The sequence below is a fragment of the Cololabis saira genome, chromosome 9 (assembly GCF_033807715.1).
Source record: "Cololabis saira isolate AMF1-May2022 chromosome 9, fColSai1.1, whole genome shotgun sequence".
Classification (NCBI taxonomy): domain Eukaryota; kingdom Metazoa; phylum Chordata; class Actinopteri; order Beloniformes; family Belonidae; genus Cololabis; species Cololabis saira.
In genome coordinates this window covers 30,140,902-30,199,033 of record NC_084595.1, presented here as the reverse complement: position 1 = coordinate 30,199,033, position 58,132 = coordinate 30,140,902, and the positions used below count along the sequence as shown (strand labels likewise).

At 42.0% G+C, this 58,132-nt stretch overlaps 2 protein-coding genes across 5 annotated transcripts; both read left to right on the top strand.

The window, feature by feature from the left end:
* Positions 1-12,539: 12,539 nt before the first annotated feature.
* Positions 12,540-18,457, top strand: LOC133450508 (eosinophil peroxidase-like). Its single transcript, XM_061729181.1, has 16 exons — positions 12,540-12,586; positions 12,744-12,812; positions 13,101-13,182; positions 13,276-13,451; positions 14,232-14,361; positions 14,532-14,661; positions 14,760-14,966; positions 15,056-15,413; positions 15,507-15,667; positions 15,787-16,045; positions 16,125-16,295; positions 16,412-16,649; positions 16,911-17,110; positions 17,206-17,268; positions 17,378-17,395; positions 17,512-18,457. Exons 2-16 carry the CDS (start codon positions 12,746-12,748, stop codon positions 17,931-17,933), a joined length of 2,682 nt encoding a protein of 893 aa, XP_061585165.1. The 5' UTR covers positions 12,540-12,586; positions 12,744-12,745; the 3' UTR covers positions 17,934-18,457.
* Positions 18,458-23,877: 5,420 nt separating this feature from the next.
* On the top strand, positions 23,878-54,591 carry ebf2 (EBF transcription factor 2). Of its 4 annotated transcripts, none has more exons than XM_061730006.1 (16): positions 23,878-24,482; positions 26,168-26,324; positions 28,032-28,089; positions 29,341-29,396; positions 29,504-29,577; positions 30,923-30,991; positions 48,027-48,108; positions 49,779-49,920; positions 50,655-50,785; positions 50,986-51,112; positions 51,232-51,320; positions 51,413-51,478; positions 52,189-52,363; positions 52,440-52,619; positions 52,714-52,884; positions 53,062-54,591. In XM_061730006.1, exons 1-16 carry the CDS (start codon positions 24,349-24,351, stop codon positions 53,091-53,093), a joined length of 1,743 nt encoding a protein of 580 aa, XP_061585990.1. In that variant the 5' UTR covers positions 23,878-24,348; the 3' UTR covers positions 53,094-54,591. The 4 variants fall into 4 exon arrangements, with proteins under 4 accessions (XP_061585990.1, XP_061585989.1, XP_061585988.1 ...); XM_061730005.1 differs by having other exon boundaries at positions 28,026-28,089; XM_061730004.1 differs by having other exon boundaries at positions 52,714-54,591.
* The last annotated feature ends 3,541 nt before the right edge of the window (positions 54,592-58,132 follow it).

Genomic DNA, 58,132 nt, shown 5'->3' with positions numbered 1-58,132 from the left:
CTTTTCCTCAGTGTCAATGACTACGTTTACATGCAGTCAAAATTCGGGTTATTGCTAATATTCCGGTTACTGAAACATTCGGAATATTCCGTTTACATGCGTGAGCTAACAGGGTTATCCCTGTTTACATGGTAATTAATCATTCGGGATATCTCCATCAAACCAGCGACGCGCGGAGAACGTGATGACGCAATTAGCGTCATTTCCGCTTCTTCTTCCTGTATCCAAATTCAAAAATGCTGCTTCACGCAACTTTTCTCTCACCTTCTTGTAAATCTCGCTATCCCGGTACTTTCTACCGTCCACAAATGCCAAAATGTTCAAAAAGGGCTGGATGGATGAAGGGATGATGATAGAGTGGCTGAGGCAGGTCTATGTGCGGCGACCCGGTGGTTTTTTCCACACATCACCATCGCTGCTGATCTGGGACTCTATGCGCACCCATCTCACAGACAATGTAAAAAAAGAAGTGAAAAATATGAACGCTATGCTTGCTGTTATTCCGGGCGGTCTGACAAAGGAACTCCAACCGCTGGACGTTGGTGTGAACCGGCCGTTCAAAGTGAAGCCTTATGGTTCCGCGATAAATCGACGCAGAGTTACGCCGTACCCTAAGGCGTACGCTCTGCGTTGTAACGCGGAACCATAAATCAGCCTTAAGGCTGTGAGCGGCGTGGCAGCGATGGATGACTGAGGGAGAACAGTTTCACCAAGACTGGAAGGCAGCGCCGGGCAAGTTATGCCACAGTTTGCAGATTGTTGATGCGTGGGCTAAAGTGTCTGCTGGGACTATTTTGCGAGCTTTTGCAAAAGCCAGCATTTCCGAGGCACTGCACGGCACGGAAAGTGACTGACAGCGAGGAATTCGGACTGGCACAGCTGATTTAGCGGAGCTCTTTAATGCAGAAACAGAGGATGAGGACTTCGATGGGTTTGATTAATGTAAAAACTGAAATAAAGTACAATCAAACAAAGTTTTGCTCCCGCTCTATTTTTAAATACGCACACGTGTGCTTGTGTGTGTGTGTGTGTGTTCCGTGGTGCGTGTGTGTAGACGGCGCCTTTACGGTCGGTGTGCCGTGTGTGTGTTTTAAATACAGAAATGACACACAAAAATGAGGGTACGCCTTTCCACACAGCGCGCCGAATGGTCGCGAAAATACGGTATTTATATATGAAATGTCAGAATAGGTCATTTTTTGACGACACCCTGTGAGGAACCAGAGCGGCCTCCCCACGTACAAGGGGACAAGGCAAAACTGGACCTGGGTGATGAGGTGTAAAAAAAAACTTTCCAGAGCGTAGAATGCCAAAAAATAAGGCTTTTTATTGTAAAAAGGTGTAAAAAAGCACAAAGACATACAGGCGAAGGCAAAATCTGTAGTCTAAAAAAATGGCACAAAGGGGCATAGCCTCTCAGCAAGCTATCTCAAATCAGCAGCCCTCTTTCTGGTATCCAGCCGCTGCTTTTAACACCAGGCAGGGTGGAGAGGTTGATTGGACACAGGTGCACCACAATCAGCAGAACCAGGCACACCTGTGTGCTGCTCCCCCGCAGACCACGCCCAATCCTCCACTCTGCCACACACATTAAAAAAAAGTCCGGTGAGAAGGGGAGGGGTTGCTCACTTTCTCACACTTCCCTCCCCCTCTGGAGTCTCGCCAACCCCGTTGCGAGACAGAAAATCAGCCACTTCCTCCGGTTGCCGGCTGCTTCCTCTCGGTTGCCGAGGACGCTTCCTCCCGGTTGCCGAGGACGCTTCCTCCCGGTTGCCGAGGACGCTTCCTCCCGGTTGCCGAGGACGCTTCCTCCCGGTTGCCGAGGACGCTTCCTCCCGGTTGCCGAGGACGCTTCCTCCCGGTTGCCGAGGACGCTTCCTCCCGGTTGCCGAGGACGCTTCCTCCCGGTTGCCGAGGACGCTTCCTCCCGGTTGCCGAGGACGCTTCCTCCCGGTTGCCGAGGACGCTTCCTCCCGGTTGCCGAGGACGCTTCCTCCCGGTTGCCGAGGACGCTTCCTCCCAGTTGCCGAGGACGCTTCCTCCCAGTTGCCGAGGACGCTTCCTCCCAGTTGCCGAGGACGCTTCCTCCCAGTTGCCGAGGACGCTTCCTCCCAGTTGCCGAGGACGCTTCCTCCCAGTTGCCAAGGACGCTTCCTCCCAGTTGCCGGGTCTCCCAGACTCCTGCTGGTCACCGGGTCTCCCAGACTCCTGCTGGTCACCGGGTCTCCCAGACTCCTGCTGGTCACCGGGTCTCCCAGACTCCTGCTGGGCACCGGGTCTCCCAGACTCCTGCTGGGCACCGGGTCTCCCAGACTCCTGCTGGGCACCGGGTCTCCCAGACTCCTGCTGGGCACCGGGTCTCCCAGACTCCTGCTGGGCACCGGGTCTCCCAGACTCCTGCTGGGCACCGGGTCTCCCAGACTCCTGCTGGGCACCGGGTCTCCCAGACTCCTGCTGGGCACCGGGTCTCCCAGACTCCTGCTGGGCACCGGGTCTCCCAGACTCCTGCTGGGCACCGGGTCTTCCAGACTCCTTTCGGGTCAGCCTGGGGCGTTCCATCCTTCCCCAGACTCCGCCAAACCCACGGCCTCGCTTCCCACCTCTTCTCTCCAGTTTTTCCAGGTGGCGCCAAAGATCCCACTCCTGACACCAAATGTGAGGAACCAGAGCGGCCTCCCCACGTACAAGGGGACAAGGCAAAACTGGACCTGGGTGATGAGGTGTAAAAAAAAACCTTCCAGAGCGTAGAATGCCAAAAAATAAGGCTTTTTATTGTGAAAAGGTGTAAAAAAGCACAAAGACATACAGGCGAAGGCAAAATCCGTAGTCTAAAAAATGGCACAAAGGGGCATAGCCTCTCAGCAAGCTATCTCAAATCAGCAGCCCTCTTTCTGGTATCCAGCCGCTGCTTTTAACACCAGGCAGGGTGGAGAGGTTGATTGGACACAGGTGCACCACAATCAGCAGAACCAGGCACACCTGTGTGCTGCTCCCCCGCAGACCATGCCCAATCCTCCACTCTGCCACACACATTAAAAAAAAGTCCGGTGAGAAGGGGAGGGGTTGCTCACTTTCTCACACACCCCTGAAGCAGTCAGATGACACCCCCAGGGTGCCGCGACACCCCCAGGGTGCCGCGACACCCCGGTCGAGAAAGGCTGGTTTAGAAGTACGTTCTGGACTCAAAAGACCAGGATTCCTTGCGAACAGAGCATGCACAGAAGACACATTCATGTTCCGTTTGATGGGGATATTCCATTTGGCGTTTATATGACAGAATATTCGGGTTTTAAAAGGAGTAACCCAGGGGTCATATTCGGGTTTTTAAAAATCGGAATATGAGCAAATTCGGGTTATTCAAAGTGTTTACATGGCCGTGCAAATTCGGGTTATTGCCAATATTCGGGTTTTAAAAGGGTTATTGAGTGCATGTAAACGTAGTCACTCTCTCTAGACCAAACAACACTAACCTCGTCTGTCAGCCTGTCCATCACCATAGCGAACAAAAAGGTGCTCAGGGCTGATCCCTGATGTAATCCCACTTAAACCTTGAACTCCTCTGTCACACCTACATCACACTTCACACGAGATGTAGTCTACCTGCGTACTCCTACCTCCACTCGTATAGGTCACCCTGTGTTCCTGTCTCTTCTGGAAGAAAGCATTCACTATAGCCATTTCCATCCTTTTTGCAAAGTCAACCACCATCTGTCCTTCTGCATTCCTCTCCTGGATCCCAAACCTGCCCATCACCATCATCTCTGTTTCCTGCACCAACGTGTCCATTGAAGTCTGCACAAATGACAACTATCATCACTTCATCAAGATCCCACCAGAATTTCTCCTTCTCTTCTAGCTCACATCCTACCTGTGGAGCATAACCACTAACAACATTGAAAATCACACCTTCGATTTCTAGCTTCAGACTCATTACTCTATCTGACACTCTTTTAACCTCCAGGAGATAACAAACTCCTCCTTCAAGATAACTTCTACTCCATTTCTCTTCACATCTACACCATGATAGAACAATTTGAACCCTGCTCCTAACTTCTAGCCTTGCTACCTTTCCACCTGGTCTCCTGGACACACAGTATCTACCTTCCTCCTCTGCATCATGTCAACCAACTCTCTACTTTTTCCTGTCATAGTTCCAACATTAAAAGTTCCTACTCTCAGTCCTAGACTCTTGGTGTTCCTCTTTGCTCTCTTCCTACGAGCACACCTTCATCCTCTCCTTCTTCGACGAAAAGTAGTCCTATTTCCACCATCACCCTGTACGTGAACAACACCGACGGAGGTCGTTTTTAACTCGGGCCTCGATCGACCCGGTATGGAAGTCGTAGATTTGATTAGCAAATCTAGATATCACTTGATTCTGAAGCGCAGAGATGGACTTTACTAAGATAGCAATATATCTTCTGTCTAAAAAATCTACAAAGCAGATTTCCATGCCTATGAAATAATTCAATACAATGTGTGTGTGGGTTTTAGTTTCCTTTAGCCATAGTGCGATGAAGGCGTCACAGAAACCACTGGCACACTGCTTCCACTCTTCATTCTCTTTTTAATTTTTTTAATTTTTACCTTGTCTGCATATATATTAATGGCTAATACCATGCTGGTCAGAACCTAAAGCATATATATATCCATTTTTGATATATATGATAAAAAATATATATGATATATTTTTAAATATGTCACATATATTTATTTTATTAATATATATATTTATATATACATACACATTTTTTTTGGGGGGGGTGACATCCGCTGCTAGTCCAAGATGCGAAAAAACACATGGAAACGCACAACGAGCACTGGAAATCTGCAAGAGAAAAAACAAACAGACACGAGAACAGGCAGAGATACAAGCAGCAACTGTCCCAAGTCCCGGGACCCAATCACAACTAGGCTAGGCTACCGCGACTACCTGACCCCCAAAACTGCGGAGCGAGCATGCAGGTGAACGAGCAGGTGTGTATGTCTGTGTAGCTGTCTGTGTGTGTGTGTGTGTGTGTGTGTGTGTGTGTGTGTGTGTGTGTGTGTGTGTGTGTGTGTGTGTGTGTGTGTGTGTGTGTGTGTGTGTGTGTGTGTGTGTGTGTGTGTGTGTGTGTGTGTGTGTGTGTGTAAAACAGTCATATCGATGCTCCACCTGAACTGTAACTATATTGGAGGAGAGAGGGCGCAACCCCGCCACCCGAGGGACCGGAGGCCGACAAGGAAGAACCCAGAACCCAGGCCACCAGCCGCCCCACAGAGGGTGAGAAGAGGGCGGGAGGAAACCCACCGCCAGCGAGGCCCCCCCCCCCCCCCCCCCCCCCCGGCGGCGGCCGAGGGGGCCCGCGGACCACGGGAAGAGGCAGCCAGGGAACCCACGGCGGCGGACCGGGACCCAGGCAAACCCCGACCACCCGGCCCGGGCCAGACATGTGGCCAGGAGGCCCTCACCCTCCAGGCCAATGACCCCCACCCGGCGAGGGAAAAAAATTATAAATTTTTTTGTCCTGCTGATGGAGGCCCAAAATTTGTGCGTCTTCCATCGCAGGACCCTTTCATACCCACACTCACCGACAAAGACATGGACACTCATTCACTCCCTGTTTCCCCATCCCCCGGGGGGTCCAGCACCGCCAGGTAGCCCCCCGGGCAGCACGGCGAGCCCCGCTAGGACCCGGGCACCATGACCGCCCCGGCCCAGGCCGATGAGGGAACGCGGGTGGAGTAGGCCCCTCTCCCGCCCCTGGTGTTGAGTGAATGTGACTAATGCAATAAAAACAGGGGGGGGGTGGGCAGGTATCATATTTCACAATGACCTCCCCCTCCAAGACGCTAAGTATCCTTGTTAAGTGTTTCTCTATTAATTGTTGAGTGTGCGGCGTCTAAATCGTGGGCCTGGGAGCACCGCCCCCTCGGACCTATGTGTGTGTGAATCGTGTAGCGGGGGCAGGAGGGGGAGCGGTGGCCGAAGCCAGGAGGCAGGGCCAGTGGTACCGGCCCAGGTAGCTGCCCACGCTCCCACATCGGCCATCCAGGTCGAGGGGGGCCACTCTTCATTCTCAAGTGTCCCTTGCCGGTTTGCAAAAGCATGTTTCAAAAGTTTGCAGCTTTCAATAGCCATGTTTAGAGACATCACAAAGTGGGACAACTTGATGTTGGACAAAGATGCATAACTGAGCTAATATGTCATGTCGACTTCAGCAATGTCACTTGTGAGAATTTGGCAATTTCTTTGTCTCAACTGTTGCATCAGAAATACTTGTATGTCCATTTTTAGGTTCTCACCAATATTAATGTGCTGTGTCTCTTGGAAGTTTCTATGAGCTCATCCCTTCTTGTATGTTTGTATTTCTTTCTTTGTTAAATTTGATTCTATTCTGTTGTTTTAAAATGTAATTCTTATCACAATTTTCACGTCTGTTTGCTATAGTCTTCTGTCACAGCGGCTGATGTACGTACTTGCAGCAGACACAATTTTAAATTCACTTGTATATCAACAAAGCATGCAAGATCTCCCAAGAAGGCTGGATGGTCAGCCTTGAGGGTCAGGTCATATGTGAAGGGATCCAACCTACGTTTGTGACGGGGCTTGCTGCTTTGTTTTCAGTGTACTACTTCGTCAACCTACTGTACCAAGAAGAGGCTGCCTGTAGACTTGAATTCAGTCAAAGGTAAGGTTTATTTTTTCCAACAGAAATGTTTCACAGCATTTAATACATAATGTGCTTGTTATATTATTACCAGTACTCGAGTTGTAAAAAAAAATCAGGGGGGATGGTGGATTTTATCATATGGGGACAGATAATTTGTGCTGAATACAAATAATATAATATATTACAAATAATAGCACTGACCAAAACACCTGCAGAAATACTGCAGGAATGACATAGCAGCAGTTAAATGCAGCCTTCTGTAAGCTTTAAATATCCACTGGGCTTACATCAAATACATCAAAACACAACAATAAAAAACTGTTTTCTGAACTTATCAATATGACTCTGTCCTTCACAGGATAAGTCAAATGGATCACTGCAAAAACTCAAAATCTTAACAAGAATATTTGTCTTATTTATAGTTAAAATGTCTCATTTTAGTAAAAAAATCTCATTACAATTAAAATAAGACTCATCACTGGAAAAAACAACAATTTTCACCTGGTTCAAGTAGATTTTCACTTAAAATAAGTAGAAAAATCTATCAGTGGAACAAGATTTTTTTGCTTGTAATGAGAAGATAAATCTTGTCCCACTGGCAGATATTTCTACTTATTTCAAGTGAAAATTTACTTGAAACGGGTAAAAATTGTCAAATAAGTTACTCTTCTGGTGTTATTTTTCTGGTGATGACTCTAAATGTTGAAATTGCAGTAAAACCACATTCATTGATGAAATGACATAAGGGATGGAAAGGGGGGATGGCAGTTTTACAGGGGGGATGATTTTGACCGTTTTTATTTCAGGGGTGATGCCATCCCCCCTCATCCCCCCTCAACTCCAGTACTGATTATTACTGATCATGAAGAAAGTTTGATGAATAAAATGGCATCTAAATAAAAAATAAATTAAAATGTGCAATACTGTTTTTCATCTCAGCCTGATTACTAGTCATTTTTCAGACGCTTCATTGGGATCAACCTAGAGAGAGACTCCAAGGTTGGCCGGGGTAAGGTGGTGTCCAAGAGGACAGGGAGTTCTGGTTCAGGAGAAGTGTGTGACAGTCAACCGCTGTGTGTCCACCCTTAAAAAGAACCTCATGGACAATGAGTGGAACTTCATTGCCCAGTAAGAGCCATGTATGTCAAATATGAGACAGGAGAATCCTGTTCACAAAGGATTTGAAAATAAAACAATCAAGATGTGATCAAAGCATACAATTTCAGCACGAAACGAAAAGATTTTATGTCAAAAAAAAATATGGCATTTTAAAAGGTAAACCACAAAAACCACAAAGAGATACACATTCATACATATGGCTAACTGAACAGTATGTTCATGAAATTAAAGTGAGCACTGGTGAGCTCAACAATATCCAAAGTTCTGGCAGACCCCTGAAGACAATGGAAATGAAGGATCACAGAATTGTTTCCTAATGAACATTAACAGAACAGCATAGCAACATCAACAGAAATAAAGAATACCATAGAGAAAGTAGACTCATGTTAAGAAATTATTTTTACCAATGTAAATACAGATGTGCACTAGAAGGTGTACACCACTGGTAATATCCAAGAACAGGGGAGCCAGGTTAAACTTTTTGGAGAAAGTTTGGAGAAGGAAAAGAACAGCTTGTGATTCAACGGCTAAACGCATTACCACATCATGTGTCAAACGGGCAGTGTTGTGGCTTGGGCATGTATGACTTTGAATAGAAACAGCCTCACTGGTGTTAATTGATGATGTGACTGCTGACAGAAGTAACAAAAGGAATTCTGATATGTAACCTGACTTTACTATTTGCTCGCATTTCAACCAAATGCTGAAAAAAATCTTGAAGGATAGTGTTTGGATAATGGCCCTTGACTGCCTGCTAAAGTACTATTAAAACTTTTTCAAGGCAAAGTAATGGAACATTCTTCGATGTCCTGGTCAGTGGCCCGATTTCAACCAAACAGAGTATGTTTTTCAAGTTATTGAAGACAAAACTGAAGGTAGAAAGTTCCACAAACAAGCAGCAATTGAATGTGTCTAGTGAAGGCCTGATAAAGCATCTGCAAAGTGAAACTCAGAATCTGGTGATGTCCCTGGGCTCCAAACTTCAGGAAGTTGTTAGTTTAAAATATGTATATATATAATTATATTTACAATAACATCGCTTTGTCCTTTTGTGATCGTGACGTACATTGCTGACGTACATTGCTTAAAAGGGCTGTAATTCGGGCCTGGCCCTTTGCTGCATGTCATCCCCATTCTCTCTCTACCTTTCCTGTCTACACTTCAATTCAAATAAAGGCCACTACAGCCACAAAATCTAAAAAAAAGGCTTTAATTCCTGATAGTTAATGCCATATTTTTTTGAAACCTCCTAAATTGATTGCACTTTGACTGTTTCATTTCAAATTTGTAGTGGTGATGTACAAAGTTAAAATCAGAATCAGAATCAGAATGACTTTATTGCCAGTGTCAGTGAAACAGCTTCACAGATTAGGAAACTGCTGTGATGTAATGGTGCAAACATAACATAAAATAATATAAAAAGTAAAGAGAATAAAGGATCAAACTAAATTAGACAAAAATTATAATTTGTGTAAAAATGAAATAAAAATACAGTAATTATAATTAAAATCATAGACACTCTTGTCCAAATACTTTTGGACCCAACTATACCATTTTTTTTACAGTTTAAAATCCTCACCCACAGAGCACTGCATGGCCAGGCTCCCCCTTATATAACTGACCTACTAGAACTGTTCACCAGCTCGCCCGCTCAGATCAAATATGCAGAACTTACTGGCTATCCCTCGCACCCGCCTTAAGGCTCGTGGTGACTGAGCTTTCAAGGTTATGGCTGCTAAACTTGGGAATGCTCTGCCTGCAACTTTTAGATATATTGAGTCTGTGAGCTCTTTTTAAAGCCAACTAATATAAACAGGCTTTTATGTAAACTCCATGGTTTTAAGTTATTTTAGTTTTTTTTTTAAATTTCTATCATGTATTCCATGTATCTTATTGCTCTAAACTGTTTTTATTCTGTAAAGCACTTGGGAAAAATGTCTGTGAAAAGCACTATATAAATAAACTTTACTTACTTACTTACTTACTTACTTACTTACTTACTTACTTACTTACTTACTTACTTACTTACTTACTTACTTACTTACTTACTTACTTACTTACTTACTTACTTACTTACTTACTTACTTACTTTATTATAAGACTGTGAAACATTTTTGCTGCTGTCAGGAAGAGACTGAGGGAGTCCATGTGATGTGTGTGGGGTCACACACAATGCTGGATGCTTTACGGTGAAGCAGGTGTTCTAGATGTCCATGACGGAGGGGAGTGAGATGCCAATGATTTTCCCTGCTGGGATTAAAAGCTCTGATCCGACTGCTTTGTTTTAAAACAACATGGCACAGTCCCCTGTTAGCTGAGTTTGAGATTTAGGAACATGTTGACAGGACAGTGAGAGTGCAGCAAATGAGACCAAACTATCAAATTCCACCCTGCAGGGCATCCCTGCTGCAGCAGAAATACAGCTAAGGAGAATGAGACAAACCGGTAGACTCAACAAGACTCCGAACTGTACACTTTTTATTGTATAACATCCATGATCAACAGTTCAGTCAACACCAAGCATGCGTCCGTATTTCCTGTTCTATTTTGAAGGTCTGTTTTCAGTTTGTAGTCTGTAATTAGATGATAAAACATATCCTAAGCACAAATCAAGTTATCATAATTAGAAGGAATCACATCTTGTCACTTTTTCACTTAAAATGGGTGCATTTACTATTTACTGAAAACAGAGATATTGTTACTAGTCTGTCTTGGATCCCATCATGCTCAGCAGACATCTCAAGTGTCTGTATTGATGAGACCAGTCTGGCCTGCAGGAAATCATTCCTTCCGGTGCGAGAAATTAAAGAAAACTGCATTTAAGATGCTCTTGGTGAAGCACACAAGCTGTAACAGGTGCTGTTAGATTTGCGACCCGGGCGAGCCATGTCAATGCATATTAGAAGTTATTTAACCCATATCTACCATATAGCAATAAAAGATTCCCCAATCCGGACGTCTGTGTGACTTTGCACTTGTGTTGCAAACACAAACCAGACTAGGTTGGCTGTAGGGAAATTAGTTGCATGACATGATGCCTAAGTTTTTATACTTGCTAGTTCAGCAAAACCAAAAAACAAACAGTCTCTTCTGGGTAATAGCAACATATTTGCAAGAGGCTAATTAATAGCCTACTGTCACTCACGTTACTCACAGAAATGTGCATACCTTTATCTTTTGCTCGTTTCTCCTCTTCTTCTTTTATTTTTTTCTGAACTGGGCTCCTGATGGCTTCTTTGGTTTTTTGTAGTTTGCTCCATGATGAAGATGAATACTCGACATAATGAACTTCATCATTATGAATCATTATCATTAACTTATAGTATTTTCTAACACCGTCCATTCACCCGTCAATCAACCGGAATCACTTGAATCAAGTAGATGACTGCACAGATTTTTTTCTTTTTTTCATTTTTCCCCTCACCCAAATTACGTGTGGAAAATGGAAAATCCATTTTAATTTTAGGATGAAATACAATTTATTTGGGAGCAGTTTGTGTTGTCTGACACACACAACCTGTATGACTCAGACTCAGGAGCAAGTTGAGGTGATAATGAGGACGCGCTCACCACTAAATGAGCGCTAGGCAAGAAAACTAGCGAGGGTTTTTTTTCTCTTCATTTTTTTTTGCGAGGACGCTCTGACTATGTGCCTTTTAAAGATTTGGAATAGGTTCATTTTGGAGGGCCATGTAAACCAAGGCATGATAGGGATCAAACGGAACCCTTTTGCCTAGAATCTAACATTCAGCACTCATAACTGCATCACACAGATGGAGCGTCGATGAAGAATGCAGAAACGCCCTTGACATTTCTTTTAATTCGCTGCATGGATATAATACACACAAACAAAACAGCTAATTGTACATAGGCCTTTATAGACTATTGAACATGAAATTGTTAACCAGAGATAATGTATTTCTGCTAATCAGGATAGCCTATAAGCCAATACATACTCAAATTAAATACCCACATTATGTAGATTTGATAGAAATTTGATGGATAATATATAATCCCCAAAAGGTGTTACATGTTGTTTAATTACCTCTTATGGAAGAGACTGCCTCGTTGGGGTTTTTTGTTTTTGTTTGCTTTGTTCTGATTTATTTTCTTCTTGCTTTTCAAACTCTCTGATGAACCTGTTTGTTCTCCAGGAAGTTGTGACGGACGGACAGCTTGTTTTTCTTAACATTGTAAAACTGATATGCCAGGCTTAAACTGAACAATAGCTGCATATAGCATTTTTATTATATATGCATTTATTTATTTATAGAGCTTATACTTACAGAAAATAAAGTATATTTCGATAAAAAAGCCCAAATTATAGGTCATGATTCCCAAACTCATTCAAAAATAAAAAACAAGATTTGAATGGAACACTGTTAGATGATTTTCTGTGGTCCAGCAGCTCCACAGACACCGATCATTCTTGCACTTATTTGATTAAAATCAAATGATCGACAGGGCTCAAAAGCATATTCAAATGTATTTACACCATAAACTATGCAACAATTATCTGATTTTTAAGGCTGCAGTAGTACAGAAATTACATGCTGACGATGAGAGACTGAACTATTTTATTTGATATTATTTTGTGGAATTAATCAAAATTGCAAATAAACCAGTTATGTTTCCTTGAACCTGAAGTTATCTGACAGTCGGGGAAGAAGGAACTAGGAAGCAAAAAATTTCACCTGCGGCGAAATGACGTCGGCGTGCCTGTATAAAAGGCCTGCGTCGTCGCTGCGGGAGATTGAAGCAGTTCGTGGATGCTCAGGGACATCACAGGACTCGAGGCGATACTTTTTCCACAGGTACATTTTAAAATGTCATACTTTACATATGAATGTTACAGGACTGTTGATGTATATCGCATTAAAAAATCAAATGTTCTAAAAACATGTGAGATATATATTAATTATATGCCTGTAACCCATATGACAGGAGAATGTTTATACCTTTTTATTGCAGAAATGGCTCGTATTTTGTGCCTGCTGGCTGTGGGACTCGCTCTGTGCCTGCAGAGCCAGGTCGATGCTGGTGAGTAGGCTATGCACTTCTTCAGTCCAGATACAAATAACGTTCTTTAGCTATGTTTTTAATAAAAATCTTTCAACGATTTATTCTATTTTATTATTATATTCTATTATTCTACATTTAACAAGTCTCATAGAAAGTGAAGCATATGTCTTGATTTTTTTTGTATAGTTTACATGTTGCAACAGTGTGAATATAACCTAAAAAAAATTCACATTCGATTCGGGTAAATTAATAATTATCAAAACGAATGAAGATCTAATACACGCCGATTATTTTCTCTGTTTTCAGAGCTGAGCAAGAGTTTCATCCTGAAGACGGTGAACGAAGCCAAGTCCGTTGTTGATTCAAGTTATACATATTCTAGACAAGTGTGAGTGCAGAGAACGGCTTTTTCTTAATTATTAAACGGCACGAAGCTATTGAAACCGAAGTTATAATAAAGTTGACCTCTCGGCCCAAACAGGAGCGTTGATCGGGTGAGGAGGAATGCAGCGAAGCCCTCGGACGTGCTGCGGCTGCTCAAGCAGCCCGCAGGTCCGTCCCGCTCCGCGGTGCGCGCCGCAGACTACATGGCCAATACTCTGGATTTAATCAAGAGATCTCTGGAAAGACGCCAAAGACGCTCTATTAACGCCACCGGTCTGTATACAATATTATTTATTTGGGAATTTGTCTGCATTTTAAGAATGAGATGTGTAGCCTACCTGCTGTACTCTACTGCCCTTACTTTTTAACAACTTTTGCTTTTTATTATTTTACCGCTTTTCTTATCATTTTATTTGTTATTTACTGTTTAATTGTGTAATGTTGATGTAAAGTACTTTGAATTACCTTGTGTTGAATTGTGCTATATACACATGGATGGTTTGTATTGTTTCCTTTATCTTGTTTTTATGAAAAGGCACATTTTTTTATCCTTTGGCTTGGTTTGAATATTTTAGTGTTTTATCTACTGATGTTTTAACTTATCAATTGATTCTAATCTTTGGGCCGTCCTTCTTGTTCTTTGTTCTTTTAGCCAAAGCACTGTCGTCACTTTATCTTATCCTGTGTTGTTGAGTCTATGGTTTTAGATTGTATGAGGAAGCACTCACTGTAAACCAAATTTACCCATGGGTACAATAAATAAATCTATCTATCTATCTATCTATCTATCTATCTATCTATCTATCTATCTATCTATCTATCTATCTATCTATCTATCTATCTATCTATCTATCTATCTATCTATCTATCTATCTATCTATCTATCTATCTATCTATCTATCTATCTATCTATCTATCTATCTATCTATCTATCTATCTATCTATCTATCTATCTATCTATCTATCTACAAATAAACTTGCCTTGCCTTGCAAGTGCCCTTAAAAACAACAACAACACCAACAACTAATCCCCGTTCCTTGCTGTGCACGTAGATCTGATCTCCGCCGAGGAGCTGGAAGTCATTGCTAACCTGACGGGTTGCTCTGCACAACTCCGAAGACCATCTTGCGCAACACTCGGTGGAAACACTTTTCGCACCCCGAACAGCGCCTGTAACAATCTGTGAGTCATTTAAATATGTCGCTTTCATTTTCAATTTATCGGAAGGCTATAAATATTGAGCAGTCTAATTTTATGTTAGTATTTCTTTGTATTTTACTATCAAAAACACGCAAAAAAGTGGACTATACTTAGTGTAGGCCTTAAAGCAAGTGGTTCACTTATTTTCACAGGGGAAACGGCCGCTTGGGATCATCCAACATTCCCTTTGTCCGGTGGCTTCCTGCTGAATATGAAGATAACATTTCTCTTCCTAAGGGCTGGACGTCTGAACTGACAATCAATGGTCATATTCTTCCACTGGTATGCACCTTTAGGGTAGCCTTTGATCTTCTGTTCACCTTTAGTGGACAAAAAAACAACAACCTGTAGACTACTCATTGTCTCCATTCTATCCTCAGGTGAGAGAAGTATCCAACCGTATCATGGCCACATCTAACTCTGATGTGGAGAATGACCCACTCTACACTCACCTGGTGACCATCTTCGGCCAATGGACTGATCATGACTTGACTTTCACCCCTCACTCTCCTTCCATCCGTTCCTTCAACGGTGGTATTGATTGCGAGAAGAGCTGCGACCGCACTGAACCCTGCTTCCCCATTGAGGTTAGTGTCCTTGCATGATGACATAAATTGTGATCACAGTTGTGAGTCTAAAGCACATTAAAACGTGTTTTTTTTTGTCACTTGAACAGATTCCGGATGACGACCCCCGCTTTGAAGAACACCCAGAGGAATGTATGCCCTTCTCCCGCTCTGCACCAGCCTGTGGTTCTGGCAACCTCGGCCACCTCTTTGGGGCCAGCACTGTCCGCCAACAGATGAACACTCTCACGGCCTTCATCGACGTCGGTCAGGTCTACGGCTCCGATGACGTCAAAGCTCGCTCCCTCCGAGACCTGAGTACAGACGAGGGACTGCTGAGGGTCAACACAGAGTTTGATGACAACGGCCGAAACCTGCTTCCATTTGCCACAGGCCACAACATGTGCGCAACCAGAAGGCGCATAACCAACGACAGCGATGCAGAGGAGGTGCCATGCTTTTTTGCTGGTGAGTTGGAGTCAATTTTGGATCATTGGTTCCACATATACCAAGGGGCTTATTGCACATTTGACTTTTAATAATTTCCATTTGACCTTGAAGGTGATGAACGCTCCAACGAGAACATCGGCTTGGCTTCTTTGCACACTCTCATGATGAGAGAGCACAACCGCCTCGCAAAGGGCCTCGCTGAACTCAATCCTCACTGGGACGGTGAGAGACTCTACCAAGAGACACGCAAAATCATGGGGGCTTACCTTCAGGTACGAATGGGGTTAATATGAGCAAACCTCAAATGTGGAGGCCCACGAAGCCTCTGTAGCCTACTAAATTATGAGATGTACTATGGTCACGTTTTTAAATGCACTTCTTTGGTTTTTAGGTTATCACTTTCCGGGATTACCTCCTTCACATTGTTGGACCAGAGTACATTTCCACCACGCTGTCCACCTACCCGGGATATGATGAGAATGTAGACCCCAGCATCTCCAACGTTTTTGCCACAGCCGCCTACAGATTTGCTCATCTGATGGTCCAACCTTTCATGTTCCGTCTTGATGAGGATTATGAGCAACACCCGGATTTCCCCAGCCAGTTGTTGCACAGAACCATGTTTACGCCATGGAGAATAACTTCTGAAGGTAAAACTTTGAGCTCCTTAACTTTGAAGCAGAAAGTAAAGCCACCGACCAACATTAAATGGTGCCATGTGTTCCCCAGGGGGTTTGGATCCAATCATCAGAGGACTTGTGGGTCGCCAAGCCAAGCTGAACACGCAGGATAAAATGATGACTGAAGAGTTGAGGGAGAGACTGTTTCAATTTTCTGTAGAGCTGGCACTAGATCTGGCTGCGCTGAACTTGCAGAGGGGCAGAGACCATGGAATCCCTGGTATTTATTTAGTGTATATGACTGTGTCTGTGTCTATACTTTATCTTACCCAAAGATCACAGATTTTCTAGTATGTAGAACATGCAGCAAACTAAACTGTGGTTGTTCCTTCTAAGGTTACAACAAATGGCGTGACTTTTGCGGCCTCTCACAACCCAAAAATCAGACAGAGCTGGCCGCAGTTTTGAACAACACAGACCTTGCCCGGAGACTGCTTGATCTGTATGGCACACCCGACAACATTGATTTGTGGCTGGGAGGAGTCGCTGAGCCTTTCGTCCCTGGAGGAAGAGTTGGACCCCTCTTTGCATGCCTGATTGCCTCTCAGTTCCAAAGGATTCGCCAGGGAGACCGGTGGGCAAATAATTACACAACAAACATTGATAAGATAGAGAGATATTATATTACATTACACTTAGTGGACACTTTTTTACCAAAGCTGCTTATGAAAGAGGAATACTATCAAGCCACAGTAACACAGTAAATTCCAAAGTAAGAGCAGCTAAGACAACATTTCACGTGCAGGTTAGGAAGTTAAAAAGAATGCAGATATGGTTAAGGTGGTTGTACTTAAGCCACCAGAAACCTACAATTGAACAAACTCTATTTTTTCAGTTTTTGGTGGGAGAATGATGAAGTCTTCACCGAAGCCCAGAGGGGGTCTATTAGGGAGACATCTCTTGCACGTATAATCTGCGATAACACTGGGATCACTGAGGTACCTGAGAAACCTTTCCAGTACCGACCCAGAGGGGCCGGTTATACCCAGTGCGATGACATCTCTGCTTTTGATCTCAATCCTTGGAAAGAGGATGGTGAGTTAATATTCTGTTATTTTTTCTGTCATGGTGAACTGAAGACATTGTGATTGACTGTGTCTTAATAATGACTTTATTCTTTGTTGTTCCAGAATCTGGTGAATATTCAGGACCTTCAGGACGTTCAGGACCTCCAGGACCTAAAGGACCTTCAGGTATACCTGAAACTTATTTTACTTAAATGCATATATATATATATATATATATATATATTGGAAAATAAGCTAATATGTAAACATGCATCTTCTCTTTAATTTTATCTAGGACCAACTGGACCAGCAGGTAAATACATTTTTCCTTGTGATAACTTTCTATTAATATTGATATTGTAACTTCAAAATACCATAAGTGGAACATTCATGAGTGTAACTGCGCTTTTGTCTTTTTTGCACACTTAGGGCCACGTGGTCCTCGAGGCCCCCCTGGACCTCCTGGAAATGCAGACAAAGTTGCCTTTTCTGTCCGCCTGGGCAACAATTTCCCCAAAGCTGGCACCCCCATCCCCTTCCATGATGTCATCTACAATGGACAGAACAGCTATAACCCTAAGACCGGGTTTTTCACGTGTGAGATCGCGGGCGTTTATGAGTTTGAGTTTCATGGCACAATTTATGAGAATGCCGCCAGCATTGATCTCCTCCGTAATGGCCACCTGATTCTGCACTCATTTACAACTCGCCAGAGTGGGTACATCTCAGCCAGTGGCAGCACCTTCATCAAACTTAATAAGGGAGACAAGGTCTGGTTGGTGGCTAACCATGGTGGAAATGGCCTTACCACTGACAGCTTCTTCTCGGGACATCTTCTCTTCACAGAGTAGGAGGTCTGCAGCAACTGTCGACCCACAAACCTGCAAAAACACAAGTTCTGTGTTGAACCCTAAACTAAAGCATAAAAATGAAATGGGTGAAAATGTGACTATAAATCAAGTAATCAAATCTCTGCTTGTTTGATTTCAACCAAGTTGACAGAAAACAACATGTAAAGAACATTACATTGGTTGACTGTTTGATGATCTTTGTTTTTGATGAAGTAATTTATGCCTAAATAATGCACTGATATTGTACTGTATGTTTACAAGTAGCATATAGAAAAGGGAAATACTTATTTTAAATGTAATTTTATTTAACTTCGACGCACAAATATGATTTTTAGATTCAGAATTATTCATTCAATTGTCTTTCAATCCTCTGAAAGATTAATGTTTTGTAGCCTTTATATGGCAAATGTAAAACATCAGGTTAACATCTCAAATGTGTACGGCTTCAGTTTTTATTAGGCCTTGGTTTTATTGCTTGATTCTGAATCACCATATGTTTAATAAATAAAATCTGTACAAAGTGACGTTGTCTTTTAGTGGATTGTGTCATGCTACAAACAAACCGGTACCAAAATCTGATTACTACGAGGTGGTGTAATGGTCAGGACTATGGCATCACAGAATTGAAGACTCCTTTTCCATCCTTCATTAGGGCCTTTATATGTATTGTCTACATGCCTGTTTTTTTGCAAAAAGTCTAAAAACAAACGCTGTTGCAACCAGTAGTTTACATATATTTGGAAAAAGACACAAACTGTTTATTTGGTGTCTGAGAATGTCTGTGTTTTTGAGTTAGAGTTTCCTTTTTCCTTTGTTTGTTGTGTTCCCTGAAGGCGGCTGTAAGTGTGGCTTGATTCCCACACCTGCAGCTCCTCTTCAGGGAGTGTTGAAAGACCGCCTGAGGTGTCTGTTTGACGCCAGATAATGGTAAGTCTGAGTCAGTGTTCATCACTTATTCTGAGGTTACTTCAAAGTAAAACATCTTGTTATCATTTTTTGTGCTTTGATTACCTTCCAGATCGTAAGCAGAGTTTTATGTTAACCAGTTTTTCTTTCCTGCATTGCAGTGATTTTTTGTTGTTACTTTTTTCATTCTTCCCCTGCCTCACTGCAGCACTTTTTGTTCGTGGCAGTAATAAAGAGGATCATGTTTTTGAATCTCACAGATTCTAAAAACAAATTCCCGCTCTAATCCTTCTGACATCTTACAAAAAGAGGAAAAAAAAACAGGGCCACCCAGTGCATTTACCTCTGTATGACCCCGTGATAGACTGGTCACCTGTACACCTGCTTCTTGCCCCGTGTAACATAAGTGAGAAGTAAACTGAGAATAAAGTGCTCCTAAACAGGCCAACAGATGGCGCTGACATACAAAGTTTCAAAGACAGGAAAACACACAACCGCTCTATCACCTGCCGTGGAAGTTCACTTGCTGAATCATCCACTAGGCCTATACCTTTGGATAAAATCTGTGCTATGCACTAAATGGATTTAGAATATGACACACATACTGAATGAATAAAAAAAAATCGTATATTTATTTTTTTACATTGATTAGACTTTTTAAATATGCATTGTTGGGAAAATGCAATTGTAATTCAAGTATTAAGATAAAATAATCACATAGTTATTTATTAAACTTATGTATGAGAGGTTTGTTAATATGAGATGTTCTGTTACACAAATCTGTTTCCAGGGAACGCATGACCTCCAATCTTCAAAGTTTTTGTTATTTATTTCTACAAAAAAATAATTTCCCGAAATTAAACCACGTTTTTCGGGGAAAAGGTCAAATGTTAATAACTTAGACACCTCTAATGTGACTAATTACTTCTTGGATTAAACCACAGTAGGCTGGAAACCACTGAGTTATCTATAAAAACATGATGGAAAAATGATAGGCTGTGTGAAATCTTGATCTTAGGCTATGAGCTGTCACACAGATATACTGGAGGAGGCAGTGCACGATTCCCCACTGACATGGAGGATAGAACAACTGAATTTTAAACACTCCTAAATACTCAAGTAGTACAGTGCTTGAATAAATAGTCAGTGCATGAGCAGCTCTGCATCTAAAGGACACGTTTGTCCACGAGAGAATAAATAAGCGCACATAAACTATATAAACGGCACATTGATGGCTGAAAGTGAAGAAGTTTAAACGCAACACCTGTGCTTTTTATGGTAGCCTGTCGCAAGTCACGCTGCCTGTAGTGAAGGTGGAAAGTTTGAAATGAGCAGATGTTAAACTGCATCTATATAAGAGTACCAATTTACAGCAAAACCTGAATGTCTCATTTCATGGAACAAGGCTGGAAGATTGTCTTAATTTCAGAACTAACTTTTTAACTTCTTTCACGTTTTTTTTTTATCCATCAGTGGACTTAGGAAACTTTTACATTTTTTTCTTATTGAAAAATTCTCCGTCAACTTTTTTCTTATATCATATTAGATATAATTTGATCATTATGAATAACTCCTAACTGTATAGTCCTCGTTATGAGATGAGTGCAAATGTTCACCGAAACCGCAGGTTTGTGATATTGAGTAATGAAAGTAGCTTTAATTGCACATGCCGACACTCCCGTGGGGTTCTGCATCCTTTCCACCAGATATGTAAACAAAAACGATGGCGATGTGCGGGGATCGATAGGGCGCACGGAGGGTCGCATTAACTCTGCTGTTGTTTTCTCCGCAGTGAGAGGAGAGGAGGGACGGAAAGCAGCTGCTGCGTCTCCAGTCACGCCCCCCCTGACCTCCGTGGAACCAGCGCCATCCACAAAGAGTGGCTTTGCGTGTCCCGTGGGAGCAGGGGAATGCTGGACAGGACGAGCGGCACACGATACCCTATTGTTTAGTTTAGGAGTCACTGATCCCCCGCCCCCCAAAAACACACACATAGTCTCTCTCACGCACACACACTTTCACCCCCCACCCCTCATACCCCAAAATCACGGGCTGACCATCTCAGCGGGTTAAATTGATTAGAAAGACGTTTGTGGTTTGACTAATCCCCCCATTTTCACCCAGGCTCTCCGCTTCAGCAAATTAGGAAAGCCGCACATTTAAGCCTGAATCGACGGCGTAGCCTACGCCGTAGCTTCTGCGTCGGTGTAACGTGGAACCATAAATCAGCCTGTAGGCAGCAAGTCTTGCGGTTTGTGATAATCTCCACGCAGCCCCGCGCACCTGTGGGGCTGGCCGCAGAGCACGGGTCGGTCCGCACCGCTGAATCCACCACAAAACAGAAAAAAAAAAAAACTTTTGCTTTCATATACAACACATTCAGCTTTACACAACATGGAGCCACTATAATTCCAGCTGTTGATGAGCCGAGCATGCAGCAAAGTTGAAGAGCTGCAGATATAGGCTATACTGAAACAGCTTTGAAAGATGCATTAAGGAAAGGGTTTGTGTCCTTTTATTTAAAAAAGGGGGGAAAACAGTGGGACGAAGGAAAGGTAGACATGATTCATTCAATTCAATTCAAAACACTTTATTTGTCCCCGAGGGGCAATTTAAAAGGCATAAGGAGCAGCATTAAAAGACAACATACATACATAGGGTGTACAGTTAAAAATATCCAAGCTACTGCCAGTAAAAGTGCTTTGTGCTTAATCTTAAAGTGCTATGTGGATTAAGTCATAACCTGTTGATAATCTAATATATTTATTTATTTATTTAACAGGGACAACGCACATTGATTGACATGAGTTCATCATGTAAATGTGCCAGATTTAGCCATACAGGCTAATTTACATCTGCAGTCCCTGGCAGGTTGATGGCATATGTAAAAACACACACTAAAACCTTAAAACACAGAGTACAAACAATTAGTAAAACCATGACACTCCGACTAATGACAGACAACATAAAAGAATTATAGCACACAAACACATTAGCTCACATAAAAGCACATAAACACAAACAGGTATAAAAACAATAAACTGAGCCCTATACCTATACCAGATTATGACAGCATGTTTGATTGTCTAGTAACCACTGTTTTATGTTTTTAGAGAATGAATGAAGAGATGTGATGTTTCTTAGTTGTACAGGTATAGTGTTCCAAGTACAAGCTGCTCGACAGGAAAATGCCAACTGCCCAAAGGCACTTTTCCTATGTGCAACTCTACAATCTCCTCTGATGGCAGCTCTGGTAGATGAGTTTTGAATTTGTTTAATAAACTCATTGAGTGGAGGGGGGGCCAATAGAATGATATAGAATGATAACCTGTTTGATCGGTGTAAAATCACACCTGACATTTTATTTGAGCCTGAGGTTGCTCAAATTAAATACTTAAGGATTTCTATTCCACAGTTTCTCTGCAGGTAGGTTACCTCATAACTCTTGAATCAATGTTCGTGAGGTTTATTTTGAATTCGCCATGCAATTGCGAGAATTAGGCTAACTCAATAAAAAACTCACTCAACTGTTGACTCAACACCAGGAGTCACATGACTTCTTCTCCATGGGACAGTGAATAATACAAAACATGCACCTTCCTCTTATTTTTGCCACGAGTGAAGGAATGTTCCTAAAATGCGTCATGTGTACAGATTTTTCATGGTTTGGGGGTTAAGTACAGCTGTCAGTCACGTCAGCTGAAGTGTGCGAGGGAGACGGCGGCGGGGGCGGGGACTCGGCTGCAGGATTCCCCAGGACTGCTCTCATAATTGGTGAACATCTGACTTTGTCCCGCGCTGGCAGATGGTGAGTTGAGGCGGGATCCAAAGGGGGAGATTTACATTCATTGTCCAGGCGCACAAACTCCACACAGAGACAATGGTCTCGGTAAGGGGCAAGGAACCAGGATAGAGATGAAAAGAAAGAGAATGAAAAAAGAAAAACGTCTCCTTTTCAAAGGCATATACGAATAAGAGCGGAAATTAATTTTAGTCAGCTAACTATCCCTTAATCATCATGCTGGGCCGCCAGTTGAAACTTAACATAAAAAAAAGATTTTGACAAAATAAAATAGAATCGATTTTAAAATTTGTTTGAAAGTGAAAGATGTCCATAATGATTTTAAAGATTACTTTATATGAACCCTAACAAATGAAATGATCTAATTCAGGAGTAAAGGAAACTTTACCAGGCTGGATCAAATCTAGGTGGCCTTAGCACAACATGTTCCTGCATTGTGGCTGCGCTTGAACATGTCTATCATCGTTACTTGTTCCTAATTCCTTGACGAGTCAGAATATGAGAAGACGGTCTGTTTTTCTGATTAAGAACTCATTTGTGGCTCCGTCAGGCAGCGGGTCTCGACGCCAATCAGAGCTGGGCCCCGTGGGCTGCTGGCGGAGATTGATGGGCCGACCAGACGACCATTGTTGCGGCTGACACTGATGCGATGCGTCCTCAGCGGAATCACCGCGTTCAAAGGAGCAGACGGCGAAGGAGCTCAATGCGCGCCTGTCGAGAGCGCACTTGTGTTAAATGCTGACTTGAATGAATAGGGCAAACAGGATTTGCTGTAGCTACAGGCTGCTGGGGCAGCAGGCAATTGCTAGAAAAACTTAAATTTGAACACACTGCGTAAAAATAATTGGGGGGAAAATCACATGAAAAACAATATTTGGTACTGGTCACTTTTAAACAATTGAACCATATTCAACATTTATTTTGGAAAATTCTCAGAAACCATTAATGGCTGTCCCCAACTACCTCTTAAGATTTCTGCTTTAAAAGCACCGAAATGTGGTTTTCAAAAACAAAAAACAAACTGTTTGAACTTATGAGGAAAAGTTTATTAGAGTGACTGGTTGGGTACTGATTCTGCCATAAGTCCAAACAACGGATGCACTTTACACCAATGAGAGCATCCATTTGAACAATCGGTCCCCCATATGGCACTGAAGCCCCTCCTCCACGCTCCATCCCAACTCAGGGTCTCTTTACGCTTCAAGACAGTGGTTCAGTGCAAGCCCCCCTTGCCGTCGGATCGACTGTCTTGATCCGATCTGGCCCCGTGACAAAGGGAGACTTTCTGAACACAAGTATTTTCAAATATCTTCTGAGTCACAGTTAGTCTCATCCGTCCAGGAGCTGAACCTACCGAGCAGATGATCAGTTGCGCTCGAAGTGCCGCTGAAGAAAAGCGCCTGATGGACAATGCTCGTAATCTGTGGAGAAATATATTTACAGTCGCCGTTTGAACCCTGAAAGAAAGTCTGCGTGGGTTTCTAATGAAGCGCTCTGTGACCATCACACAGCATCATTAATTTATTTTTCAAAGCTCTGTGAAAGCCTTTTTTCCTCCTTTTCTTCTCGGCGCTCCGGAGGAGCGCAGCGCTGAAGTGGACCTTCTGTTGTTTGCCAAAGTGCTTTAGCTGTCCAGCTCATCTGTTCCTGGCGAATTGAAGACAAAAAGAAAGAAAAGGTGCACCAAACCACAGGGACAGATCTTAAATGTTCGGGATCCAGGAGCAACTGATACGAGAAGTGAGCGGATTAAAAGATAGAAGTCTTGGAGAAGAGATGGATCCAGTCCGGTCTTGGGTGCGTAACGTCGGGGTCGTGGATGCGAACGTTGCAGCGCAAAGGTACAGTATACAAATCCTGATTACCAACCAGCTATAGTTACTTTTTTCATCACCTTTCGTTTAGCTGCGAACCAGGTTGAAGAAAATATTTTTGTGATTACTAAAAATACAATTTATAATAGGCCTATATTATCCGACAGCAGAACTGACATCCTTTTCAGATAACAGCAAACTACTTGTTGCAAAATATGACACGTCTCTCTCATAAAACCAAATCCTCCAAAACTCAGAAAACTTATTTTAACATAACGTTAATGATAAACAAATGTCTCATTTTTTTGGTTTTTATTTTTGACTAAAATAGAGTTTTAATTAGGATTATGTTTCCCACGCGTAAAACTTTATACAAGGCCTGTAAAGACAACTTTTACACAAAGTTCAGAGGCAACTTTCATCATTCATTTACACAATCTTCTGATATTTCTCAAAACATAAATGTAACCTGAATATCATATTTTCCAAATGTCCTGTCTCTTATAGCAAAAAAAATACTCACGGAAGCTCAACACTTACTTTTCATAAAACAAAAAAAAATAAACTCTTGGTTTTCCTCTGATTTCACAGACTTTTTTTCTCATTGTTCTGCAGATACTCAATCAAACCATTTGAGATTGTTCTTTCTACTGCCAAACACAAACATAAACTGGTGAGCTGTTCCTAACGGAACTGAAGTTGAGACTTCACTGTAAATAGTCTTAAAACGCAATATTGCTACCAAGAAAATGTCAAGTTAAATAATAAATATGGCACCTAATCTCCAAATTAGTAATCAACTCGTTAGAATACTTATAATAATAATAATGATAATAATAACTTTTTATTTGGCATTACATTAAAGTCTAATTTAAAAGACATTGTTTGCAATATTTGATCAAAAAACAAAATATAACAAAAATAACAAACAAACAAAAAGTCACGTGGAGATTTTTTATCCGACTTTTTCGTTCATACTTGAAACATTCACGGCTGCAAGGAGAGCGATAAACTAAGTTTGCGAAGACATTAAATTAACCATTTCAGAGTTGAAGATTTTTTCTCAGAAAAATGCTTGTTTATTTTTTCCCATCGGCTGAATTAAAATAAAGGTGCCTCAATATTTAATTCATGTCGATGTGATGTTCATTAATTAAGATGTCACATTTGTATGTCAGGCGCCTTGTTGTTATGATTTATGAGTTATGATTTTTTTTCTTGTTTTCAAGCTATATATATAGAAGTTTTGCCCGTCAACAAGCGTTTTGGGTTTTCTCTTTATGATTTTTACATTTATACTATGCCTTTCTAGACAGCTAAAATTGAATATATTAATTGTGTATTTCTCCAAATAGTAAAGGCAACTAAAAAGTTATTAAATCGAAACGCTGTAATTGATTAGCTATTATTTATTTCAGGTGTTTGATATTTGATTAACTGCTTTTCATAAAAATGTCAATAAATCAAAAATTCAAGAGATGGATCTTTTAAAATGTGGCTTTCATGAATTAGAGCAAGTGGAAAAAAGTGTTTAAATCTTATTCATAATTCTTTGAAATATCTTTCCAATTACCTGTGGTTTCTGTGAGCAAATCATTTGATTTTAGGAACAAAATGTAACTGAATTATGCTTTGTAAACTGACCTTTGAATAAAGTTCAGTTGAACCTAATGATTCTGAGAGCTGATTGTCTCTTCCTGTTGTGTGTTCAGTGGAGTGGCTCTGTCAAGAGCTCATTTTGAGAAGCAGCCGCCCTCAAATCTCCGCAAGTCCAACTTCTTCCACTTTGTCCTGGCGCTATATGACAGACATGGCCAACCTGTGGAGGTGGAGAGGACAGCCTTTGTGGATTTTGTTGAGCATGACAAGGTGTGTTGCACTTTCCGATTCCTCATCTAAAAGGATTCTATCATTTCCTTTTGCAATCTTCATTTCTTTTAACTGAACATTTGAAACACAAGATGTGAATTAATATTGGGTCAGAAATCTGATTATTAAAAAAATACTATAAGTAATAGACAGTTGCTATTTCAGCTGTTACCAGGTGTTCAACTTAATCTTCTCCATCCCAGTAAAGCCAAGCATATCAAACAGCTGACGGCTACATGTTTACACAAGCTTTACCCTCAATGAGCTGATGATGTGGGATTGAAAAAGAATATCTAATGACTAATTAGCAGCTTGCCTCATTAGGAGGACATCACTACTTTTTTTTTCTTCCAAAATGCAAATTATGCTTGCTCCTGTTAAGTTATACAGTGAACTCATCAAAGTGTCTTTTCTTCTGCGCCCCCCCGCTTCCCATACTCTGAACATTGCTATGGGAGGGAGCTGAATTCCTCAGGTTGGACAAGACTAAAATAAGGAATGGGGAAATGCAGAAAGAGCTAGAGAGAGAGAGGGGAGGCTGCCTGGACTGAGCCTTGTGCCCAGTGTTGATGGATGTTCTTGCCTGGTGGTGAGGAGAGTTAGAATCCCCCGAAGTGGCAGCAGCTCTGCCCTGTGAAGAGGACAAGGGGACACTGTCCTGTCAGGCAAAGTTGAATCAAAGTCTCCTGGCTGTAATTGATGGAGGCGGCAGTGCTAATGCCAGGCCTGAAAGCTGTCACCGTGCTGCTCTTTGTGCCACACGGGCCAGCGTAGACTCACATGATGGCAGTGGAAGTTCATTTTCTGCATGGTTAACCTGGCATCTGTTTTTGCCTCGTAATTATGCAGCGGTAAAGTGATGGCATGGCAAAATAAATGCTCCTCTGTGTGTATTTGCAAAACTTATGAAGCTAGGCATCCATCTATCACCTGAAGTGTCTGAGCTTCACTTCTCATATGAGCCTGTTACTTTCCAACTCATCTTCATGCATCTTAATTCCCACACATCTTCTATCGCCCTTTACATTTGTCTCCTTTCCCATTTTCTTTCCCTCCTCAGTCTCCTTGTTCTCTCTCCTCCTCTCTTGCACTCATCTCTGTGATGCCAGCCTCCTGGGTTATTGGACCAGAGAGCATTCCTTTGAGACCACTTAGAAAGACCAGCAGAGGTAGAGGAAGAGAAAGAAAGAGGCGGAACAGGAGCCAGAGAAGGTGAAAGAGGGAAGTAGTGAAAGACTGGTGGAGAGCACGGGGGGATGGAGGGATAGTGGAAAGGAAGTTTTTCTGTCAAGGTCGACTGCTGCTCAGTCTCATATCCAGCAGTGGAACACACTTTGCACGCACGCACACGTGCACATACAACCATCCCTCCCACTTGGATGCAGAGACATCCACTCAACTTGATCTTATGGTTTTAGAAGGTTTGTATCACTGATGATAGTTCAACTCCTACAAAGAGCATCTAACTCAAGGTTAAGAGCTCAGCTTATGCACATGACATGTCCTACATGAGCTTTGAGCTTAAAAATCCCTGATCTTGGAGCTTCTGCATGAGAAGGGCAAGCTGCGGGATAGTGGGGAGGGGGGACTTGCTGCACTTAACTGTAACTCTGATGCCAGGATGTATGTGCCTGTACCCTGGTGCCCTTAACGCCTTGTGCCTGTTCTTGTCTGTGTCTCTGTGCCCCGCCGTTTCCCAAGGAGCAGACGGGAGAAAAAACCAATAACGGCACTCACTACAAGCTACAGCTTCTCTACAGCAATGGTGAGTGGGCTTCAGCAGGAATTATGTTTTGATCCTTTGCCCTCTGAAGGTTTTATCTCAATTTCCTGGACTTACTGGTGGGCCCTGCAGGAGTTGAAACCAGCTTTCCAAAAACACACACCTCTCTTTCCACATGTTTCCCTCTCAGTATACTTACCCATGACGTTCAGCTCATTTCCTAATTGAGGTTTGAACTATTTTCATGATCTCTATGCAGCCACTGATGCTCTCATAGTCATATACAGGAAAATTAGCTACATGTTGACTCTCCCAGCTCCTCCACTAACCCCCCATGGTGCCTCCAAGTTAGATCCGGGGATACACAGAGAAATTTGACTCCCATGAGCCACTGCTGCTTGCCCCGACTCTGCCATCACAGTCGCACCCACGGGAGAGAAGATAAAAGGCGTGTTTGAGAGCAACCCCCTCACACACACGCATTCACACACACAAACACACGTACATACAAGCACAGCAAAAGCTCTTCCTTTACATCCCAGCCTTCCCTTAAGTGATATCAAAGGGATCTCAATCGAGACTTTGATGAGAGGAACACATTTTAAAAGCAATATTCTCCCAAGTCTCTGCAAGGAAATCCATGGTCTCCTCTCAAGAAGCAATTTATTTCGTGTTGTTTCCTTATACAGTGGCGGTTTGAAAGCATCTGGGCTCTGTTGTAAATATGCCTGAAAGAAACAACACAGTTTCTGCTCCACCTGTGAGCTTATCGCATGACAGCCTGTCACTCATCTAAACTTGGAACAAAAGTGCAAGTTAACACATGCAGACACAAAAAGAACAGAGTGACTAATCGTGAGAATCAAAGCAGGACATGACTAATGATCATCAAACATCAAATAACTCTCAATCCCCTCAGAAACCATCACAGAAAAAAAAATACCCGTGGAAGCCAGTCTTTTTCCTCTCAGTTGTCTGGACAGAGGCCAAGACTTTTTCTGAGAGATTGTCTGGAGACTAAAAGAAAAAAAAAGATTTATGTCATAAATCATTTAGGTTTATTTGATAATACAAACTTATTTAGAGACTGGAGGGAGCAGGTTTGGGGTTTCAGGAGTCATGTTGATATACTGAGCTGTAATATTACTGTTGGGATTATTCAACAACTTGGGCTTGATAGGTTTTGATTGATGGAGATTATCTTGACATATGTTTATATCAGGATTCTTTATTATTCTTCTATAATCCAAATGTAATTACAGTTTGTGAAATATCCTATACATTCTTTTATAGGTGTTCGTACCGAACAAGATCTATATGCACGGCTCATTGACTCTGTCACCAAACAGGTTGGTAAACTCTCCTCGAGCCCTCTTGGAGTTCATTTTCAACTAAATGAATTTTCATTTCTGCATGAAACTGAATCTTTCCCAATCGCTTTGTTTCCTCATGACAGGCCATATCATACGAGGGACAGAACAAAAATCCAGAAATGTGCAGAGTTCTGCTCACACATGAGGTTATGTGCAGGTGAGTGACACACATACTCAAACACACTCGCACATTAACTGAAACGTTCGCCAGGGACCAAATCCAAATATTCATTCCTCTCATTCATTCTGTTTTCTTCTCAGTCAGCTTGAATTGTGGTTTTGAGATGACACTTGGGACTTTTTTTTTTTTAATGTGCCTGTTGTTGAACTATAAGTCTAGCCTGTCTGTCATCATCCTTGTTACAGTGGTAACCCCCTGCTGCTTTCTGCTGTATAGCGGCCCGTCATCGGGCCAGCTCCTGTTTCTTCTTGGACCTCCTCCCTCTCTTTTTCGGCCTGAGGTTTTGCAATCAGACCTCAGCTGACAGCTTTAGAGGAACAATCCACCTTCGCTCATCGAAATGTAACTCCTGAGGTTATATCTTAGCAAACATGACATGTGTGAACATGGAAAGACAAGTGTACTAGTTAAAGCAATGCCAGGGAGCTGTTTTTAAAAGCAAACCAAGTTTGATTAATTTACTTATGTCTTAGAAACCAAGAGGTATTCTTTTTTTCTTAGGTGAGGAAAGAAAATAGATGAAAAGCGGGTCATAGATGAAGAGAGTGGTCTTGAGGTGGAGCAGTGACCCAGGATTTGAGGGTGGCAGGGGGAAGGATGGAGTCCTGGGACATGGCGAGAGGGACTAAGATGGACTGGGCTTTGCCATTGTGAAGCCAGCAGATGCCCGAATGTGACTCACAGCTGGCTAATAACAGAGCTGAAGAGGCAGAGGGCAAGCGTCACAGCTGGGGAGTGAGGCTGTCTGACAGGGGGGCGGAGGGGGGAAGGGCAGGGCCAAGCTGGGACACGAGAGGGTGAAGCGAGGTGTAGGGGTGGCAGATGGTTAGGGGTGGGGGCACTTTTGTTATGCAGCGAAGGGGACTTCAGGGAGGGGGGTGGCTGGCCAGCAGGCTCCTCGGACAGGACTGCTGACGAATGGTGGGTTGTTGTGGGACAGTGTGTGTGTGTGTGTTTATGTGTGTGTGTGTGTGTGTGTGTGCAACGAGGCTGCATGGGGGCTGAGTTTGATTTCAGAATCAATGTGACAGATTGCCTGGCTGGCTTTTCACTTTTGAATGGTCTCTCACTGTTTGTAGGGTGTGTTGTTGTACCTTTTTTCTTCCTCTTTTATTCTTTTGTCCATTCTTCCCCTCCCCTCTCATGCCTCCTTTGTGTGTTTCTGGATTTTGGCCGACTGCGGGGCAGAATTGTCTGGCCCTGTGGATGTGGATGTGGATGGGGCAGACAAGCGATGGCTGGTCCTGTTTTCTTGATTTTTTTTTTTTTGTCTCTAACACTGACTTTCCCTGCTTTTTTCTGTTTTTGACTGCCCACTCAGCCGCTGTTGTGAGAAGAAGAGTTGTGGGAATCGAAATGAGACGCCCTCTGATCCAGTCATCATTGACAGGTAATGAGATGAAGCAATCTCCCGCGCATTCAGGTGTCCAACATGTCAAACAAACACCTTATTTTTCAGTTTGAACACTCAGATGAACATATCATTTTGTCCTGTATGAATCACATATAAATATTTGAATTTAAACAACACTGGGAAGTATTCATCATGGTTAAAGTTTTTGCCATGTCACTTTACACTCCATTAATGAAAGCAGGCTTTGATATATAGCGCAGTGTGTGACGTTCATATTTCCCTGCCTCTTCACATTTCTGTTTATCCGTTGAATCTATCTTTATCATTATCAATCTGTAGTCCACTGGGATCTGTTTCAATTTGTTCATTCATTTTGAACTTAAAACCTGACATATGCAAAGACTTCCCTTTATGAAAACCATGTGTATCTTTCATTCCTCCAGACAGCCTCACACATGTAGTAAATGTTCACCCCCCGACAGCCAGTTATCAGGCTTAAAAGCAGACGATCTCCCTGTAATCACCGTGTGTGAGAGCCTTCACGTCCGTGGGTTTCTGGAGGCTTCACACTGTCTGCATGGCATTAACCAGTATGATGAATGCTCGCAAGCAAGTCCGTATGTGAAATAGTTTCTCTGTGATGTCAGGGATGCAACCTTCATCACCTCTTCCTCCCTCACTCCCACCTTTCTGCTCCTCTTCCTTCTCTCCTTCCCTCCCAATTGTCTGTCTCAAAAAACACTCACTTCATATACGTCAAGGACCCTTTTCCTTCCCCTCCTCAGTTCAAGCTGGCTGCCTGTTGACAGTGTGTCTCAAAGGATCTCAGCTGAAGATAGTTTTCATATAACGGAAAAATTGGGCTGTTGTCTTTTGAATTTTCCCAGAATACAGTGGAGCAGCTGGTTTCCCCATTTTCTGTGGCACATTATTCTCACAATAACCCTCCTCCGCCCCCTTTTTATATTTTCTCCCAGCATGGATGAACATTGAAATTTGTTTGTTAGTAGCTTGCTGAATAGAGAGTGCTCTTCTCGGCTACTTGTGTGTATGTGAGTGTGCTGTTGAGGCTGGTGTGAGGCTCTTAAGGATTGATTTAAATGAAATCATTGACCTACTGTACTCTCTAATCACACCAGGCATATCCCGTCTTGACAGGGGCTTCTCCCTCTTGACTGGCCTGCGAAATCCTCTCCTGAGGGAGCAGCCTATTAGCAGCCAGTTAATTTCTGATAAGCCAATGGAATTTCACATGGCCCTCATGCCCTCTTATCCCACTTCATGGACACTTTCTCATTTCACTGTGTCTCTTGCCAAAGTAAAATGATTGGCAGGACATGATGTGCGTGCATGACCCCAGTATGTATGTGTTGCTTGTGTTCACACAAACATGTATATTTTCATACGTTAGGATTCTTGCATCTTTATTTATGTATGTATATGGATGTATGTGCAATTGCCTGTGTGTCTCGGTGACCCCTACTTTGACCTTTTTCCCCAGTCACCGCTTGGAGCTTAAATTATTCATTTGAGTAGGGGTGAGTGTGCCTGCAGCCGCGCATGTGTGTGCCTGGGAGTGCAGTTGTGTGTGTACGTGGAGGAGACGGTCTGTTTCTGTGGTTTCAGTAATCAGCCTCCTGCTCCCAGCCCCAACACCTGTTCTCCAATTAACATGCAGCGTGCTGGGGCCCACTCGTTCCTGTCGCCCAGCCACATGCTTTCCACCCCTTTTCCTCCTTTTTTCTTTATTCTCTCCCTGTCATCCCGGTGCTCCCTTCCTCCCGGCTTGTATCTGCACCTCTGCACAGCCCTCTTGGTCTTTCCTTTGCTCTCACATGCTCCTGCGTGCTCACTATTTTCACTCTCTTTTTTGCCTAATTCCCTTGTTCCTCTTTTTTTGCCTTTACTCTCTCCTTCACGAACCCCCCTCACCCAACCTTATTCCCTTTAGCCTGTCTAATTTTACCATAATTAGGCGGTGTCATTAGGACACCTACCCAAGCACAAGGGAGTTTTCAATTCCCCAAACGGCCTGAACCCCCACTTTTCTAATCTCCTTTCCATATTGTTTCAGTTTTCTCTCCCTTTTTCCTCCTCCTGCTGCTCCTGCAGCAGCAACCCCTCCACCCCCCCTTTCTCCCTAATCCTGATTTGAGTGAAAAGAGAAAGAGACCAGATCACAGCTGATCCATAGGGAGGGGGAGAAGGGACAGAGGGTGGTGGGGCCGAGGGATGAAGAGGGCAAGGGCAACCGCTAACAAAGAGATAAGTCAAGTTGCTTATGGAAGAGAATTATCTAATGCCCCACTGCCTGCTGTGTCTAATAGTTTTACATCTGTCTAATCTTAACACTGGTGAACCGTTATACTCGTAGGCCTGGTGTTACCTCTATGTTTGCAGAAGGCCACTTATCTTTGACTGATGGAGTGACCACTGTAATGATTGGGTTTGATCGATAGAGACACAGAGATAAATCAATACCTCTGGGCTCATCATAAATGTCACTCTTCAAACTCTGGTGGGCAAACTTCTTACACTTTTACACTTTAAGTATCTTTTTGAGAGGAATATTGGAAAGACAATCTTGATCTTTGAGACAATATGTCAAGCAAATGAGCCTTAAATTCTCACGGTGCTTGCACCCACTTCCAAGTGTTAATTTATTGCATAAACTTTAACTTTTAAACAATACCAATGATCAACGGATGAGTGCAATGAAAACTGTTAAAAAGCCCTGTTTTTAAAAGTATAATTTTCCACCGGTGTTCGTTGCTCTAATATTAGCCGTGGCAGATCTGTTAATGCTGGCGTTATTACCATACTGACCTCTGACCTCGGAGGAACTATAGTGGTTCTGGGCTTAAAGCTGGCCTCACTATTTATGACTCAACCACGAGTTTTACAATGAAGACAAGCAGATGTCAGTATCAGTATAAGAAGGTGCAGTTTGCACGGGGAGGGATCAGCCCCCAGTGTGAGTCCGGGCTTTTAAATTTGACTAAGAAGCTGAGATCAATAGTTGGTCATAAGGACTGTGTGGAAGGATCCATCGTATGGCAAGAGCCTTGCGAAGGGGCCGTCGAGTGATCAATGGCCAGCACTATCTTACTAATTGATCGTGTTTCCAAGAGGGCTTTTTTCTTTCTCTTTTTTTAACAAGCCTGTGCTCAGAGAAAAGAAGAATAATCAATTAGAATTTTTCAATGATGTCAATATAGCGCTTTCCTCCCTCACACTCAAAATGAGCTTACGCAAACTCTTACATCCTAAAACAAGCATTTCTGCTTGAAAGAACTAAGAAGCATATTCCTATAGTCTTTATGTTTTTATCATTTTGCTGCCTGGGTTGAACATATTTGCTCTGGCTGTTTAAATAATGATTTGCTTTCCTGAGAAATGACTTGACTTCAGATGCTCGGCTCCAACCAGAATCCATTACTCTTAATCTTCAGTTGTGGGTTGTATTGATCTGTTTGGAGTCTTGGTTCTGGTTATGTGCATGTACCCCAGGTTTGTTTTCAACTAGTGACCACTATGTCTTTTTTTTTTGTTGCTCTTGCAAATCAGGGTTCAGAAGATTGCTTTATTTTCAGCTCAATTATAAGAACCCCCAGTTCGCTGTATCCTACTGCTTCCATTAGTTGTTAATTTCTTACAAGAATATGAGTTTGAAAATGACATTAAAATTGAATAGAAAAGAAAAACTAAAACCAAATAGTAACCTACTGTTATTTCCAAGCGCTGAAGGAGTCTCAGCTCTGCAGTATCAGTAAAACGGTGTCTGATTTTTATCTGTATAGTTTTAAAGTATTTGGAAAGTTACTTGACAAATGTCTGGCTCCTCTTATCTGGAATATCAGTCTGAGATTCTGCTTCAAAGTTCATCTCCCCATATGTTCATTCTTGTCTGTCATTAATACATTTTAAGAAGCAATATCTATAAAGATGCAGGAGTTTCCCTGCACTTCCAGTAGGTCGAGTACCGGCCCTCACAGTAGCCACGTTGTTTCTCCTTGTCCTGCAAATAATGAAGAACTGCAGCCTCCCCATTCTTCTCCTTGAGCCAAAAAGAAAATAGAAGCTGTGAGTCTTTGGGAAAAGAACATTAAACTATCAGCCAAAGAATAAATGCAGCAACATTTTTTGGATCGTGTCAGGGGTCGAATTCTTCCCCTCTCCCAGATGCATAATCAACTTCTGCCGCCAAGTCGCCCTGTTTGGTCATCATATATGCTTGAGAGTTTTATGTATGACACAATAATGTCATTGAAAGGGAGCATTTTCTCACACTCCCAATGTAAGATCCAAATCTTCTGCAGCTGTTTTTTAAACTCATAACTTCATAAGGATGCCGACATGCTCTACATGTCCTGCCATAACCGTTCCAGGCTCCTATTTGAATACTAATCAAGTGCCGAAGGTGCAGAGATTAAGTGATTCTGAAGCAAAAATGTAAAATACAAATCAACTTCAAATTTCATTTTTATCAAGAAATAAAAATAGGATAATTTTTCTTTTTTTTGGTTTGGATTGGATTTTTTACATGCATTAAATAAAATGGCATGAGGTAAGAGAGCAGTCTGGTTGGGGAGGGCTTTTGAGAGCGAGGAGGCCAACTTTGAAATGGATCCATTGTTGGACAGGACAGCAGTAAAGTTTCTGAAGAGCAGAGGAAATGTGGTCATAGGCACTCTTCCATTCAAATATATCAAAACCCTTCCATTCATTTAACTTGAGCTACTGGATTTGGTGGAATCTTTAATGAGCCAAGACAGTGTCATTGGTAGAATATCTCATGATAGGCTGAAAGGGAACTTATGCTTTCATTTGAAAGTAGTAACAAATAATGACCTTCATCAGTATTAGAGGACAATAGATCAAATGAAGGAGGAAAAGAACATCACTGTGAAGAGAACTCAATGGAGGTACTCCCTATTTCAATTTGAGGGTCTTCACATCATGAAGAAATAACAAATCATCGGATCCTTACAAGGTCTTAAAATCAAAAATGGTAAAACTGCAAAAGCAGTGTTGTTAAAAACTGTTTATACCTTTATGGCTCCCACAGGTGTTAAGATGGGAGCTTACAGCCTTGAGCTGCTTAAAAAAGATATAAATCACAGCACAATTAGTGTTTCCAAAGTTAAAGTTCTTGAACATTGTCCTTCAAACCAGTATGGAGATGTTTATACTGCATGATGCCACTGAGTTAGGCATCATGCAGTATACTGAGTAAGGGTAAACACAGGATATTAGCTCTTCTTACCTCCTGTACCAAAGTACTACAAAAGAAAAGCTGTAAAAAAAGTATATAAACTATGAAACTAAATATCAAGGTTCCAGTCCAGTCAAAGACTAAGCGTCAACTCTCCTGAAGTGATGTTACATGACACTAAGCTGTGTAACTTTATAAAGAAGAGCTGGACAAAACTCCTCCACAGTGACGTGAGAGACTGATAACGCTCCACAGAAAACTTTTGCTTCAGATCATTACGACTAAATTAAGTTTTAGTGAATCATCAGGCATGATTAGTTTTCACTTACTGCTTTCCCCTTTTTTGTTTGGCGTTTGTTAAATAAATAATGACACAATGCATTGCATCATGCCCTACTGTTTATCTGAGGGTGATACTAACATTTAGGAACAAGTGAATGCCAGATGATCTCTTCCTTTTTTTTGTCCTGATATGGAAAACCTTTCATTTGAAATTTATTTTTTTTTCTTTTCCACATAACTGAAAGTGTATTTCCACACAGCCATGAGTATGTTTCCTGGTCATCATACCAACTTATAATCCTTTTCATTTTCTTCTTTTGTCTTCACTCAGTGTAGTGGTAGAATAATATGCTTGTTGCCATGCTAACTTGGACTTCAGTTATACGCTATGTTTAAGATCTACTACTATTGTCAGGGACATTTATAATTTTCTGTTATTTTCCATTATATAGACCAACACAGTTTTCCAGTTTATCGACGAATGAATTCAACGCGTTTTCTTTGTTTTCTATTTAAGCAGTCACCTTCATCCACGTGACATCAAGACAAGTGTTAATGCGACAGCCAAAAATTACTTGTCCGTCACACTTGCATACATGCACAGAGACTAAGTCAGAGTCACTGTTCCATTCAGTCCACTGTCACAGGTCTCTCCCTGTTGGGAAACTACTGTCCGGTCCCTCCAGACCCCCTGTCAGCAAGCACCTCAGGCAGAGGGACCAGGCAGCGTAGCGACAGGGCCCTGAGGCTCTAATGCACACCGCCTTGCACAGTGGAGGGGCACGCAGGCTGGACCACTGAGCAGCTGGCACACAAGAGCGAGGATGGCTCCTCCCTTGGGGCAATGCAAGCAGTAGAATGACACAAAGACAGACAGGGAAAGACAACGCAATGTCTGAAATATCAAATTCACTGACAGGTACTGCTTCGAATGGCCAGAGCCTCACTCAGGGTAAGATTGGAGAAAAATAAGTTCAGAGACCTTTGTTAAAGCTGCTTTCAACAATGTGTGTGAACCGGGAAGACCCTGAACTCGGGTGGTCACAGGAAATGTATAATGTGTAGCAGGTTATGGGCTGAGTTTGTGTTTGGTCACCTTTGCTCTTTTTCAACCAGAGCTGGGTGTTGTGACATGAGCACAGCCACAAAACTTAGGCCAGCTTGTTTTCATAGAGATCCTACAGAGAAAAGAGCAGGAACCACAAAGCAGCGGAAAAAAATGTTTTGAGAGGAAATGGGAATGGACTACCGATGGGCTAATGTGGAGGAACAGCAGGGACACTTTGAGAGTGGGTGGGAAGCAAAGGGGGGGGATTAGAAGATGAGTTGCTGCTCAATGGTACTTTGAAAGGCCCCGCACTCCCAATGTTGCCAGGGCAAACCCTCCCATTTGTCTGACCACTAATAGGGTTCACCTTTGGTTGAGCTGTGAAGAGATTAACTAGGAACACTCCGAGGATCGGAAAGGACAGAACACCGTGATAGAGGTACTTCAGCTCAAAAACAATTGAAGGACTGTCCGTGTACTTGTATGTGTGTGTGTGACTTTGAATTTAGTTGTCTTTTGATTTATTTGTCATGTACAATTCCTACATTCCCCCCTTATTTTGTAATAGGATCTTGCATGACTGCAATCAGGATCTTGTGTGTATGCATGTGTGTGGGTGTGTGGAGTCAGAGGCCAGTTAGTGGTGGTATTTAGGAACAAGGACTGTTTTCTTTGGCTGGATGCTGCTGCTGCTCAGGGCGGAGCCAGTGCTGTGTGCATATGCGTGTGTATGGCAGTGAGTGTGTGTGTAGCTGACTTTGGTCAAACTCCTCTGTTAAGGTCTTAAATTTCACTAATGACTTAACAATGCCCCCTGGTGCCGGACCGATCCTGCAGGTCACCTTGTTTTTTCTTTGTTTATCTGGGATGTGGACAGACTGTGTTTTTTCTCAGGGGTTAGATTTCTCTAAAATCCCCCTTGTTTCACTTTCTGAAAACATTTCCAAACACTAATATTTACATGTCTGCTGTATATCTTAAAATTTGATTAAGCTTCCCTGCTGGTTTGTGCTTAGGCAATAGTCACTATTCTTTTTTATCCCTCAACTGGCACTTTAATACACAGTGGTGATAGAAAATGATGGTTTTGACTGCAGGGTGCACTGCACTAAAATGTGGTAAATACTACGTTCATGTACTTGGTCTATCTCTATTTGTAGTTTAAAAAAAAAAAGACATGCAAGGTTTCCCAGCATGACCCATAAATGTAAAGGCTGTCTTGTACCACTATAATTAAAATGAATGTTGCGTATGTTATGTTTCGTTTCTGCTGCTAAAACTTTGGTAGCCGGTGCGGTTTGGTATTTTTAGATCCAGGTTCAGAAACATCAGTATCACAGACTCACTGTTATGAGGCTAATATTCATTCTTTAATTTACAGGTTTGACCTAAAAGTTAAACATTTTAATGGAGATGAAGATAAGGAGACTTTCTGCATTTCTATAGCCTGAGTCATAGTTAGTCTCAGTTTGGCCATGCAGCTCTGACGCTGTTACCGCCTGAAACTAAGTCTGTTATGTCTTTTGCTTTTTACCGCCAGTGGTGCAGAGATTACAGAAACTACCTTACAGACAACTGTTTGGTAACAAGAGTATTCTTTAAAACTGTATATGCATTATTGTCAGTTTCTAGGAAAAGCAAAAGTGACTGAAAAGTTTACTATAGACATACCCATGAGTATTTGGACTTTCCTAATCAGCCACAAAATAGGATTAATTAAGATAAAATGAGGATTCCTGAGGTTAGTTAGGGCGTACTTCTGCTTCAAACTGAGAAAAAGCTGCGCTGTTCCCTTCAAAACTGTTATCCAGTCAAACATGTTGTGTTCTCTTTATCCAAGGTTGAAATGTAGTTAGAATAAAACAGTAACAGTGATTAAACAATTGCAATGCCACTTTAATCTTTTTGATGTGTTTGTGAAAGAGTGTCAGTGTGTGTGTGTGTGTGTGTGTGTGTGTGTGTGTGTAACGGTCCTGATGAATCTGTCAGGGTGAGGGCAGGGGGTGATGTGACTGCTGACAGGCTCCCAGCAGGCATGCTGAGAGCCCCAGTAGTGTGTGTGCCCTCTGCTCGGCCCGCCCCCATCACCCGGCTCCCCTTCTCCCCTCGCAGTCCTTGGCTCCCACACATTTGCTGTGTATTAGCCACGGACAGTAAATTACAGCACCCTGGACCTCTGAGTGATTCCATTCCTATCTCTTCACACGTTCCCCCCCCCCTCTCCTCCTTCGGCACCGTTATCCAGCTCACCTTCTCTCTGTCTGTCTATCTTCCTTGTTTTCTCTCAGTTTGATCTGTTTTCCTCCTTCTGTCTGTCATATTCGTCCTGGCTCTTCGGCTCCCTCAACCCTGTCAGATTTCTTTCCCCTTGTCTTTCTCTCACTTCTGTTATACTTTTCATCCTCGGTTCTTTTTTTTCATTGTGTCACGCTACACAGCGTTCCCTCCCATATACACATCCCCTCCACTCCCCATTTACTTTCTTACAAGCAGGTCCCTGTTGTCTAGGCTTCACAGGTTTCTCAGCCGCTTTTTCTTGCTCTCATCCTCTTTACCATCCCTCTCTCTCTCGAACCTTTCCTTCACTCTCCCTTTCACCCCCCTCCTCCTCTCTCTTTCTGGAAACAGATGTTGTTTGTCAGATCTTATCATTACTGGCTAATTAAGAAGACATCTCTTCTCCTTCTGTTGTTGCTTCTCTTTCCTCTCTTCTCCCTCTCGGTGGCATCCATCCCGTATTCATTGTTCTTCTTCAAGAAAGGTTTTGGTCGAGGTTTGATAAACACATGTTTTTAGTAAGTCTGATTAGTGGCTGATTGATTGGAAGGGTATTGGAAGGTAACGTTGGTGTTGTTTTAATGCAGACGACCTTCTGGTATGTTAGAAATCTATTTATTTGTTCAGGGTACTACGTGTCTCCATCTGACAGTTATGAGAGTGTATTTTGAATCCTTGTCCCTCAGGACACACTGAGCATGCTGGGAGAGGTCAGGCCACTGATGGGACTTCTATTCCCTGTCCTGGTTGTGAATTCATGTTCTCCAGACTTTGAATATCCATCCATATCCATCTATTTGGCAGACCGAATGCTGTCCCATGTGGTCAAGCTCTGAATGCAATCTATGCTTTTGGCTGCGCTCTGGAGACTGAAACATTAATTCATTTGAAATTGTTGAAATGCACATTTAGCAGCAGGCAAGAGGTTATGTAGTAAAACCCAGTATGCCCAAGAGAAACCCAGGAGGAAGAGAAACCTCGCCGAAATGTTGGAGCGCCTCTGGTGCACCTTTCCCATCAGACTGTTTTCCCTCTAAGCTCCACCTTGCCACACTCAGTTTGTGGTGGCATGCCTGAAGGTTTTACAACAGTACCATGCTCTTAAATCAGCACTAGTGGTTAAAATGTTTGGCTTTGTCACAGTGCTCAAGTTGAGAGACGGGGTGGGCCTGTCCTGAGGTTGCAGGGGTGAAGCCAGCCTGGGAGGCAACGCAGAGGAGGCCAAAAGGGACACGGCCAATTCATTTGGCAAATGTAAAAAGAGCTGAGCTGTACTCGCAGCGTGTGTGTGTGAGGCTATACCTGGAGTTGATTTATTCAGTCAGTATTTTGCTACAAACCATTACAACATATGCTGTTTGAAGGATTAAACTGCTGATCTAGTTTAGCAGAGTAAAGGTGTCATTTTTATTTTTCCTTATTAGTGATACATCTGGTCAACATATGCAAACACCATAAATAAGACACAGTTTAGTTTTATCATGGACTTTTCATATCATTGCAATTTGTCTGACATCTCCTACACTGCACTCGTTTTTATCTTTAATGACTTGAGACACACGTTTGCTGGTGTTGTTAAAACTTCTCCAGCTCATACAAGCAAAGCACTGGTATTAGATGAGATCAGGGAAGTTTAGTGACCACTTACTTTGTAGAAATTGGTTTCAAGTGCCTATACCATGTGAAATATCATGTCTGATGTGGACGAATGGATGTATGTTAAAAGACAAGAAAATGAGAAGAGAGAAAATACTAACATGACTTAGTCTGTGTGGTTTTTTTTGTGGTGAGAGGCGAGCAAAGTCGATGCCACAAATATCCCCGTATGTTTTTGGAGGAGGAGGGGAGTGGACTGGTGTGAAAGGTCCTGTGGTGGTATGCGACAGAGGGGGTATCAGTTCGTGGAGGGTTTTCTGTGCCCCATTAGCAGTGTCAGGGGTCATGTGCCCCGGGTGTTAACCCTGGTGACCAGTCTAGCTTCCAGTCTGCCAGGGGACCCTGGTCCAGGGGTATTTATTACCTACTGCCACCCCCAACCCCCCAACCCGCCAACAGACACAAACACACATACACAACCACCAGCTCCATCCCCCCAACACAACTCTCCTTGTGGAGGAAAACAAATCACCACCAGTCACTCCTCGGCCAGGGTACATGTACTAATTGGATGCATATCCATACAGTGATGCATGACGACCCATCTGTAGATTTGTGCCTTGGCGTGAAAAATTTTCTTGGGTCAACACTGGTTTACCCAAATCTACATCAATAGCCGAGAGCTGCGACATGTTTGGGCTCATTACATGCATGTTTTATTAAAAATCACCCAGCGCTTACATGCACATTACTTTCAGACATTTGTTTTTGAGGCATCCTTTTGGCTAATGTGTATAATTTTGCATGAACGATTGTGCACACATGGTTGCCTATCTATGTGTATTTTTCTGTGAAGCCATGCGTGTGTGTGTGTAAGACGCAGGCATGCATGCGTGTGTCTCGGCCTGTTGTATGAGTTAGTGCTCTCAGTGTGTGAGTGTGGCAGAGGAAGGCCCTTAGCATGTCAGTATGTTTTAATGCTTCACATCTGGTTTCCTAATTTTCCTCCCTCCCTGCCTTCCCTCCAGCTCCCCTCCACCACGATGTCAGGACACTGTTTTGTTTTTTCAGGGTGGCGGTGGGGGGGCTGATGCAGGGGATGTCTGATGAGTGATGGCCCTGCATACAGGACGTCAACATTTCTCTCTCTCTTCTTTTGTCTCTGTCTCTTCTCTTCAGCATCTTTCTCTGGGGTGTGATCTCTTTGTATTTCCTAAACCCTGAATCTATGAAATATTACGCAGCTGATTGGGAGTTGCACATATTCAGAAGATGAAGACAAGTGCTCTGTTCTAAGTCTTCTCCACTTTTTTTTTGGCCAATCACCATCTCCCTTCCTTCTCATTCTTTCCTTTAAAATTTTCCTCCCATATTTTTACATTAAAGCATCAATTTGTCATCTTTAGTGCGTCAAATCAAACGGAACTGTGGAAAAAGAGGGATTTCTAGCTGTGCTGCTAACTCACTTGAACGCTGTTTAAAACCTCTTGCATCACATGCTTCAAGAGCCGCTGCTACTAGTAAACCTGCATTTACAATGAGCACGGAGGGTGATGTGTTTTATGACTATGTGAAAAGGCAGTTTGTGTCAACAGTGATTAGTGCTGATGAATGTCTATGAAAATTTTTGTTAAGTCCTGTGCTGCTAAGGTGTGCTCTTGCATGATTAAGGCCATATGTATAGCGGAGCAAGTAACACTTATGTGTAGCAGATGCCCCAGTGGACTGAGAAATGTGAAACTAAGCGCTCACTCTAAAGAATGAAGGTCTGTAAAAGCTGCCAATATTTCATTGTTTTTGGTGTCAAGGCGAGCTGTTTGGTTATTGAACTAGTTTTAGTTAAGCAGCATGGACTGGGACGCCCCGCTCATGCTGCCAGGTCTGTGTTTGGTCTTGGGAACTGACACAAATGCAGACAAAAGGGATTGGATGCTTTAACAGAGACACAGATGTGAAGACAGAAAAGAAAAGAGAAAAAAAGAAAGAAAACACTCCCTGTGGTGCCACAGTGTAAAATGATCCCGAGGTTTAAGGCTTGGCCTGTGTTTTGTTTGTGTTTCCTTCTTTAAGTGTGTCTGTGGACAGAAGATGTTGCAAAGGATAAAGCTTGGTTTACATTGCTGACCTAATGCAGCACGCCGGGAAACATAATTACTTTAATTTGTGCTCATTATGAAACAAGAAAATTCATGGACAGATTGCTCTTGTAGTTGTTTGAATGTCCTGGTTAGAAGTAAAGAATGAAAACACAGAGAGTAAAAGTTCATTCATACTTCCCATTTGTTTTATTTGCACTGGGCGCGTCACTTCGCAGTGTTAAGAAAAGAGACTGAGCTTCATTATATAACAGAAAAATCACAACATGTATAACATTAAAACATTATATATGAACACGCTTACAGTAGACTAAAAGTGTTCTTTTAAAATAGCTTTTCTTTGCAATTTCCCCGTGACATGCGGATCAACTCCTGCTTTGCATTTTCTCCTCATCTCCTCCCTGTGGTTGGGGAGGTGTGTGGGTGTGTTACTTTAGCAAAACAAAAACAAACAACAGCAATATTAAACTTTTGCAACCACAATAGAGTAGGGGATAAAAAACAGAGGGTCCTCGACTTCTTATTAATTATGCAAGATTAGTCTAATTATAATTCAGCAAATGAATGTGTGGCAGAAGGTGCGAGGCGACGGGGCTGGGAGATTTGCATGTTAAGTGGGCAGGGGGAAGCGGCTAATACATGCTAATGTATGCGTCAATGTCTCGCTTTAATTTCAGCATTTGCAGCTGTGTGGGTCCAAAATGAGAAGGGGGGGGGGGGGGGTTCTGCTGAAAAGTTGACTCAATGGGTTTTTGGGAGGGAAGGGGGAGGAGGGTGCAAAGGTGGGTGTGTCAGTGTATTAGAGTGTGTGCAGTCATGAGTTTGAATGCGTGTTTCTGTGCGTGTGTGAAGCATCTGGAGTCATACAAACAAAATGAGAACAAGTCAGCACCAAGGTCAAGAATCCTAAAAAAATGCACAAAGCCTTGGATGGATTCAGACAGCCTCTAAATTAGAGTTGTAACTTTTGGTTCCTCTGGCATCACGTTATTGGAAATTTTCAGCCAGTCGACTGAGCGACGATTGCTGGAGAGACTGTGCAAAGAGGAAGTTGGTATTACCAAGCCACAGCTAAGAAATAGGCAATAAAACTAGTTCCTCTGCAGTTATGAATGATGCTTCTCTATGTGGCTGCTGCTTTAGAATGACCCATGATGTAAGAATCACTGCTCAGGATATAATGTCCATACTATATGACTCTCGAAGGAGGCAGTAAAATGAAACAGAACACTTTGGATTACGGTCCACTTACAGAGCCAAGAAACTAACTTAACATAACCTTGCTTGTTTGTTGTATTGCATACATGATGATTTTTAACCTTGATAAACTTCTATCAAGATATTGACAAAGTCAGACATCAATTAGGAAAGAAATAAAAGAGCATGAAAGTGGTGCAGTTGCGCCCTTTCACATGTTCCCACCCAAAACTGCAGTTTTGTGCAGCTTTGAGGTTGGATTCTCACTGATAAATTGTAGCCGCCCTTTTGCCAAAAACAATATTGATTGTCCCCTGATCAAATAACTCAACCCAAGAAATATTGGACATGCTGTTGGAACTGAGAACTAATTTCGAGCCAGCTCGTTTTCACAAGGGAGGAAGCTGGATGAAGTGATGGAAGAATGGTGAATAAAATTTGAAAGAATGAGGGAGAGATTAGTATTTGATGGGAGGATTCATGACCATTGGGCCAGTTTGAAGTTCTTCTCTGAAGAACTGCTCTCCATTAAGATGACTTATATTTCCAGAGAGCACAGGATGGGTGGGATTAGAGCCATCCATGTGGCCAAACTACAACCCTCTTCCGTAACATTTTTCACCAAACTGTTTCTGTTTGTTTAGTTGGAACTATAAATCCCCATTTTCAGGAATCTTTTCCCAAATGAAAAGAACATCCATAATTTCTTGACTTCTTGCAACCTTTATTTGATAAAAACAATTGCAAAAGAAATGATCTTATTTCAAGAGAATTTGTTGCCAAAAACACAAATAAGAACAAAAAGTTTATAAAATCTACAAGCATCGTCGTGGAGATTACATATTCATCAAAAATAGCCAGGAAAGGAAGGTCCAAGGATGGGTCAGGTGAAACACTTCAAAAGGCATTCCTCAATGTAAAATACTGCTTATTATCAATAAGGACATAATGTAAAAGAAGTTCAAGCACTCTGGTGAAATCTCTGTGCTTAAAAGCCAGAGCAGGGACAGGGAAGGGAAAGGAAGACCACACAATCATACTGCATGTATTTATACCATCAACTGACCCTGACCCTAATTTAAGTTTTCAAATTACCTTCGAAAACTGTTGTCACTCAAAACAACTTGCCCCAACATGCAGAAGTCTAACCTGAAACTGTAGTGTACAAAAGAGGAAACTATATATCAACTGTGTGTATCTCAGACGGACATACAGACAATGGAAATGTGTTTTCTTTGATCAGATAAGTTCATGGTACAGCTCTCTAATGCAAAAAATATACAGAATCTATGTACCACAGCAGAGAAATAAGCCCACTCCTTTATACTCCAAAAAATAACTAATAAAAAAGTCCTTTTTTAAAAAAGTTTTCCTCTTGCAAAAAAGAGGAATAACATTTTATATTATGAATACGGAAGCATCTTTGTGTGAGCAGCATTTTAGGGCTGCAGCAGCTGCTGCTGGAGCTGGTTTAAACTTGTTTACATACAATTTTATCAACCGAGATGCTGAAGAGACTAACCCGAAGAGCTATGAGGTCATATATGTATGCAAGAAAGAACATTTCAACAAAGTTCAAATTTGGAAGTGTTGTCAGTTATTTGAATATTTTAAGATGTTGAAAGAGTTGTTAAATTAAGTTACATTATTATATTTGTGAATTTCAGTATATTATTATGTAACACACAGTGGATATAAGATAAAAACAATGAAGTACTGGTGACAAATCAAAGAACAAAACCTTATATGTACATATCACATTGACATATCACATTGACATTGACTGTGCTTCTGCAAAATCTTCCTTGGGCAATTTTTGAACACCACTGTGCACATAGTACCATTAGGTGTAGAATATGAAGTATTTATTTAGTAGTCATTTTAATTGTTCTTTACCTCTCATCAAAATACTTAAAAAAAAACTAAAAAAAAAGTAGTCATGGCAGCATCCCTGGTATATAAGTCACCTTTGACATCGGTAGAGAGCTGTAGCATTACCGTGGTACTCCAGTGGTGAGGAAGTATTAACAACCTGTAGAAGACCTTTCAGTCTATGAAGCATTTATTTGAAAAGTCCTCACAAAAATAATCAACTGCACTGAAATATTTTGTAATTTGTGGAGTATTTGTTAACATTGTCACAAGTTATTAGCATCTTTTTGCATTCATCAATTAGACACTTATTCAGAGGACTTCAGTCGGGCTGATTAATAGATGAGTTTTTCTAAACAAGACAGGATCAAGATGTCGTCTGTGAGGCGAAGTGGACGGCCGAGCAAAGGATTAAATATTCGGCGTAATTACATCACAGCACTGGCTCATTTACAGCGTCACATTTATTTTTATATTTTTAACTCAAATTTGCGGCTTAATTTCTCATCACCCGTGACCTTTGATTCGATCTACTCAGACTCATGTACACCTGCTGTATCTAGAAACCTTCTTCCCTCTCAATTTACCATGTCTTCTTTCACCTTCTCGCTGTATTTCAGTGCGGGAATGTGCTCTTCTTGTTGCCGTCTCTTTCCTATTGCTGTCTTTGCCTCTCAGCATGGGGACTTTGGGATTGCGGCAGAGCTGCGTTGCCATGGCAGCTGGCTGTGTTGCCGAAATGTGTACACCTGGGATTTGGAGTCTCTCTCCATAGTCTCCTTTTCTCCTATTTATTCCACCTTCTCAGGCTTTATCTGGTCTTGCAGAGACTATCAGCAGCCTTCTTTCTTCCTGCTTCTTTATAGTCTGCCTCACTCCGACATATACTCACATACATAATGAGACACATACGCTTAAAAACAACGTTCACGTCCACACAAGCACCTGCATGTGACCCAAGAACTACCTTTGTCCTCCCACCTCCTCATTTCACTTTCTCTGTGGCTGCCTCTACATAGTTTCCCTCTCCATTCCCAGGTGGGGCTTCAAATACGGCATTGCAGGATACCACGTTCCCCCGAGTCCACTGGCATACATTTCTGTCTCTGGTTTACTTTGAAACCCAGCAGTGCTTTCCGCTGGACTGTGCTTCAAAATCTCATTACATGATTTAAAGTATAACATTGACTTTAATACTAAAATAAACATCTGGGATTGACGCCAGAGAAACACACACACACACACACACACACACACACACACACACACACACACACACACACACACACACACACACACACACACACACACACACACACACACACACACACACACACACACACACACACACACACACACAGAGTTTAAGAAGGTTTAATTTAACATAATTGTTGCCATCTTTGACTCCTTGCAATTAATGGTGTGCAGGATTGTATGTGATTTCTTAGTTTCTCATGTGCAAATATGTCTGTTTTTATGCCTTTGCAGATTTTTCCTGAAGTTCTTCCTGAAATGTAACCAGAATTGTCTGAAGACAGCAGGAAACCCGAGGGACATGAGGAGATTTCAGGTATGAAGAGATATAGCACACATGCAAGTGTGTGCATGTGTGTAGGCAGAGAAAAAAGAAGACAATAATTTGGGACTGTAAAAAGAAAAATCACAATTAAAGAAGACGTCTCACCAGCATGTCTTTTTTTAGTTTGATCATTACAGAGTCCTATTTAATCTTATTTCCAGTCTCATATGACAAAGTTCTGCAAAACTTTTCCAAGGGAAGACATACAAGGAGGGAGTTAAAGGTGAAAGTTAGAAATCAATAAGGAGTCAAAGAGATGGAAAGACAAACGAAAAGAGTTAGATATGTGGGAGGGATGGTCGTGGGGGTGCCGGGGTGCAGGAAATAGGTTGAGGTGTTTCAGGAAGTTGTCAAGAATTGAGTGATTGGCTCCAGATGGAAGAGGTCATGCTCCGTGACCCAGGAAGTGGTCACAAGGGACACTCCTGCCTTACTTCCTCTACCGTCTTTCAGCACTAGCGGCCTCTCTCTGGCATTCTCTTTCTCCCAGAAAACCCAAGACTCTCATCTCTGGGTCAAAAGGTGATCAGATCTGGACAGGAGTCCTCTTCTTGATCAATAATTTACTGTTATTTTTCTTCAGACTCCCTTCCTTTCCATCTTCATCTCCTATGAAATGTGTGGTTTTTCTCCCCTGTTTTTCTTGTGCACCTTTAAAAGCACATCTCAAAGATTCCCATTGGAGTTAGGGTCAGACTCTGTGGTGGCCTATTTATATATGAAAACAACGTTTCCTGAATGTTGAATTTTATTATTGTTAACTGGAACATGATTTTGTCATTAGATACGAAAAATCATATTCATGGGGGAAAAAAACCTGATCTCCCTGCAGTCAGCTGAACTGATACATAACATTGCTGAGCCTATACAAGAACAAGTGAATCAACTCTACACTATAATACTTCCCTTATAGGCTTAGATGGTTGGTACTATAAGAAATAAGCACCTATCACTCTGGAGCAGGATAAATCTAGACTGGAACGAATAAATTCAATTTTTCAATCGTCAAGGTCCCTAGTAGACTGAAGTTTTTTGTTTTCAATTAGCCTCATGGATTTTCTTAAGGCAAGTTCCCTTTCATCGTAAATACAAATAAACAAACACATTGTCCTTTTCAGAAAAAAAATCCATTAACACCCCAACTGAAAAAATATTACAAGTGTGATCCAAAAGTATAGCATTTGTGGGAAGAAACACATACGTAGTGCAGCCAGAAAAAAAAAATCAAATCAGGACCACTGTAGAGCTTCTGCTCCTTTAACGGCCAGCTGAAATAGGTGATTAGGTCCATATGTTTGGTGCCATCAGGGTATTGCAAGGAGACAACAATGAGCATGTAGCACAGTGCATGAATCAAAAAGTTAGACAGGAGGAAGAAGATGGCCATATGGAGACCTGATGGAGGAGTGGAGGGATGTATGAGCTGTGTCATCCCAGAATGCAGACATGTTATAGAAATACCAGCAAAGTCACATTAACTATTGAAAAATATTGCTTAGAAAATATATGTCCTGTATTAGAAATAGGTCTCCTGCTCCCTGAAAATAATTGTTGCTCAGGGATTTCCCTCTTATAGCCTGATATTTTGACACGTGGCCTGCTGTCCAAGTGCTGCAGGTATTCTCATGTATCTTCCTCTCGGCTCTTGTGCTTTCGTTCAGGTGGTCTTGTGCAGCACTGTGAGCGTAGACGGCCACGTCCTAGCGGTGTCTGACAACATGTTTGTCCACAACAACTCAAAACACGGCCGGAGAGCTCGCAGACTGGAGCCAGGAGAGTCTGTGGAGAATAGTATGGAATATGGTAAGAAAACTATGCTAATAACAAGCAACACCTCATTTACCTGTTTTATTCATTACTCCATCACTCAGGCTATATCTATCCAGAGAGAGTAGTTAAGGTGCAAGCACATTAATAAACACCACAAGGGCTATATCAAACAGAACATGCTGATTGCGTTAATTAAATATTAGTTGTCTTATGTGACTTACACATGCATTAAAGAAAACTAAAACATTTTTAGAAAGTTAAGTCAGCAAATCTCAAAAACCAAGAAACACACGTAACACTTACCTACAGTTTCCTTCAAGTGCTTATCTGAAATTTAAATCTCACGTGGCATGTTTTTCCTTAACTTTGGTATATTTTTTTCCTTATTCCTTTTCCTTATTTTTTTGGGCATTTTTGTACATTATATTCATTTTTTATTTAGATAAGATGTAAATGCAGTAGTCTTATTCTAATAAAGCACTTCATTGCTGCTTTATGACAACATAAGTGTGTCTGCATCTTTGTCCTGTGTTTCATTTCATTTTTACTGGTATCATATTAATACTTCACGTCATGTCTTTTCCTAACAGTTCAGTTTCTCATGTTTTCATGAATAACGTAACGTACATAATGAATAAGTGAACCCATGTTGCCACGTAGTAAATTCCACTTTTCTACCAAACTTTTTAAAAGAGTTTCTTTAAGACACTCCTCCTCAGTTCCCCGCTGCGAGCGTGTAGTAAATGTTGCCTTGCTCTCCTCTCCAGCTACTCCATGTATCAAAGCCATCAGTCCCAGTGAGGGCTGGACCACCGGCGGGGCCATGGTCATAGTCATTGGGGAGAACTTCTTCGATGGGCTGCAGGTGGTGTTTGGAAGCATGTTAGTGTGGAGTGAGGTAGGACTTGTCTTCAGAACATCTCACTAATGATGGTACATGTTGCGAAATGAAATACACAGCATATGGCTTGTCTCATTATTTGGATGATTTATGGGCAGTCTTAACAAATTAATCTTTCCATTGCATTGTGTTAGCCTAAATATTTACAAGGCATGGGAAGGATGGTTTGTGACACAATATCTGTACTTTATCCTCAGCTGATCACTCCACACGCTATCCGTGTCCAGACGCCTCCTCGCCACATCCCTGGGGTCGTAGAGGTCACATTGTCTTACAAATCAAAGCAATTCTGTAAAGGAGCACCTGGACGCTTTATCTACACAGGTATTTAGAAGCATCACTGAGCTCCTTATGTCCATTTTATGCAAGTCTGATGTATTTAGGATTTGAAGTTTAGCTTTATTCGAACTAACATTTTTCATATTAAATGTGTTTTTATTCAGCCCTTAATGAACCAACTATAGACTACGGCTTTCAGCGTCTTCAGAAGGTAATCCCTCGACATCCTGGTGACCCAGAGAAACTAGCCAAGGTGAGACAGGCCCACATAATTTTTTAAACAACTATTAATATTATTCCTGTGTTATTTTTTAATGTTAATAAAATTACTCTTTGTCTTTATAGGAGATTCTCTTGAAAAGAGCAGCAGATCTTGTGGAAGCTCTGTATGGAAATCCACATAGTAATCAGGTAAACAGAAACATGTTCATCACTAGTACTGTAATAGACATATTTATCCAAAACATTATGTCTCTCTCTCTCTCTCTCTCTCTCTCTCTCTCTCTCTCTCTCTCTCTCTCTCTCTCTCTCTCTCTCTCTATATATATATATATATATATATATATATATATATATATATATATATATATATATATATATATATGTATACATATACATATACAGACACATACATATGTAAATAAAAGCTCGGGATTCTATACATTTTTTGGTTCTATACATTTATTTTCTTGTAGCCTTACTATTGTATCAGATTCTTTTCAGATTTTGTTTCAAGAAATACATGACAATGTGAAGCTGTGTTGTCAGGGGAAAACCTCATTTGGTAAAACAATATGCAAACACTGCACTGCACTTTTAATGTGTGGCAGCCAGTTGACTGTTTGGCAGCGGATTCGCTGTCCACTGATGAAACAAGAACATCTGATTCCACCAGAATGACTCAGAAAATTGTCAGCAGAACTGTGTATATAACTTGTACTCAATGAGCTAATTGGGTGTAGCTTTGACATTCTCAGTTTTAGAGATTAATTAGCACATTCCTGTTTTCTGGCAGTAACTGCAGCTGTAACATCTTATCACCCTATAAAATCTGCATTACAGCATTTTTCCGTATCTGTGGGACTGACCCATTGCTGACCATTTTATTGGATTTCCTGTAGGACATGCTGCTGAAACGTGCAGCCGACATTGCCGAAGCACTGTACAGTGTTCCCCGTCCTCACAGTCAGCTACAGGCACTACCCAGCTCACCAGCACACGGCAGCGTAATGGGCCTGGGCTCCTACCCCTCCCAGTTAGGTGTTAGCATTGGAGACCCAGGGCAGAGCAGCCAAGGTGAGTACATTGAACCATCAGGTGTCCCTCCTGCTGTAAAATGAAGCGCAGAACTGAACTTATATTCTCCCTGCAGGTTATATTCGGAATTCTAGCAGTCTGTCTCCAAGGGGTTACCCATCAGCCTCCACTCCCCAGCAGTCAGGCTACGGGAGTGGGGGAATGACCGGAGGCTACGGGACAGTTCCCATGACTAGCCTAGGAGTCCCTGGATCTCCTGGCTTCAACAGTGCCTCTCCCACAAGCTCTCCCTACAGTAAGACATGGCATGCCCCCTGCATAAGTCACAAAGATGATTCAGTTTGTGTTATTTTCAGGCTTAACGGTGACTGTTGCCCTTTGTTCCACAGTAATGCCCTCCAGCCCCACCATACCAGGAAGCTCCAGCTCCTCATCGTCTCTATTGCCTTTCTCCTCCTTCCCCTCTGCTGCTAAACAGAAGAGTGCTTTTGCTCCCGTCCTCAGGCCCCAAGGCTCTCCCTCCCCTGCCTGTCCCGCTTCAGGGGGGAACAGCTTCAGAGGTAGTCATCCAACTCACTATCTGACCCCGCTGTCTGAACTCACGAATGCAGTCTAACCCCTTGTACTAACAAACTCCAAAGCTGTGACTGATCAAGACAGAAAACACTTGCTGGATGTACAATAACAAAAACCTGACTGATTAGAATCATAGATTTTGTATATGTTTTTCTCTCCAGCGATGACGGGCCTGGTTGTTCCCCCGATGTAGCAAAGCACTCTGCCCCAGACCACTGCTTCACTTAGCCCCTCTTTTGGCACTGAGGGGGCAGGGAGAAAGGAAAATTGATCACTAGCGACCATGTATAATGTTTCTCCCTGATCCGCCCACCATCTCTTAGTCCCTTTTTCATCCACTTGGATGAACAGAGCGGGGAATGAATATATCCAAAGACCAGCCATCTTCTCCAGATGCAGAGAACAACATTCAACCCACAACTCCAAACAGACTACTTCTTAGTAAACAGCACCCGACTGGACTGTAAACCACTGTATGCGCATGTCTATTGAAGCACCTGAAAGAATACAGTGATAAGCTCCTTCTAAATTCACCTCAAGCTTCAAAAGGATCCGTATTGGTCTACTATCTCATGCAGTATTCAGCTCTTGTGACACTTTTGTAAACCGTGGTCAGACTTACAGGATCCGCTGTGAGAGCGCTGAGCATTGACAGATGACGGACAACGGCTCTAGTAAGGAGGGTGCTATTTTGTCTGTTATGGACACCTTAAATGGCATGTGTGTACACTGTCTGTGAACTAGCAAGAGGTTTTTTTGTAGTAGACTTTTTGAAGACAATTTACATTCCAGAAAAATAGTCCCTTTATTTTTTTGTTCTGATCTCTGGTTTTACAAAGGAGAAATCTTTGTCCCATGGGTTATTACTAAAGCAAGTCATATATTGATTTATTTAAGAACAAGCAATTTAACTTATTATAGTTAGTTTAGAAAATAATATAAATGTGTTTTATAAAATGATCATTTTTCCACCTGTTATTGAAATAAAGTTATCTCAGCAGTCATCCATTATTTTGATAATGATTCATGGGGAAAGGACTTTCTTAGTGAACTTTTTTTTTCTTTCAATGAAACATTTTCATTTCCAGTTTCTGGTATAACAAAATATATATTTTATGTCCACAATTAAATAAGGGTATTGGCCCCTGTGTAAAGGAACATGTTAGTTAGCCTTATCCTTTTTAGTTTCAAGTAAAATGCATGCTTTGTACACCAATGCCCTGCCTTTCTCATCCCACTTTGCAAATTTGAACTTGTATAATTAGTTATAGATTTAGCCGTTTCATTTTCAATATCAAATCCCAGTAAAATAACTAAAGTTACTATGCAGTACAGTTAAAACAAGCACAACAGCTTAAACGAGAAGAACCATGCTCATTGTGTGAACATTAACCTCCTGTTGTTACTGCCATTATTGTTTTATAATAATAATATTAATAATAACAATAATAATGATAATTATAATAATAATAATAATAATTTACTCATCACATCATAAACTGCATTCTCAGGACGTTGAAACAAAGAACACAAAGAGTAGGTGACATGTGCAAATTTGTTTTTTTAAAGTTTGGTTACTCCTATTTATTTAAAAATTATTAGCAATTTATTATTATGGTTTTGAATCTTTCTTTAAAATGACACAAAATGGTGCAAATGTGATTTGTAAATTTTAAGGTGTAATTATATTTTGTGCTCCAAATAAAAGAAATGAGAAAAAAGTACCATCAGTGTAAGTTGTTTGAGTTATTACACGTTACCAAGTTTCCAATTTGTGTGCGACAACACATTTTTACGGCGTTTCACACCTACTGCATTTTGTGATGTTGTCCTGTAACATTTTCCTGAAAGCAAGTTGCACGTCTGGAGGTTTTGCTGGATCTATTTTTGACTGTGCCCATCACCTGTGAGCTCGTGCAGCTTGTTACACTGTTTTGTATACATAGCTGATGAGCCGCAGCATCTTAATTGTGATGCGAGCGTTAAAGACTGAGTAGAGCATGTCAAGATAAACAACACCCCCCTCCCATCTCTCTTCTCTCCAATAAGCCTGCTTCTCTCTGAGGACCAACCCTCTAGGGGCCCAAGTGAGAACCACATGAGTTTCTCTCAAACACGGCCTCTTCCTCGCTGCTTCTTTCTCTCTATTATAACTCACACACACACACACACACATACACACACACACTCACTCACACAGACTCACCACTTCCTTGTTTCTCAAGTCTTTGTTGGTACCGCTTCATCCCTTCTTTCTTTCTCTCCTCTCCATTGCTCCCTTGCAGTGGCCCTTCTCTGTTAATGTAATTAGCACTGCTAAAGAAGGGCAGTTAATTACCCACTCTATTTTGATCGGGTAATTAATGTTATGCCAGGAAACAGCAACTGTTTCATTAACATAGCCCCTCAAAGCAGTTGAGGGGGTTGGGAAGCATCCAGTGGATACACGTGTGCTTGTGCCATATGAGTTTATGCGTTATGCAAGCGAGCAAACTGTGTTTCAGCAGAAACAGTGAGAGACATGGACTTCAAACAGTTGACGGTTTCAGTCTGACCTCGAAAAGGAAGTCTCTGTTTCATTCTGTGTCACCATCTAGTAACACTTGGCACCTGCCTCTTTCTCCTCATCTCTCCCTCTCTCCTTTGATATGCTGTTAATTTGACAAGTTAAAGTCAGCTTTGTTGCCAGCACCTCAGCATTCATCTTGCTGAGTGCTCCTTCTGCCCAGTGGTGCAGGAGCCATATGCTCCTCTTCCACATGATTGTTTTGTTGTTGCTGCTGTTCTTGTGAGCGCAGCGGTACCATTTACTGTTTTCTGATCACAGTTTTATAAAGACAGGATGAGATGCCACCTGCCACCAAGTCATTCCGTATTACACATCTACATCAGAGCATCCAGCTGCTGGGTGTATGAGAGCACAACCATGTCATCTTTCATTATAGATGCTGCTTAAATATGATGAGTTTCTTGTTTAAGTTAAAGTACTGTGCTTCTCACAATAGAGGGTGCACGAAATAACCCTTTCTCTTTTTCCCTCTCAAGGGATGCGTTTGTGTTTATATACCCAATTAGCCCTCTGGCCACAGCATGGTCATGCATTAGGCTGACATTAGTCCAGAATATGTGATGCTTGTGTGCATGTGTGTAAAATATACTGCACCCGTTTCTCGTTTGAGACATAATTTCAGGGGTGTGCATGCCTTATTAGGCATACGGAGGCAACGCTTGGTAGGGGTGGCCCACTGTTTTGTCAAAGAGATTGGTAGATTGGCTTCCACACACCCAGCCAGTGTCCTCTGCCTTCGGCCCATCAGTAAAACCAGCATTGTTGCCCATTAGACCGATAGACCCTGATTTTTTTCCTCCAAAATGAATCCCCCACCCCTTCTCTGCCATTCCCTTGGGTGTCAGTAGAGTGGGGTGGCAGATGGGACAGACACAGAGCTGCCCCATGAGACTACCCCCCAACCAATGACACACAAATACACACACACACACACACACACTTGCATTCACAAATAAATGCACACACATGCACTTAGATGTATACGTACACAGTTACATAAGCCACATGCACACACACTCCCCACAGCAACAATACACACCTCATCTGTCTGCTGTTTTCATTCAGATCACAGGAGTGCGTTCTGCCATCACAGACTGAGGTCTCGGTGTCCTGACTTTCAGTCTGTATGTGTATTTGTTTGAATGTGAAGGAGTTAAAACTGCATAAAAGAGCTTCATGGACTGAGAAGTGAAACTAAAAAAACTCTTTGAGGAGAAACTACTTTAAACAAAGCAATTTTAAGGAGGGTCTGTTTTGATTGATGTATTATTTTTGGGTTTATTGACATAGTTGAAGATAAACACATTATTTACACTCTGTTTCCTAATTATTCATAGTTTGGTCCGTGAAAAAAACTACATCAAACTTATTATCAAAATTAGTCTTTGCCTAGGAGAAGTCCTACTAAAAATGTTAAACTTTCTGAGTCAAACCTGTTTTCTGTTTTTTTGATAAAGGGTTATATCCCGTTTTATCGTGAGTAGCACTGTGACATATTAGGTCATTTAGAAAAAACTGTATATTCATCCATTTCAGTCTGTAGTGTCACTTTCTTATACAGTACATTAGCATAGACCTGTTTGTCGGCAGGAAACTTTTTATGTCGAGATCTTTTTTCTCATTTTTCTGGGTACAATATTGACGATTAGTTTGATTAGAAGAAAGGAAGTGTAATTTGGGCCAAACGTGCTTATTGGCTGTTTGTGCGGAGGCTGTGTGAGGTGAGGAGGCCTCGCGCTGGTGATTAATTACAGCCAGACAGAGATGGGAGCTCTGCCGGGCCTGTCTGCAGCCTGCATGAAGGGAAACCCAGCCCGGCTAATTGACCCGGCTTCTGTAAGGCCATCCATCAACCACGGCCCGAGCTGCCCCGTAACAAACACATTATTCAGAGGTAAGTTAGTTAACCAACTAACGCTCTTCTGTTTATTACTGGCGGGCCTGGAAACTGGGAGCAGCGCCTCGCCAAATGTTCAAAATGCGAGTGTTATGACGCGTGACAAACCTGAAGAAAGTCTTCTTTACTTTTAAGTTGTTGTTCTGATTTATATTTTCATAATTCCGTCTGGCCTGCGGTCACTACTGCAGAGTATAGTTGCTCCTTTTATCTTTTATCGTAGCTCTAACTGAAGCTGATGAACTGGTTTTTGCTACACTGGTACATTTTTTTTTCTTCAACAAACCCACTTTGAACATTTTTTTCTCCTTATAATAGGTTTTTATCTTACAATGTATTTAAATTCTTCCAAAAAATAAATAAATAAACGACTAAAAATCAAAAAAAGAAATGTAAGAAACATCATTTCCTAGCATTCACATCAGGCAGCAGAGTGATGGTGCAGTTATGCCCCCAGAAAAGGATGAAGGGCCCAGTGGTCTCTCTTCTTCACACCTAATCAGGGCCCCCCACATGTGCTTTCACTTGACTTTCAAGATGCAACAGCCCCCCAATATCTCACAGGAGAGGAGAAGACACATGGAGACATTTTTTTAAAGTCAGTGGGAATGTTTCAAAGAAAGCAGGATAAATCATTTCTCAGTCCCAGAAGACGACTTTTCAGACTGCGTCTTTCCTCAAATATCCACTCATCTCCCTCCCTCTAAACACTGCAGAGACAAAGAGTAATTGCCAGTCACATCTAGTTGTCACAGGTGACCCTCTG

Bases quoted from the DNA above. Each gene is read 5' to 3' on its own strand.
- ebf2 (XM_061730003.1), top strand. From the start codon at position 24,349: ATGTTCGGGATCCAGGAGCAACTGATACGAGAAGTGAGCGGATTAAAA. The intron at 29,397-29,503 runs GTTGGTAAACTC...TCCTCATGACAG, and splicing joins TTGACTCTGTCACCAAACAG to GCCATATCATACGAGGGACA. The intron at 29,578-30,922 runs GTGAGTGACACA...CTGCCCACTCAG, and splicing joins ACACATGAGGTTATGTGCAG to CCGCTGTTGTGAGAAGAAGA.
- LOC133450508 (XM_061729181.1), top strand. From the start codon at position 12,746: ATGGCTCGTATTTTGTGCCTGCTGGCTGTGGGACTCGCTCTGTGCCTG. The intron at 15,668-15,786 runs GTACGAATGGGG...TTTGGTTTTTAG, and splicing joins TCATGGGGGCTTACCTTCAG to GTTATCACTTTCCGGGATTA. The intron at 17,111-17,205 runs GTGAGTTAATAT...TTGTTGTTCCAG, and splicing joins CAATCCTTGGAAAGAGGATG to AATCTGGTGAATATTCAGGA.